General features: G+C 40.3%; 1 protein-coding gene and 1 long non-coding RNA gene across 3 annotated transcripts; both read right to left on the reverse strand.

Moving 5' to 3' along the window:
* Positions 1–22373: 22373 nt before the first annotated feature.
* On the reverse strand, positions 22374–49272 carry FOXG1 (forkhead box G1). 2 transcript variants are annotated; one of them, XR_009545362.1, is made up of 3 exons: positions 47069–49272; positions 42205–42281; positions 22374–22494 (listed from the first exon to the last, which is right to left on the reverse strand). XR_009545362.1 is itself a non-coding variant. In XM_060175256.1 (2 exons), the coding sequence occupies exons 1-2, from the start codon at positions 48417–48419 to the stop codon at positions 22469–22471; spliced, it is 1377 nt and encodes a 458-aa protein (XP_060031239.1). In that variant the 5' UTR covers positions 48420–49272; the 3' UTR covers positions 22379–22468. The 2 variants fall into 2 exon arrangements, 1 of the variants encoding a protein (XP_060031239.1); XM_060175256.1 differs by lacking the exon at positions 42205–42281 and having other exon boundaries at positions 22379–22494.
* Positions 49273–49890: 618 nt separating this feature from the next.
* LOC132533469 (uncharacterized) lies at positions 49891–55730 on the reverse strand. The gene is made up of 3 exons (XR_009545363.1): positions 55605–55730; positions 55402–55526; positions 49891–49990 (listed from the first exon to the last, which is right to left on the reverse strand). It is a non-coding gene; the product is annotated as an uncharacterized LOC132533469 (long non-coding RNA).
* Between the last annotated feature and the right edge of the window lie 16359 nt (positions 55731–72089).

Genomic DNA, 72089 nt, shown 5'->3' on the forward strand with positions numbered 1-72089 from the left:
TATACACTCTGACACATGATCATTTTTAGTTGAATTTACTTATTAATTTTGCTTGCTATTACTAATAAAATATAAGTGCTTGGCTAATTGTATTGCTTTTCGAAATGCTTTAAAGATTAAAGCTCTATCCTTTTCACTACAAAATGTCTCATTTGATAACAATTGGTTACCCTTTCAAAATGGAGAGGAGAAAGGAGTAACAGACTATAAAGGAATAGCAGAGATTAAAAGCAGTTAAGAGGTTGAGTACAGTATATATTGTAATGTGAAAATACAAGTCTGCATTGGCTAGACCGGCACAGAAGTATCTCTGAATTCCCTGAGGATCTCTGGAAAAAATATATTCATACCCCTTTACCTTTTACACATAGCTCTGGCCCAGGGGCCGGGTGGTGGCACACCTGGTGGAGCACATATGTTACAGCTCCAGCCCTACAACTCCTGTCACAGATATTGTGCTATTTCCCCAGGGAAGCAAGTTGCAGAATAGCTTCTTACCTACCTACCCTTTGACCTAACTGGAAAAAAAAATAAAAACCTGGAAAAAAAAAATTAAAACTAACATTTGGGGGTGGAAGCAATGACACACCAACCATACATTACCATATGCAAGGACTTGGGTTCCTCACCTGCAGTGGGGAAGCTTCTCTAGTGGTGAAGCAGTGATAACGGTGTCTCTCTTTTTCTCTCCTTTTTTAAAATTTATTATTATTATTATAATTTTTTATTTAACCAGAGCACTGTTCAGCTCTGACATATGGTGATGCGGGGAACTGAACCTGAGACTTTAGAGCAAAAGTCTGTTTGCATAACCATTATGCTGTGTACCCTCCGCCTTTTTCTCTCTTTTTATATCTCTCCTCCCTTCTCAATTTCTCAGAGTTCTATCAAGTAAGAAAAAAAAGAGAAGGGAGTTTAGTGGTAGCACAGCAGGTTAAGAGCATGTGGAGCAAAGCGCAAGGGCCCATCTTAAGGATCCTGGTTCTAGCCCCTGGCTCCCCACTTGCAGGGGAGTTGCTTCACAGGTCTGCAGGGGTCTTTCTCTCCCCCTCTCTGCCTTCCCCCTCCTCTCTCCATGTCTCTCTGTCCTGTCCAACAACGATGACATCAATAACAACAATAATAACTATAACAATAAAATGGGGCAACAAAAGGGAATAAATAAATTTTAAAAAAGAAGAAAAAAGAAAAGGAAAGGAAAGAAAAGAAGAGAAGGAAAAAAATTCACACCATCAGAGTTCTGCATCCCATCCCATCCCCTCCATTGGAAGATTTCCTGTTCTTTATCCCTTTGCGAGCATGGACCCAGGATCATTATGAGGTGCAGAAGGTGGAGTGTCTGGCTTCTGTAATTGCTTCTCCACTGAACATATATTTTTCTTTTTTTTTTTTTGGAGGAGTAAACTTGCCATATATTGAAGTATAGATAAGTGAACAAACTTAGTCAAAATAAACCTGTGTAGGCATTTGAAGATTAAGCCATTTAGTTCTTTCTCCTATTTCCACCTCTTACATTGAGACATTGTATGATACTCAGTTTGATCTCTTCTATTGATGGGGCAAAGATCACTACCATACAAGATATGTATTTAAGTTTTCCGTGTGGCTCTTAGTTTAAGAAGTCATCTCTATATTACAGAATTCACTTTTTATGACCTACCCATTTCCATGTGTTGGCCTAATAGTCCAAGCACATAATTATGCCATTTGGTTTCTTTATTGCTTTGTTCAGGTCTTCATGTTTTTGTGGTCACTGTTCATCCTACAAATAGTCAACTATTGTTCAAATTTGAAGCTGGTATTTATGACCCCTCTCATCATTTTAATTTATCCTGAAGACTTTATCCTCTTGCATCTCCTCTCAGAAACCCCAAAGGGCTCCATCCATACTTTTTCAAAGTAAAACTCCTTTCCACAAATGAAGCTGATAACATTACCTTAATAAAGAAGAACCATGCATTTAGCAGGAAATGTAGACAGATTTACACTGTATTCTCTGGCTCAAATACTTTGGAATGTTTCTGAATTTTTATAGTACCTAGGTCTTATGTCTTATAAAAACAATGTAGTTGAAAATTCTGTGTTCAGTTTGACCTGATTCCAACAGTGAGCCCACAATTTTTGTATTTTTGTCTCTATTTATTTATTATTGGATAGAGACAGAGAAATTGAGAGAGGAAGGAGGCAGAGAGACACCTGCAACCCTGCTTTGCCACTAGTGAAGCTTTTCCTCTGCAGGTGGGGACCAGTAGTTTGAACCTGGGTCCTTGTGCACTGTGAAATAAGAACTAACCCAGTGCTCCACTACCTGCCCCCGCTCCGCCACAATTTTTGTAGTTAAGAGCATGTAACGTTTCGTTTGGTAGGTGGTTTCTCTCTCTCTCTCTCTCTCCCTATATATATATATATATATATATATATATATATATATATATACATATACATATACATATACATATACATATACATATACATATACATATATATATTATATTTATTTATTTTTCCTTTTGTTGCCCTTGGGTTTTTTATTGTTGTTGTTGTTGGTATTGATGTCATTGTTGCTGGATAGGACAGAGAGAAATGGAAAGAGGAGGGGAAGACAGAGAGCAGGAGAGAAAGACAGACACCTGTAAACCTGCTTCACCACCTGTGAAGGAACCCCCCTGCAGGTGGGGAGCCAGGGGCTCAAACTGAGATCCTTATTCTTGTCCTTGTGCTTTGCACCATGTGTGCTTAACTAGCTGTGCTACTGCCAGATCACCCTATTTACTTATTTTTTATTTCTACCAGAGTTATCACTGGGACTTAGTGCCTGTAGGACAAATTCACTGTTCCCAGTGGCCATTTTTTCTTTTAAATTTTTTTTTCTTTTATTTGATGTGACAGAGAGAAATTGAGAGGCGAGGGAAAAGTAGAGAGGGAGATGGAAAGAGAGACACCTAACAACAATAATAATGGAGAAAAGATGACTGCCAGGAGCAGTGGATTCATAGTGCAGGCACTGAGACCCCAGTGATAACTGTGAAGTCAAAAAAAGAAGAAGAAGAAGAAGAAGAAGAAGAAGAAGAAGAAGAAGAAGAAGAAGAAGAAGAAGAAGAAAGAAAAGAGAAGAAAAGAAGAAAAAAGAAAAGAAAAGAAGAAAAAAGAAAAGAAAAGAAAGGAAAAGACACATGTAGTGCTTTCTCCAGTGCCAATGAAGCTTCCCCCTGCAGGTGGGGTGCAGGGACTTGAAACCCACTCCTTGCTCATGGTAGCCTCTGCTTAACAAGGTGCACCACCCACTACCTGGTCCTAGAATGTTCTCTCAATAATTTCTTCTATGTACTTTATGATTTCTATTCTAATATCTAAGTCTTTGGTACCTTTTTAGTTGACATTTGTACATGGTGAGATGTGGTAACCCTGTTTCACTCTTCTACTTGTAATTTTATGAAGACCATTTATTGGAAAGATTTTTTTTCTCCAGTTTATGTTCTTGACCCATTTTTCTTTCCGTTTTTTAAAAATATTTATTCCCTTTTGTTGCCCTTGTTTTATTGTTGTAGTTATGATTATTGCCATCATTGTTGGATAGGACAGAAAGTAAATGGAACGAGATGGGGAAGACAGAGAGAAGGAGAGAAAGATCCCACTTGTGATGTGACTCCCCTGCAGGTGGGGAGCTAGGGGCTCAAACCGGGATCCTTATGCCAGTCTTTGTGCTTTGCGCCACCTGTGCTTAACCCGCTGTGCTACCACCCGACTCCCACTGTTTTTCATAAAGTAGCTTTTTGAGTGGTGTGTATGGATTTATGTCTGGGAACTCACTTTTGTTTCATAGATATGTGTGTCTATTTTTGTTCCAGCATCCTATAGTTTTGGTCACTGTATCTCTGCAGTATATTTTGAAGTCATGAAATACGATGTTTTTATTCTTATTCTTTTTTTTCCCCGGGGTTGCATTTGCAATTTTGCATCTTTTTGGTTTCAAACAAAGTAGATAGTTCCATGCCATATGTCTAGCAAAGTGTTAATAACAAAATGCATAAAGAACCCACAGAACACAGCACAAAACAACAAACAACTCCATTATACAATGGAAAAAGGGTCTGGACAGATACTTCACTAAAAGAAGATATTCAGATAGTCAACAACCATAAGAAAACATGCTTAAAACCACTGATTATCAGCAAAATGCAAATTAAGACAATAATGAGATACCACCTTGTACCTGTGAAAATGTCATACACCAAAAAGAAAGGAAATTGGGGCCAGCAGATAGCTCACCCAGTAGACTGCACATTTTACCATGTTTGAGGACCTGGGTTCAAGCCCCCAGTCACCACATAGGAGCACCATGCAAAGGGGAAGCCTCACAGGAGATGGAGCAATGCTGTAATATTTCTCTTCCTTCTTTCTCTGTATCTTGCTTTCATTTTCTTTCACTTCTGGGGGAAAAAATGAGTTCAGGGTCACAGGGCCAGGAGGTGATGCACCTGGCTAAGCTGACATTGTATTAAGCTCCCCACTTGCAAGGGGGGATGCTTTGCAAGCAATGAAGCAGATGTCTGTCTTTCTCCCTCTCTGTCTCCTACTCCCCTCTCAATTCCTCTCTGTTAAATGAAAGGAAGAAAGGAATAAATAAATAAATAAATAAATAAATAAGGAAAGGAAAAACAAAATGGCCACCAGGAGCATAGGATTCATAGTGTTGGTACTGAACCCCAGCCATATCACTAAAGGCACGGGGCCAGGCGGGAGCGCACCTGGTTGAGCGTACACGTTACAGTGCAGTCAACCTGCAAGTCCCCACCTGCAAGGGGATTGCTTCACAAGTGGTGGAGTAGGGCTGCAGGTGTCTCTCTATCTCTCCCTCTTTCCATCTTCCCATCCCCCCCTCTCAATTTCTGGCTGTCTCTTGCAATAAATAAATAAAGATTAAAAATTAAAAAAAAAACACTAAAGACACACACACAAATAGAAAGTCACCAAGAGCAGTGGAATCATGCAGGCATGGAACCCCAGAAAAGCATGGGTAGGGAGGAAAGAAACAACAACAACAATATGCTGGTGAGAATGTAGTGAATACTTAACCATTCAATATTGTTAATGGGACTGTGAATTGATCTGGGCCCTGTGCAAAACAGTATGGAAATTTATCAAAATATTAAAAATAGATCTACCATGTAATTAAGTAATTCATCTTCTAGGTATAGATCTAAAGAGCACAAAAATTCTTTCTTGAAGAGATTTATATACAGCAACATTTACTACAGCATTATTTGTTTTTTGCTTTTAATTTTATCTATTTATTTTAATGAGAGAGAGAGAGAGAGAGACAGAAAGAGTGAAACCCTATGTGGCTATCAAGAACAATGAACCCACCTTCTCTGACCCATCTTGGACAGAGCTAGAAGGAATTATGTTAAGTGAACTAAGTCAGAAAGATAAAGATGAGTATGGGATGATCCCACTCATCAACAGAAGTTGACTAAGAAGATCTGAAAGGGAAACTAAAATCAGGACCTGATCAAATTCAGGAACCTCACATCTCCACTATAGAGCCCCTACTTCCCCCAGTCCTGGAACCCTTGGATAGGGCCCACTTTCCCGTATGCATTTCCCAATCCAAACCAAATAATATTGCATCCGCCGATCACAACCTAACCAACGCAACGATTGCCACCTCAACATGCTTCACCTCAGACTGTGTCCAGAGACTTCACGTGTGGAATGACAACCCTTCAGCTTCATTACTCAGGTGAGCCCTTTCCTTTCATAGTACACTCTAATTTCATCTCAGGTAGTTCACTTTCTAACAAAGTCCCATAACCTAGATATACACCACTTTCTGTGAGAGAGAGCTTATGTTCACACGTATCCATAAGCTACTGCAAAATATATACCTGAAAGCAGAAGTACACTAGAGTTTGCAGTGAGTACCTCCCTAACACTTCCTCTCCACTATTCCAAGCTTGGGATCCATGATTGCTCAACAAATTGTTTGGCTTCGTATGTTAACTCTCTTTTCAATCACCAGGTTCCAGATGCCACCAGGATGCTGGCCAGGCTTCCCTGGATTGAAGACCCCACCAATATGTCCTGGAGCTCAGCTTCCCCAGAGACACACCTTACTAGGGAAAGAGAGAGGCAGACTGGGAGTATGGACCGACCAGTCAACGCCCATGTTCAGAGGGGAAGCAATTACAGAAGCCAGACCTTCTACCTTCTGCAACCCTCAACGACCCTGGGTCCATGCTCCCAGAGGGCTAGAGAATGGGAAAGCTATCATGGGGGTGGGGGGTATGGAGATTGGGTAGTGGGAATTGTGTGGAGTTGTACCCCTCCTACCTTATGTTTTTGTTCATTAATCCTTTCTTAAATAAAAAATTAAAAAAAAGAAAGAGTGAAACCAGAGCACTGCTCAGATCTGGTTTATACTGGTACTGGTTATTCAACCTGGGGCCTCAGAGCCTCAGGCATAAAAAGTATTTTGCATAATCAGTATGCTGTGGCCCCACCCCCATTGCATACTATTTATAATAACTAAAATTTGGAAGAAAAAAACGTGTCCAGTAGCAGATAAGTGGTGAAAAAAGTTGTGAGCTACTCACAGGGACATGGACACAGACACAATGGGACACTACTTGGCTGTAAGGTAAGAAACAGTGAAATATCCATTGCTACAACATGGATAGAACTAGAGGCAATCATGTTAAGTGAGATTAGTCATAAGAAGAAGGCTGAATACCAGATGATTTCACTCACAGAAGGGACTTCAGAAACAAAGGAACAGCAGATATTGGAGGAAATACTAATGAACTATGAGCTAATTCAGCAGATCTAATGATAGAAGAACTGTTGGGGGAAGATAATAGGGTCAGAAGCAGTGGGCACCCAGTGCACTATGCTAGAGAGGGATAATTTTGTGATTGGTGAGGGATACTGACACCTATTTTGGAGAGATGTAAAAAATGCACCCCTGGGACAAGCCCTATAAATCACTATTTCTTCTATAAAGTGCCAAAAAAAAAAAAGCTAAAAAAAGTAACAACAGAATACTGTTCTTCACAGCTTTATTGCCATATAATTTCCATACCATAAAATTCATCCTTCCTGTGGCCAGATGCACCCTTTGTTCCATCATTTGTGTCATATTACTGTTTCTTTATTTTATGTAAGATAATATATTCATATCTCTTTTTTTCTCCCCTTCTTTTTTAATCTTTCCTTTTCACTTCCACCAAGGTTATCACTGGTGCTTAATGCCTGCATAATGAATCCACCACTTTTCCCCCTTCTTTTTCTTTTTCATGGACACAAACAAAAAGAGAATTAAAGGGTGAGAGAAGGAGGAAAGAGAAAAAGATGACTGCAACATTGTTCTGCCACTTGTGAACCTTTCCCCCTGCAGGTGGAGACCCAGAGTTTGAGCCCACTTCCTTGTGCATGACAATGTGTACAGTTTACTAGCTACACCACCACCACAAGGCCCCTGTGTATTTATTTTTATGCATTAAATAGCTGTATTTCCTCGGCTTGTGTATGTAACTGTGGACTATATAAAATAATCCTGGGCTACCTACCCAGGATATTATAATGTCTGTTGCTTTCTATACTGACAACTCTGCATCTGTTCAGATGACTCATGGAGCTCTAGCACTGCCACAGGAAAGAGGTCAAGACTACAAGGAGAAGAGAAATTGCTGTTAAAGGGCCCCCGCAAATGTGAGCCTCACCGTGAGCTACTGATAGTCAGGCTGAGGAAAGGAGGTCTGCAAACTCTCCTCCAAACTGGCTCCACACCAAGGTTTTATCACCTGCTTCTGGTTACTATTTTCCCTCAGCTGAGGTCCAGTCCTGATCTGTAGGTTCTGCTGACCAAATTTTTCACAGGGGTGCAGATGGGAGGACCTGCAAGCTTGTACTGTGGTTTGGTCACAGCCCCAGTTAACAATCGCAAATGGAGAAAGGGAGGGTATTTCTTAGAGTCAGTGGGTCTATAATAAGATTGCCTCCATTTCAGATCACTTTAATTCCAGTGTTCAGGACTCTGACTAAAGGCAGTCAGAAACAAAGGTGAATATAATTCCAGTGATGAGCCAGGCCTAGATGGAAAGAATCCCTTCACAACATAAAAGGCAGCTGTGGAGAGAAGACTCTTACATAAAGGTCACAGGTGTGCTTTTCCTTTAGCTTCCAAGAAGTTCCACCAAGTAAGGCCTCCTTAAGGCTTAGATGCAGCCTGAATGCAGGAGTCACAGGCTCAGATTGTCAGTAACAACTGCAAAACAAGCACCAAGCCCTCAGACACAAGAACTTTCTGGGGGTGTCAAGGCAACTCCAACAGCAAAGATGTGGCATATTTCATCCTTAAACTCTAGCTTGTTGGTTGTTTCCTGGCTTCATGCAGTCCACTGTTGCTGGCATCCATCTGTTTACCCAGCAATTAGCCATGGGTTTCTGCTCCCCAGAGGACTCTGGGTCCCCCTACTCTCTAGAGGTAAGTGTTTTTTATACCTAGCTGTGTGTGTTTCCCTCACTAATTCAGTCTCCAAGTACCAGAGTCCCAATGTGGGCAAAAGACATTGAGTCTCCAAAGCAAGGCCTGGTATCACAGTCTCCTTCCCTCTGTTGAGTCATAGCACCCCAGGGCCACCCTCATGTGAAATTGTTACATTTTTCCCCACCTTTCCTATGAAGACAATGCTTCTCCAGCCATTTGATTTTTTTTTTTTTTCCCTCTTTGGGACTATAGCTTCTACAAAGCTATTGTGTTGAAAATGAATCCTTTACTCATCCACCATCTTGCCATAATCTAATTCTTTTAGGAGAGAGAAGAAAAGTAGGATATGTGTCTGTGTGTGTGTTCATATAAGTTGGGAATATTTTTAATTACCTAGCAATTATCTTGCACTTGAAAACAGAACAAGGGCAACAATAATTCTTGCAATTGAGTTACATATTTTCACATTATTGAAATAACATCAAATCAGTGAAAAGGAATTTTGAATGTTCCTTAGCCTCTCCACATTCTCTTCTCTGGCTCCACCACTGTCTGCTACTTTAGTCCACAGATGCAGATAACAGGGAGCCAAGATAAAGAATATGGCTATGAAAGTTCAAGTAAATTTGTACAAATATAGTTAGATCAATACATTTCAAGGTAAGAGCTCATAGAAAGGCTCTTCTGTTTGGTTTAATTTTCCGGGGGTAAAAAAACAAGGTCAATAGCTAAGGACAAAGAAAGAGTGTTGGATTTGAGGAGAGAAGATGTAAAATAATCATCTGAGTCTTATGAATGAACTAGGAAAATGTAGCATGATTGCTAGACGGTATTAAGGAGCCACTTCAGAAGAATGATACTAAATTTAAGATGAGATCAGTTTGCATTATTTTGTATTTTTTCACTCCAACCACATTCAATTGCAAGTGGGTAAACATGGAGTAGGTTAAGGGTTTGACTTAACAAAGGTAGTGCTTTATCCAACTAAGCACAGTGATGCAAAAATAGGCAAAGGAAGCAGATGAGAATGGTGTCTGCAGGTGAGTGGTTATCACTGTTATAGGAGCTTTAGAAAGTTATAACAGTCTAAAGCCAAGATACATTTTAAGTGTTTTGAGGTTTCATCAGATTAATAACTTTTATGGCATACTTTGACAGCAATAACACCAACAAAACACCAAGACTTATATGAACCTTCTAATTTTTGTACTTTTAGAAAAATTACTTCTTTGCTGATCTTTAAACTGCATTACTTGAAAGCCAAACTCACCATTATCAATAGAACTATTAGAATGTGGGTTGTATTAGAATAGCAAAAACATTTTTTTAAACATTAAAACCAAACAACCCATAATGTTAAATTATCCCTGAGTGCATATTATTTAGTTCCTCGTTAACTTAATTGTTTTCCAGTAAAAGTGAAATGTGCAATATGCAAATTAAATAATATTACATGTCAGAGTTTGAAAGAAATATTCATTTAACATTGGAAGAGGTTTTTTTTTTCCCAGGGAAATCTTGTTCATTTATTTTGCAAGAATTTTTGTTTGTCGCTATTTGTTCAAAACATAATACAATTGTGAGACCCAGTGCCTGCTGGCAAAGTTGGAATAGCTGTCAGCAGGAAATGGCAAACTAATAATAAGTGCTGGTAAAATATTTATATTATAGTTTACTGAGAAGCTGAATGTAGTTTTGTATTTCATTAGTGCTAGAGGCAGAACATAGTAACATAGTTGGGCTCCAAAATAAGTGAATAGAATTCTAATACTATATAACTTATCTTTCAACTATCTACTGGGGGAAAATAATTCATAATAATAAAACCTCTTACAAGTTGAAATTTAAGAAATTTTAAACGAGCTGTATAGAGCAGTTAATTAGCAGCATCTCACATTCAGTGTTATTGGACACTAGGCTGCTGGATCAACCACTTCTGTATGAGGCCTAGTAATTTAGCTTTGGTGCATAATTTTCAATAACAGAGCTATTCAAGGGGGGGGTGGTCCTAAACCACCAGAGGACTCAGAAGTATGGTGATGTTCAAGTACAACAGTGTTTATGTACTCCCCAAAGTGTATCAAAGCTCAGATCCAGAGAAATAAAAGAAAAGTCAAACAAAACAAGCATTAGACTGCGTAAAATAAGGTATGGACAAGGCAAACAGGTGAGGCATTGTTTAGGTGGCTAAGGTAGATCAATATCTATTCTTGCAAGCCAGGAATCCTGCCTGCCTTCCTCTGGCGTGCAGCAGATCATCTTACAGCTTGCAGACAGACTGTCGCCTAAACCCAACTGACAGACAACCTATTTCACCCCTGTAAAAATCATACCCATCTTCTTCCTTTGTGATTCACTGAGGGGAGAACAAACATAACATAACTGCCAAAATAAAATAATACCAGATTGGTTTTGCCATTTCATTAACTTACTGATAAAAGATGGGTCCCTAATTTCTTTTTCATATATAATTTTGATCTATTGATAAAATCTATGTACACTACAAGCAAACAATGCATTAAGTGTGTGTATGGAGAGGTGAACCTAGTTCTTCTGTAAAAACCACTCAATAAATGTAGAATTTTAACTTAATTCAGATGTACAGAGAATCAATTGGGAAATGAGAGAATGAATTTTTACATGTCCCTTGTAGTTAAAATAGCAAGCAGCAGATGTTTTAATAACTTTTAAAAGGAAAAGTCTAATAAGCTTATGATAACTGAACATTGAGTAAACTAGCCTGCTTGTTTTATGTCATTATACTATCATTGTACCTTGTTTGGATAAACTATAACTTCCTATATATTAATTCCTATGGGGAAAACAAAACCAGAAATGTTTTCTCAAAAAGGTATTATACTAAGTGATATTAAAAGTGAAAAAAAAGCAATAAAGATGTAAAACCTGAACTCTTGTTCCATAAAACCTAGGTTATCCAAATATCCATTCAAATTGAACATGTAATATAAAATACATGTAATATATTAATTTAAACATATAATCTTATTGATCTAATTTTTTTCCACATTTAATTAAAACAGGCTATCTTTTACTATGTTAACTTCATTGGTGACTACTATAACAACAAAAGTTCTGCTTCAAGGAGATATTACAAAGTACTTAACAAAATATATTTTTTGTTAAATCCTTGGCAAATAGGAAATAGTTCATTTTTAATTTTTGAGTAGAACATTTTCTGAGACTGTGACTTTTCACTTATGTACAATGATATAAATATATGTCTATTCAAATTTTTCATGCCAAAACTCATCCTGCTATTTTTTTTAAATCTCTGAATTGACTATTAGAAGGAGTGATGATGCTAATGTAGCATTTAAATCATACCGATCAAGAAAACCTTTATTTTAGTGAATGTAGGGACTTCATCTTAATCTCAAAAGCGGAAAAGGTGTGGTTTGGGAGGTGGTGCAGTGGACAAAGCACTGGACTCTCAAATATGAGGTCCTGAGTTCAATCCCCAGCAGCACATGTACCAGAGTGATGTCTGGTTCATTCTTTCTCTCTCCTATCTTTCTCATAAATAAATAAAATATTTAAAAAAAAAGTAGCGGGGTCGGGCGGTACCACAGTGGGCGTGGCACAAACTGCAAGGACCTGCGTAAGGTTCCCGGTTTGAGCCCGGGGTTCCCCACCTGCAGAGGAGTCACTTCACAAGCAGTGAAGCAGGTCTCTCCCCCTCTCTGTCTTCCCCTCCTCTCTCCATTTCTCTCTGTCCTATCCAACACAGTGACATCAATAACCACAACAATAAAACAACAAGGGCAACAAAAGGGAATAAATAAATATTTTTTTAAAGTGAAAAAAGTATTATCTTTTCATCAGTTGCCACAGTTTTCTGTGTACTTCTCTAGGGTGGGAGAAATGTAAGTTACTTGTGTGGTTGAAATATTTGCTATAAATCCTCATCCTATCTTTTAAATGAATATTTCAATAAACTTTACATTGGTACGTTTAATTAAACGACTACTTTACTCCTAGCTGAACAAGAGAATATGATTATATTAATTTAATAGCAAGGCATATTATTAGAACCTAAAGAAAATGTTTTCAATTCAACAAGAAGGTATGATTATACTAATTTAAAGCCAAGACATGTGATTGGAATGTAAACAGAACACTTGTTAAGTTTTTGTCCCCAAGACAGCAAAATGTTTTCCTTTGGGATTTAAAACTAAATAAGTTAAAACTAATCTGATGTAAAGATACTTGTTTACAAAAAAGTGACTTCTTTAACTTACCAATCTACATACAAAGCTAAATTTAAAAATCAAACAAAAATTTGCAGTGGTGCAAAAAATGTACTTTAAATATAAGCAATTGTGATTTTTCTAAGGAATACATTTAATTTTTGTTTGTATACTATTGAGTTTTCACAGATATGTGTTCTATTCTATTTTAATAAGAAAAAATACGGTGAAGTAAATGTAGTTGAATAATTAATCATACTATAATGTACATGATTATATATGTGCATGTGGATGTGTGCTTATGCATATGTATATATGTAAATATATTTAAGTATATAGTTCCTATGATTGAATTGTCAAGGAATAATTTATCTTCAAAATTCAGATATGAAATATGGATTTACTATAATCAGTCAAAAACAACTGGTACTGGTGGTCAATTCATTTTACTATTTGTGGAAGTAAAGCAAAATAAGATTGGATTCTGACCTAATTTAAGCCATAAATTGTGTTTTTTAAAGCATGCATTGTTAGGATGCTAATTATCTTATTTGTGTTTGTTTAGATAGGTAAACAGACGAAACATTTCTGATCCAGATGTGGTAATCTCAGCACTGTCATTTACCTTTCAAGGATCATAGAATTTTTGCTTTTAACACATTCCCTCGAGTACCTACATGTTTTCATTATAAACCAGTAGTTGAGAAAACATGTCAGATGCTAAATTCAAAATCTACCATGCAGGAAACATGGGGAAATGTAACAACTGTTTTGGAAGAAAATGTCTTCAAGTCAACTTACATAAAATCTTAAATGGCTTGCCAATGAATTATAATCAGCATTTACATTACAACTTCAAATGAGAAATAATTCCTGTTTAACTACTATAGGACTGAAATTATTTTTGTCAAATTTGCATGAAAACCAGCTAAAATGTCTACATTCTCTAACATGAGACTTTAGTGATATTAATATAGACTTTTAATATCAATTTAAGACATGAAACAAAAGGAATGCAATATAGTCTGGGGCACTTAAACCCTTCTAATACTTAATAAAATAGATACTCAAGGTAATAATTTCTCTTTTTTTTTAGTTTTTTTCTTAATTTTAAAAAATCTATTTACTTATTGGGTAGAGACAGCCAGAAATTGAGAGGGAAGGTTATAACAGAGAGGGAGAGAGATAGCAACACTGCTTTGCCACTCACAAAGCTTTCCCTCTGCAGTTGGGAAGGGGGAAGGGACTTGAACCTGAGTCCTTGCACATTTTAGCATGTGTGCCACCACCCAGCCCTTGGTAATAATTTATTTATATGAATATTTAATAATGTAAATGCCCAACTAGACTGAAAACATTCACATTCACTAGATAGAATGAGTTGGATTTTTTAAGAATATTTGTTAAGGCTGCAAAGGTTAACTCAAATTATTCTTTATCACTTTGCTGAGAAAATATTAATTTGCAGAGTGCTGTCACAGGGATACAATCCCAGCCTCCCCAAGATACATGTTAGCACACTTCACCCGCCACTAAACTGTCATCATCTTCCTCCATCACAGGGCATTAGATCTTGATTTTCCTTAATCTCCATCCCCACCTCCCACCACCAAGTCTCCAGGATCTTCTGTGATGGATCCCAACTCCTGAAGTTTTCAACCTATATTCCTTGTTTTGTTTCTTTGGGCCCAACTATATGCATAACTGAACTTATTTTTCCAGTAAATATTTCACCAGCCATTATTCTTAAATAAGAAGAATATCTGTGTTATACGGTTTGATCAATGAAGGCCTATAAAAAAAGTAAGCCAAGGGGGCTAGGTGGTAGTGCAGCGGGTTAATCGCACACGGCGCTAAGTGCAAGGACCAGCGTAAGGATCCAGGTTCAAGTCTCCCTGGCTCGCCACCTATGGGGTGGGGGTCGCTTCACAGGCAGTGAAGCAGGTCTGCGGATGTCTGTCTTTTTCTACCCCTCTGTCTTCCCCTCCTCTCTCAATTTCAATAACAACAATAATAATAACAATGATAAACAAGGGCAACAAAAGGGAAAAATAGCCCCAGGAGCAGTGCATTTGTAGTGCAGGCACCAAGCCCAAGCAGTAACCCTGGAGACAAAAAATATATATATCTAAAGCAAGAATTTATAATGCATAACACCTAAAAGCACATAATTCCAACATGACAATTATTTTTTGACTTAATAAAGTAGAAAAACTGCCATTTGGGGGAGTTCAGCAGAAGAAGAATGAAGGCCATGTCTGCACAGGAGTCCCCAGTACATCAAAGTACCCTGAGTCAAAGAAGCGGGAGCGCACTTTCTTCACGGATAAGCAGCTGCAAGAACTTCAGAGGTATTTTAAGAAAAACTTGTACCCAAGTGCCTGGGAGCAGGAAGTCCTGGCCCAGCAAATGAACCTCAAGAAGGACATCCTGAGGGTTTGGTTTAAGAATCAGTGGGCCAAACTCTCTAGATTAAAGAGCAAACCCTCAAGAATACCTCAGAAGACCGAGGTATCCCAGCCTATCAAGACAGTCTTGGCCCCTCCACATGGGGTCCACCAGTTACCAGTTGTTCCTGCACCCAACAAACCCAACACCAAATCCTCAGCTCCTGCCCCTTCCCAAGGTGCTCAGGGGGCCACCATGGCTGCCCCAGCCCCCACCTACACTTGTCACACCAAGACCCTGAGGAAGTGTATGGTCTTCACAGAGGGGCAGCTACAGGAGCTCGAGAAGTACTTTGAGCAGAACCAGTATCCAAGTTATGGGGAGCTTGTGACCTTGGCACAGAGTCTGCAACTAAAGGAGGATTGAATCTCTGTGTGGTTCTCCAACCAGAGAGCCCAGGCAAAGGACAAGTTCATAAGGGACACTCAGGGGCTCCAGGACCCCTATTCCATTGCTCCAGCCGTATCTCCCACCATAGAAGGCTCCAAGTGCCAGGCTGACTCTGAACTCTGTAGCATTGGAACCCAGACTTCTGATGAGCCCAAGGTTTTAATGGACAAAGCTCCTGCCCCCAGTTCCAAAGCTGCAGACCCTGACCCTTCACTCCTGCCGCAGCAGGCACTGCCAGACCAAAGAAGCCCTAGCCACATGGTCCCAGCGCCACAACCCCAGACTCTGCTTCAGGAGGGCCCAAGAACCCAGGAGACCTTGCTGTTCAAGGTCTCATAGCAGACCCCTCAGACCTCAGCTTGTCCCGAGAGAGACTGCCCCACTTGTAGAACATCACAGGTCTTGAATGTTTTGAAATCAGGGAGTTTTCTCTGTCAAATGTGGGTCACCCCACTTGCTGAAACACGAGAACAAATGCAGACCACCTGACCCCAGATGCCCTCAGTCTCTGCCTCCCTGGAACCCCAGCTTTGGCCCCTGCCCCTGTGTACCCCACCATCTAGGCTGCCCCAGGGGCCCCCAGCCTTCTCCTGCTCAGCCCCACTGGAAGCTTCTCAGCACACAGCCAGACCTGAGGGGACTCTTCTTCGCAGGATGCTCATGGGCACTCCCACTTCTGTCTGCAAGGAGGAGGGCTCCCCAGACCTGCTCTTACTCCCTGACTGCCTGCCCACACTCAGTGTGGTCGACCCTATGGAACTCCATAGGGTCTCCTCCATCATTACTGGAATCTTGTTCACCTGGGTCTTGGCTGATGCTGGTTTTCCAATCCTGGAACCCTGACCTTGACCCCTGAAGATTTAGGACCACAGATGAACCTCATGACAAGTTCTGAAACCTCTGGCTCCCAGGACAAATTGATGTTAAACCTTGGAGGGAGGACTTACCCCTCCCCTAAGGACACATTGTCCCAGGACACTTCTGGCAGCAGGGCTCCTGGCCCTAGGTTCACTGCAGGGAAACTGGAAGAACTAACTGACTTACTGTCAGAAACAGATTTTACGTTTTGTACCTTTCATGCTGAGAAATTTGAGAGACAAATTAATGTTTTTAAATTTTATTTTTTATTGGGGGATTCATGTTTTAGAGCTGACTCTAAATACAATAATTTGTACATGCATAACATTTCCCAGTTTTCCACATAATAATACAACACTCACTAGGTCCTCTACCATCATGTTTCAGGATCAGGAACACTCCCCCCCGACCCCCAGCCCAGAGTCTTTTACTTTGGTGCAATACACCATCTCCATTACAAAAAAAAAAAAAAAAAGAAAAGAAAAAAGAAAAACTGCCATTTTCTACTTTTAGTAATGTATATTTCCCAACCCTTTCTCACAGAATTGTCTGATTAGATAATAGTCAGTACCAATTAAGGAACTAATGTGTTTATGGATATTTATTTTTCTACATATGTTTTTGCAATAAAGGCTAATATTGGTTAGGCTAATATAGGAGCAAAATTTATGGAATTTAGGGCTCTATAATGTCTTCCCACTGGTAAACAAGTAATTAATTATATTAAAAACTGTGGCATGCACTACAAGTAGTTAAAAAACAACAAATATTAGAGGTATAATCAGTAAAAATAGAAGTGTGTGCATGAGTATATAATTAAAGAAAACCCAATCTTTAACTTAATTTAAACATTTAATCTATTCATTTTTTATAGATAGAAAATGAGCAGAAAGGGGGAGGCAGAGACATCTACAGCACTGCTTTATATTCTGTTTACATTTATATAAACAAAATACAAGCTTCCCCCCCCCAGATGGGGTCCAAGGTCTTGAACTTGGATCTTTGCTCATGGTAACGTGCACTCTACCAGATGCACCACCACTAAGCCTCTTCATTCAGTTATTAAAATAATTTAAGAAAGTATCTTAGTGAATATCACACATGTATTTTTTGATTAAATGTAGTAAGATATATTTTGATTTCTAACAAATTCTTTTAAGATATAAGACCAAATTCATATATAAAAATTATTAGAGACTTCTTAAACATTTATGCCTTCTATAACAATATCAACATAGTTTTAAAATACTCTAAATGGAAAGAAGACCATTTAAATACACTATCTGTTTCCAGCATATTATTGATATTGCTAAACTGTGAGTGTTCAGTACTAGTTGCTATCATTTGCAATTTTTTAGGTGAAGGGTAAAATAAGCAAAACTTGGGAGTCGGCAGTAGTACAGTGGGTTAAGCACAGGTGGAGCAAAGCGCAAGGACCTGCAGAAAGATCCCAGTTCAAGCCTCCGGCTCCCCACCTGCAGGGGAGTCGCTTCACAGGCGGTGAAGCAGGTCTGCAGTGTCTCTCTCTCTCCCCGTCTTCCCCTCCTTTCTCCATTTCTCTCTGTCCTATCTAACCACAACGACATCAACAACAATAATAACTACAATAGAAAACAAGGGCAACAAAAAGGGAAAAATAAATATAAATATTTTTTAAATAAGCAAAAGTTTTAAATCTATTTCCATAACTATGATGAATAAACAATATCATGAAAAGTTCAAATTTCTGTGTTTTTTTTTTGAGGGGCCAGGTGGTGGAGCACCTGGGTAAGCACACTCATTACAGTGTGCAAAGACCCATTTTCACACCCCTTGTCCCCACCTGCAGGGGGGAAACTTCAGGAGGGGTGAAGCAGGTTTGCAGATGTCTCTCTGTCTCTGTCCCTATCTCCCCCTCTACTCTCAATTTCTGTCTCTATCCAATTAAAAAATATTCTGTGTTTTGGAAAAGAGCTAGCCATATATTAAAGGAATTTTAATATAAAGTACTCTCTCATCAGTAAAGCATAACTTTTGAAAAAGTCTTATCTTGGATTATCATAACAAATCTTGCACTCTATGTAAAGTTTACCATCATAGCAGTTCTTCATAAAAAAGAAAATCTTAGATTTAAGGATGTCTACCTGTTGTTTTTCAGGTATTGTATAGTCACTTACAAATAGCAGTTAGCAATGAAAAAAGCCCTCTTAAAAGCATTGACTTTTACAATCACTGCAACAAAACAATTCACTATTTACTTATTTTACAGTTAATCTCCATGCTAAATCTGAAAGTATACTCTCAATAGCAAGTATAATAAAAGAATGTTGAGATAATGACACAAGATGATAAAAGCAAGGAAAACGCTCATTTGAGGATATAATCTCTTTCACACATATGAGCTTTAAGTAGAAGTGAAACAAGATAAATGTTCCACAAAAGAAGTTATCCATATATTTCTTATAGAACAAAAACCTACCAAAAAGTAATAGTTTGGACTAGATTCCAAGCCATGTTAACAAATTTTTTCTAATATAAAATCCACAACTCAATAAAACTATATGCAAATAAACTGTGTAACCAAGAGGGCCTGAGCTGTGGCACACTCAGTTGAGCGCACATTACAATGCTCTAGGGCCCAGGTTCCATCCCCTGGTCCCCACCTGCAGGCAGAAAGCTTCATGAGCAGTGAAGCAGTATTTCAGGAGTCTCTCTTTCTCTATCTTCCATTTCCCTCTTAATTTTTCTGTTTCTATCCAATGAATAATAAATAAGTTTAAAAATTCTAAAGAAGAATAACAAGACTCAGATGTGTTGGTAAAATATGTGGTTGGTTTGTAAGGTAGAAATATTGCTTTATGTTCAGCAAACCCATTTATTTTTCCTCCTAAACACACAAGTGAATTATATTGTCAAACTTCCCCTACAATTAGATTGAATCTTGTGACTGACTTCAGCCTCTGAGATACATAAAATATTATCATTTAAAAATTCTCAATCTGTACCAACTTTATTTACTGTAATACATTAATCCCCCCAATAAAAATATAATTTAAAAGTAAAATTAAAATAAAAATTTAAAAAATCCCAGCCTTGCTTGTTTCTTCCCCACTGTAAAATATCTAAGAGAGAACTTTACTCCTGGGTTTCAAAAAGATTGAATTGGATTGAATGGATCCAATACCTATCTTCCTATACTCTGTCCAGCCCACAAGAGTGCTAAGTCTCTGAGATTTGGTGCCAGGCAGTGGCACACTTGGTTAGGAGCACAGATTACGGTGCACAAGGACCCAATTGCAAAGCACTGGTCTCCACCTCCAGGGGGAAAGCTTTACAAGTGGTGAAGCAGGTTTGCAGATAGGCATCTCTCTGTATATTTCCCTATCTCCCTCTCCTCTCTCAATTTCTCTGTCTCTATCCAGTAAGAAATAAAAGATTTTTAAAATTAATTTATTTATTTAAAAAAAGGAGACAGTAACAAAACCGTAGGATAGGAGGGGTACAACTCCACACTATTCCCACCACCAGCTCTCCGTATCCCATCCCCTCTCCCTGATAGCTTTCCCATTCTCTATCCCTCTGGGAGTGTGGACCCAACGTCTGAGATTTAGAAAAGGCTATATTGCCCATTCACTAACTTATCGTTTCATTAAAATGTGCTGAACAATAAAGAATTAAAGAAGATTAAAAAATAAAATTTGGTACTTCAGAGGGAAGAAAATGTGGCAATTTTACTGAATCTAAGAAGTAAATTAGAAATCATTTTTAGAAAATAGATGATTACAATTACTCTGTCACTGGTTATCGTCAAAGTCTTGCCTTCCCAGTCATATGCTGAATATATAGCATTTCACTATAACAATTTTATTCTTGTTTTTACTGATAAAAGGTCAAATCTTTAGCCATCATTCATTTCTTACCATACTCTGGGCATATTGCTAAGTACTTTATATCAATTATTTCATTTAATTTCAATGACCCTAAGAGTGAGTTCTGAAAATATACACACTTTATAAAAGAAACTGGTATCTATTTATAAAGGATGATATCACAGCTATTAAGTAGTGAAGCCAAACTCAGAAGGCCTTTACTCCACCATGACCATCCTTTTAATACACAATATGGATTGAGAGTCATTCTTTATCTAAACAAATTATTGCTTGAACAATGGTAATATACTCGAACTAATCTCAAAGAATATTATTAACTGTATATTCATTTTGTGTGTCAAAGAAAAGACTGACTTTAAAAATGTAAGATAATCCTGATTTTCCCCCTCATACGTTCTATGTCATTTGTTCATGGATATTAAATTCATTGCTTATCATCGAGCCACATTTGGAAAGACTTTGTCTACACTGTTTCCAATTTTCATTTATCTGTTTTCATGGTTTAAAAACTCTTATCTGTGGATATGTCATTGCCATCAACTACTTAAATGAAGCCCAGTTACATAAGAATGTATCTGTTAAGAGAGAAAGCTTAGCACAGCTCAGCTGTAACATATATGGTGCTAGGGATTGCCATTCAAGAGCCCTACCCCTTTAAAGAAAGGTGGAAAGAGGCTGGAGGTATGGGTCGACTGCTCTATGGTTAACTACTTACATCTAGGCCACAGAAAGTTATAGCATCAGATTCCATTTGTTTTTCTGCCTGCTGTAATTTTGTTCCTCTAAAGTTTTCGGATGGACTTATTTTTATCCTAGGTTTGGAGTTGGTTACTTGTTTAACTGTCTGTGTAATTTAGATACTTTCTCTTTTGTCCCGTTGCTAATTCAGTGACATATCCTTCTAAACTGATCTGTCAGTCTTAATGGGTCTGTATTTAACATTATTCCCAATTGTCATAGTTTTAAAAAGACCCTCATGCTTATCTTTGACAGACTATTTCACTGAGCTTTTAAAATGTGGTTTGTGTATCAGCAAATAAACATAATAATTCTTTTCTTGGCTTTCTCCTTAAAAAAAAAAAGAATGTATCTGTTATTTTTTAAATAACTTTGGACATGTTTATGCAAGTGTGCATTGATCTAGGAAGTTAATAATCAAGCGTTGTCTACAAGGTAAGAACCTTGTGTCCTTTATTTCAAATTGCTTGCCAGTGTAAGAATCTACAACAAAATAATTGGTAAAATAGCATTTCCTCAATAATAATAAAAAGAACAAAAAGAATGGAGAGTTGAAAGAAATAATTTCAGGATAAGATAATGTTCACCAAAAAACTTCTACCTGTTGATGAGAAATGAGTGAGCAGCTGTTCTCTTCTTCTTTCATGTAGGCTAGAAGTAGTGCATCCATTTGATTCATATAAATGTTCCAGCACACAAACTGATTGCAAGAAGAAGATTTTCTAAACTCCTCTTATAAGAGGTGCCATGTTTCTTTTTAAATTGGAACCACACCCCAGTATTAAGCTAGAATTGTGTCCCTATAGCTCTGAATTAATTAAATGTGACATGCAATATCAAATGAAAAGTTGTCACTGCCAGTTGTAGCTCATCAATGAAGAAACTAAACTTGCCTAAGCTTTATGTTGCTACAGTGCTATTCATTTCAAGAGCAAGTCTAGTGTTACAATCCTAATGCTCCTTTTTCCAACTAGGCAAATTTCAAGAAGAGCACTTTCTCACAAATGAGAGTGTAGGAGATGGCAAATGCAATAATAGGTCTAATTAGCACACCAGGGGTCTTCAAGACTGGAATGATTCAGTAAGACAAATACAAACAATTTTTATTCTTTTATTATTATTTCTTCTTTATCTGTAGAGAGTGGGGAGAAAACCAAGAATTCAGACACAGGACAGATCTGGATAAACCTATCTAGTAGTTAGGAGTCTAGAGGATACTATATAAACTATTACACACACACACACACACACACACACACACACACACACACACACACACACACACAGGAAGGCTGAAGCAACTTTCTCTGGAGATAAATCATGTGCACTTAAGAGAGTGTTGGTCCTCCCAGACACCTTTTTGTCTGTATTCAGCCACTCTTCTTTGAGTTGAAGAACTTCTGTCTTATAATAGCACACCGATGAGCAAGTATCCATTGATGCAAAGTGGATGATCATGTCATCAGCCTTCATTGTACTGACCAAGGAGAAAAGTCTAAAAATGACAACATGAAAAGGACAATAGATAGTCATTACAGAAAAGACAACACTTTTTAATAAGATATAAATATACGTGAAAGTCGGGCACAGTGGGTTCAGCACAGGTGGTGCAAAGTGCAAGGACTGGCCTAAGGATTCCGGTCCCATCCCCCGGCTCCCCACCTGCAGGGAGTCACTTCACAGGTAGTGAAGCAGGTTTGCAGGTGTCTGTCTTTTTCTCCTCCTCTCTGTCTTCCCCTTCTCTCTCCATTTCTCTCTGTCCTATCCAACAACAACATCAATAACTACAGCAATAAAACAAGGGCAACAAAAGGGAATAAATAAATATTTTAAAAGATATTTTTAAAAAAGATATAAATATACGTATAAAATGCAATCCACTTTAAATTAGATTAATGTTTTATTTGTAGTTTTAAAATTTGTTGTGGTGTTATACTCTATTCAGTTTATCAAATGTTTTTACTAGTAAATCTAATTGATAATAAAATCAGAGAAACTTATTAAAATAGCCATATCTATGGTATCATTTAATTCTTTTACTAATATGAAAATTGGTAAGAGTGAATATTCAAGCTATGTCAGTAAAGCAAAAGAGAACACATGGGAGAAATTGTTATGCATATGGAAAATTAGCCTCTTCGAAACTTATGTGCAAGTAAAATAATTCAAAAGAAATAAATATACAAAGTGTATTTTTTAAAAATTATTAAAGAACTAAAAATTTAATTAGCTTACTCTCTTTAATTCTTACAAGTATAAAAGATAAAGCACAGAATATCATATCAGCAGAGAGAAATCAGGGGCCAGGTGGTAGTGCACCTGGTTAAGTACACACAGTACAGCGCACAGGACCCAAGTTCCAGCCCCTGTTCCCCATCTGCAGGGGGAAAACTTCATGAGAGTTGAAGCAGGTCTGCAGGTGTCACTATCTCTCTCCTTCACTATCTCCTCTTCCCCTCTCAATTTCACTCTGTCTCTAACCAATAAAAAAATAAAGTGATACAAGTTAAATAATATTTTTAAAAGTACACTTGTTTAGGAGACTTTTAAAAAGGAGATAAATCAGAAGAAATAACACTCTAAAGGAGAAAACATACATTCCAAAGGATAAAGTTAAAGAAATATCCCATAAAACACCTAAAATAAGATATAATTACTGGGGGAGTTGTGTGATAGCGCAGCTGGTTAAGCACACGTGGCATGCAAGGACCAGAATAAAGATCCCAGTTTGAGCCCCCAGTTCCCCACCAGCAGGGGAGTCGCTTCACAGGTGGTGAAGCATGTCTGCAAGTGTCTTTCTCTCCCCCTCTCTGTCTTCCCCTCCTCTCTCCATTTCTCTCTGTCCTATCCAGCAACGATGACATCAATAACTACAACAATAAAGCAACAATTTTTAAAAATTCTTTTTTCTTTTTTTAATATTTATTTATTTATTCCCTTTTGTTGCCCTTGCTGTTTTTTATTGTAGTTATTATTGATGTCGTTGTTGTTGCATAGGACAGAAAGAAATGGAGAGAGGAGGGGAAGACAGAGAGGGGGAGAGAAAGATAGATACCTGTAGACCTACTTCACCGCCTGTAAAGTGACTCCCCTACAGGTGGGGAGCTGGGGGCTCGAACCAGGATCCTTATGCCAGTCCTTGTGCTTTGCGCCACATGCGCTTAACCCACTGCGCTACCGCCTGACTCCCATAAATATTTTTTAAAAGATACAATTACTGGTTTACAGAACCAATGAATTGGGTGATGGGAGGGAGAGGAGGGGAGGAAGGAGGATGGGCGAGGGTGGAGTATCAAAGTGAGATTAAAGTTTTATTGTATCTTCAATACTACTGAAGATAGCTTGAGTTACTTGTCCTAGGGCTGAGAATTTTGTTTGTTTGGGTGATGACTTCTGGCTTGTTTTTACCCAAGTACTATAATTTAATATTATGTGCATAATGTATGAATATGTGCAAAATATATGAATAACAGATCACCAAAGCTCCTCTTAAAGATTCCTTTCAAGAAAGAATCTGAAGTTGTAATGATTAATGGTGGAGGAAATATTCATATTTTAGAATAGTGAGCTAGGACTATGTTATATTCTTAGGGTCAGGTTGGACTCTCAGGTTCTAAAATGTCATCATCATAAGGTTTTACTCTGGTCAAATAACTACAGATTTGACCCAGGTTACTTTTCTACAAATGAGAATCAAAGGGAATAAAACAGTAGTCATACTTAACAGGAAGACTGGTGACTTTAGTTCATTAGTTGAAGGGGTCATTTGTTTGTCCTGACTACAAAAATTCTAAATGTATTACCAAAAACTGAAGATCCACTCAAGTTTTTTACATTTTTCACTGAGAGAAAGGCAAATACTCAATCCCATGAATTACCTGTCTTGTTTCAAAGGTAACACCTGTATTGCTGCCACACATCTGTGGAAGCACAGTATCAGCCAACTGTTAATCAAGGATCACTTCCTTTCAAAGTGACTGATGATCCACTGTTAAAACAGCTTATAAAAATAACTTCTCCTTCCAAAAGGTGCTCCAGGGCTTTCAGACACATTTCACCATTCCTGCTAGCTTAATGTGTGTTTGAAAGTCAATTTCTCATTAATATTTAAAGAAGAAATGGCTTCATAATAAAATTTAAATGATCCATTGTAGAAATAAAATATTATTGGCATTATTTTCATCTCAATTACAAGGAATAATAATGTCCAAGATTGGCTTTTAAAACTGTTAATGAGCCCTGGCAATGTGAAAAAGATATGGATTAGGTGGATGTAATGAGATATGATTAAAGGGTTCAGCCATTGAAGGGTGTTGGAGAAATTCTTTTCAGAAAGAGTATAATTAGTGTCTGATAAAAAGTACTTAATAGATAAGATTTTTGAGGAAGAGAGGTTAAAATAAACACATACTTTATGACAAACCTGCTTAATTTTTCCCATTTGGTTCTCTTACATACTCAATATTATGTTGGAGTTTCATACATAAATAATGTTTGCCGAATACTTGATGCAATTCTACCAGACAATTACAGTGTTTTAATTGCCAGACATGAGAGCAGAAGATGTGTTGAAACATCTTATTCCATTTTCAGTGTACATTTCTTTGTTGATTTATGTAATGTAGCTAATAATATGCAACCCACCCTAATTTTAAACAAACAAATGAACTTCTGAAAAGCAAGCCTTCCAAAGTTGCTAAGCAACTCCAATGCCAAACTCAAAGGAAGATTTCTAATTCCATTTTATAAAATGTAGAAAATACAAGCAGGTACCCTTAAGACTTTTGCTAATGTTTTTAGGGCTAGGCAGAGACACAGCCATTTTCAGAGAAATACATTTGACTCATTAAGCAAAGGAAACATCATTTCAACTGAAGTTGTTACTGTCATAGAAGTTAGGTTCTGATGTATATATACACCTAGAGCTGGTGCTTCATTCTCAAGTTTTACTGGTCTTAATATTATCAGCATTTTTTTTACCTGATAGTTGGGGCAGGAGGTGTCTGTGCATTGTAGGATGATTAGAAATACTCATTCCTAGCCTCTACTTACTTAATGCCAGTACTGGCTGTGTAGTTATGACAACTTAAAATGCCTCTGGGAGTATGGACCGACCTCCTAATGCCCATGTTCAGCGGAGGAGCAATTACAGAAGCCAGACCTTCCACCTTCTGCACCCCACAATGATCCTAGATCCATACTCCCAGAGGGATAAAGAATATGGAAGCTATCAAGGGAGGGGATTGGATATGGAGCTCTGGGGATGGGTACTGTGTGGAAATGTACCCCCCTTATCCTATATCTTGACAATATTTCCATTTTATAAATAATTTTTTTTAAAAAATGCCTCTACAGGGGGTTGGGCTATAACACAGCGGGTTAAGCGCACATGGACAGGCATAAGGATTCTGGCTCCAGCCCTGGCTTCCCATCTGCAGGGGGTCGCTTCACAAGCAGTGAAGCAGGTCTGCAGGTGTCTTTCTCTCCCCATCTTCCCCTCCTTTCTCCATTTCTCTCTGTCCTACCCGGCAACAACAACATCAATATCAACAACAATAATAACCACAACAATGATAAAAACAACAAGGGCAACAAAAAAGGAAAATTGGGAGTCAGGTGGTATCACAGCAGGTTAAGCATATGTGGCTCAAAGCGCAAGAACCAGAGTAAGAATCCTGGTTTGAGGCCCCGGCTCCCCACATGCAGGGGAGCCGCTTCACAAGTAGTGAAGCAGGTCTGCAGGTACTCTCTTTCTCTCCCCCTCTCTGTCTTCCCTTCCTCTTTCCATTTCTCTCTGTCCTATCCAACAATGACGACAACTATAATAACTACAACAATAAAACAACAAGGGCAACAAAAGGGAATAAATAAATAAATATAAAAAAGTCTACATAATGCTAAATGTGGGATAGGTATATGGAGAAGAATCATACATAGTGGAGAAATATTGAATGTAATACTAGAAAAATTATCCTAAATGACAAAGTTACCTTGAACTAGTGATGAAGATATTTGATAAGTCATCAACATCGCCTACCATTTCCCACAATCGCTACCAATGAAAAATGAGGGGTATTGATAAGCCCAGTGACAATGATGCTCTTGATCTACTCAATGTTTATTACCAATTTTATCATTTTGATATAATTTCTATTTGTGATGAAAGTTGGGAATCGTCAGGGCCAGGCAGTGACATATCTGTTATATCACAAATATTAGAATGACCAAGGGGTCAGGTTTAAGTCACTGGCCCCCACCGGCAGTGGTGAAGAAGTGCTACAAGTGTCTTTTGATCTCACCCTATCCTATAGCTCTCTGTCTATATCCAATATATGTATATGTGTAATATATGTGTGTATAATTTTTTTTAATTGGCAAGGGTAAAGTGATGGTTCTGCTTATAACTATTCTCTAGTAATGTCTTCTGCCAGAACTACACTAAAGTCTTTTTCAGCTCTTTCACTATCAGTTTTTACTAGATTGCTGATAGTGACAATTAAGATATCTCATTTTAATCATGCCACCACCTGCTCATAAGTCTACCATAAATCTGTTACGAACCTCTACTACCAAATATAAACTCTCCATGCATTGAGATTTCCTACAAATTACCACCAAACTCTATCCTATCAAATATCATTCTTCATTTATGTCACCTCTATGCTCCTTTAAATACTAGTAAGTGCCGTATTCCAATCTTCATAGATGACATATCAAAGGTAAATTTATTTTCCTCAAGGAGGTTTTCCTAATCAATTCTTACTTTATTTCTTATTAAGTATCTTATTTCTGTTAACAAACTGACAAAACTGCAAATTAATATGTGAGGCAATTGTTTACTGAATGCTTTCAATATGCCAGACACTGAGTATTGCTTAGTAGCTGTTTTTATCAACTCTCATGGTTACTATTTTATTGATTATATATTTTCACAATTTTCAAATAAATGTTTTGAGAGCAGAAAAAAGGAAACTACACTAAAGGACAACTCACCACCCACCAAGTGTGGAGTTCCCTCTGTTCTTGTTTTTCTACCTTTTCTTGTACTTTTATGTGGTTCTAGGGATCAAAACAGGATATTTTGTGTGGAAAACAAACCTTTTACCTGTGGATCCATCTTCAAGAACCCTATATTTTCAGTATTTCACAGTTGATAAAAGTGAGATGTTACCCACTCTTTCCTTTTATATTTACTGCAGTTGGTGTCTTGCATATGTGTGATACCACTGAAAAGCTTCCCTAACTCAATTTTTTTCTTAGTTTTTTTTTTTCTTTCTAGTTTCATTTTAGAAAGAGACTACAACACCACAGCATCAAACCATCTTTCAAGGAGTTCCACCTATTCTTTTCATTGGCATTCCCATGTGATGTTAGGGCCCAGAGAGTCACCTCCAGGCCGCTATGTTTTCACATTTTTATAATCAATGGAAGTGAAATTCTACCCACTCTTAGGACTCATTGAGTAGTCACCAAACTAGTGCCCACTAGAATATGCATCTAGTGCATGTTAACTGACTAAATCCAGCCTCACATCTTCACAAATATAGATTTTCTTTCTCAGTTAGAAAAAGTTCTTTAGCATTCAAAAGCAAATACAGTCACAAAGGCCACGGAAGTTGAATGATTCAGAATGTACCAGAAATAAAGGGATTTGGATTGTCAAAGGTTAAACTATAGCATAAAGGCAAAAAGAGAAGTCTCTTAGTTTCTTCCTCAAAGTGGCTATAAAAAAATCAACTGCATTAAATAAGCCTTTGACTTCTTAACAGACAAAGTAAAAAATTTAAAAAAAAGCAAAATAGAAAGGAAACATTGCAAAAAGTATAGTAAACCCCCATATTCTAAAATCAGAGCATTTTACCTCAGATGGATGAAAAAGTTCAAGAAAATGCCTTCAACAACAATTATGATGTGACACAGAGATAGAGAAAGGAAGAGGAAATGAGAATGAGTTTTGGGAGTCCCTAAAAAGGGGATTCTTTAAAAATGACCAGTTATCAATGCGCAACTGAATTCAAGAAAATACCCTAAGTTAGAAGCCCACTGCTGTCTGAGGATACCCGCTAACCCTGAACAAGACGTGCCCAAGGAAACAAAATCATGTATTCAATAATGTTTTGTTTTTGCATTAATTGAATGCCTACTAACTGAAGGAAAGGTCTAGGTCCTGGAGTCCTAAATCTCAGATGATGATGTGAATTTGCACAGGGAATTCAGAAAGTGGCCAGTGATTGGGAAAGACACACACCACACACACCACTCTCTCTCTCTTCACTGGGCCTTTTCTGTCAACTTCTCTCCCTCCTCTGACCCCTGCTCCTTTTCCCCAAAGCATAAGGAAGTGAAATCAAAGGACATCCCAAATAGAGAAATGAAAGGAATAGGTAAAGTCCCATCAGAAACAGGAAACAGCTCTCAGAGACATCTCTCAGTCACAGTGACTGAGCTCATGGTGGTGACAGTGACTAGGGGAGTGAGGCCAGCGCTCCCCCAAGAGACCTCCGGAGTTAGGAGTTAGAGGGAGCAGTGATTCTGTGTAGGATTTGATAAGAAGCCCTGAGAAGTCAGTCAAGAGGTTTCCCAAACACAAGGTTCCATTATATTACAGCACTTTCTGCAAAATAGGGATTTTTTTTTTCTATTCGTAAAAGATTCTGAAATGGTGCAGTTACATTGATGGTGAAGTATGCAGGAAAGAGGTCTCAGTAATTTCGAAACAAACTCCACCCCTTCCCCACTCCTCCCACTTCACCCCCCACCCCCCCACCCCCACCTGGGTTAGGGACCCAACCCCTCACCTCCAGTCACAAGGGTGTGGAAAGGGGGGGTGCGCCCCCTCCCTGAGCTAAAGTGGGAGGCAAGGTCGGTTCACCCCAGACACAAAGTTAGAAGCTAAGGGTTCTGCAGCAGCGGGGGTTTAGATGTACACTGAAAATGTACTTGAGGACTTGTGTATGGAGGGTGGGCGGGGGGGGGGGGGGTGTTGAGTTCTCAGCGTCCTCCTCTGAAGTTCTGGAGCAGCTCGGCAAGGCAGGTGGCGAACCTGACCGAGGCCCCTCTATCCTGTGCCAGCTCCGGGCTGGGCTGCGCCCCAGGAGTGGCTGAGGGCAGGACTCTGAGGGGGTTTCTTTTCAAATTGTTATTAATAAATTTGGCTCCAGGATTTATTAAGGGTACAGAAAAAGAGTCTGTCTCTGTCGTTCCCCGCTTCCCGAATTAATTCTGAACCCCTCAGCCCAGCCTGGAAGAGCGGGAGTTTGAGAAAAGGAAGCGCCTCACTTTCAAATTCCTCTCTCCGCCCCCTTTCCTGACGGACAGTCTCCCCTATCCTGCTCTCATCCCACAGGCTTCACTGGCACATCTCAGGAGTCCCTTGCAAATGCCGCAAAATATACAAGACCTGAGCACCCCGCTCTACTTGTTCTCAGTAGGCGACTGGCCACAGAATGGGGGGTGAGGAGTGAGGGGGGCAGGGTTTCTTGGGGGGGGGAGGGTCTCTTGTCGGCCATGGTATCATTACAACACACCAACGCAGTATATCCCTAAAAGGATGAGAAGGAAGGTAGAATCGGCGGGGGTGGGGGGGCTGGGGGGCTGTCAATAGATCTTCACACAGTGCTTTATAACCTCATCTTTTAAACGCTCCTCAACCTAGCCAGCACGGAGAATTCGGGGTGCGGGAAGAAATAAGTCTTCAGATATCTTTCCCTCACATTAAATTTGCAGCACCTTTACCCAGCCCTCCACCACCACCACCCCCATTTTCTTTCTTTATATGTCCAGAAACAGAAGAAACTCTCCATTAATTTCCAAAGGGCTAGAGGCCCAGAGGAGCTCTAATTTCCAAGCACTTCCATGCACTAGGCTGTTCCCTACCATCTCAAAGAGATGGGGAGAAATCCTGGGATCAGCAGTCACAAAACTGAAGACCCCCCAACTTTTGATTGCTGAAAGGGGAGGCAGGATGGAGGAGAGAGATGGAAAGGGGGAAAAGACATTTGTGTTCATTTACACATTTCCTGTGCAGAACAAAAAAGTCCCACCATCAGCAAAAGAAATTTCTTCCTCCAAAATAGCAGCCAAAGAGGGGAAATTAGAATATGCATAAATTTCTTCATTTTCATTCGAAGGGAGCTCGATTTCCGGCAGATTTGTATTTAAACTGCTCGATTAATCCCAATTTCTGAGCAGCATTTCACTTAGCATCTTCTCTAAACTCACCTAAAAGTATTCCTCTCCTCCCACTCCCCTGTTTTGAAGCCTCTCTCTGCCCTGTTTCCCAGCAGCCAAAGACCATTTTATTGATAAGACTGTAGCTTTATTTTTTTTTTTCTGTCCATTTTTTTTCTTTTCAAACCTGGACTGACACATTTGACCACACTTTTGATACAAGCTGGCTGGTGACTGTGAAGTCATAACTACAAATGAGAATCTAGTGGAAAAGATAAGTTTTTTATGAATGTATTTAGAAGAAACAAACCTTTGCAGTTCCTCCTGCAAAGAGAAACCTCTACTTTGGTACAGAAACCTCTACTGTTTTATATGAGCCATATAGAACAGTATATGTTTCACCATTAGCTGTAATTAGGATGCTTGGGGGCATGTTTGTTCCTCAAACCGTTGCCACCCCACAACCACCAATTTAACTAGTATGTTCGACCATCACACAACCCTCTTCAGTGGAGTATTACTCTTTATAAATATTCAGTGTTGGTCCATCAATTCCCTGCATTACTCAAACATTTGCTTTCCCAGTTCTGCAACATATCTGGCAATACATGCCTTAAAAATTCTTTGTTGAAAAAAAAAAAGTTAGCAGGCATCATTCAAAACCATTTCCTTTCTGAAATATCATGTTTTGGGCTTACCTCTTCTGTTTTTGAACTGCATCCATTTCTTTTATTCAATAGTAGGCTGTGAATGTTTATAAAGGATGAAATTATGGCATCTTGGTTATAGTGTGTGTGTATAGATCTTAATTTCATTCACCCCTAAATTCTTCAGTTTTACACACCACACCACAGGAAGAATTTATATGTTTCACAATTTAGTCTAAGCAGAATGCATGGTTCTGCCTTTCCTCTAGTGTTTACAGATGAGAAATGCCAGTTATTGGTACTGTAAAAGTTAGAAATGCTAGTAGTTGTTAATTCTTCACTTCTATAGAAGTAAACAAACAAAAAAGAAGTAAACAAACCATATTTACTTAAAGTGCATGCAGAATGGTATGTATTTTGTGTGTGTGTGTATATATATATATATATATATATATATATATGCGTCAAAATTTAAATATACGGTGTGTGTTTATTAAAGCTTTTTAAAAGATACTGGCGTACAGAAGCCTATTGGTTGACCTTGTGCTTAAACTCTCAGTACATGTGGATATATGCATGACTTTGACTACTATGAAAAAACATTGCTTTTACCAATTCTTTGCTTCCTGTTAAATATTTTTGTTACAGAAGTATTAAACTTACTTTTTTCTTTTACTAGGTATCTGTCCAGTGACTCAGAGGTTCATAATTATATATAGTTAAGACCAAAACATTAGAAAATAAATTCTCAGAAGCCACTTTTGGGGGGAAAATATAGGAGGATTGTGTACCAGGTTTTGTTTTTTTTTTCGTGTGTGTGTACCAGTTTTTTTTTTAATATATATCCTTTATTTCTTTTCATTTTTCTCATTAAAAGAAATGATAATTATCTCAATGGAATGATGCAAACAAATAACAATCACAATGGGAATATGTTCTTTAAAGTATTACTTTAAGTAGAACTGGGTTTTATGTGGAAAGCTCCATTTTGACTATAAGTTGCAGAGCTTTACTTCAGCAAGAGTTAAAGTTAAGTTAGTAGTCACTAGCCATTATCAGTAGGGGAAAATTAAAATCTCTGGGAGCATTGAGGAGCAAGTGAAGTGCCAAGTGACATACAGAGGCAGCAAAACTGTCCTTCTGTTAGAGACCAAACCTTGATTTGGTGAGTTTCTCTCTAGACAATTAAGTTCCTTATATTTTGTTGATCTTTGTAAAATATTGTTTTCATGAATTAGAATATTTTTTATATTTCAAATTAAAACTTTGGACAGAAATTTTAAAAGATTGTTCAGCTTCCCCAATGTAAAAGGTGAAAACACAGGTACTCAGTACTACAGCAGGGAAGTTGTATGTATCCTTTATTTTCCCCTCCAATTACTATTTGGTTTAGTTGTATATTGTGTGTATAGGTGTATTTGAAGACAAAATCTAAAGGAAAAAAGGTGTGTGTGTGTGTGTGTGTTTTTTCTGGAGATAAAAGCTAGTTTTGTGTGATACTTATAATTTGTAATGTATTTGACAAGTCATGTAGATTTTTTTCCCCATAATTTTCCAGGGCTGTGTTAATTTACTAGAAAACAGAACAAAGCATAAACATTTTAACAGTTACCCTTCCTTACTCCCAAGTGTCCAGTAGTTAAAGTCCTCTTCCATCTGGCCCTTGCCACTGGGCTGCAAAAAATTTCTCTCTCTGCTGTCCTCTCCCATAACTACTCTTCCTCTCTTAATCAATTTCTCTTTCCTCCACAAAATGATAACAATTATCAAGCAATCTGCTTGAACCCTAATATCTGCCTGGCACACACTAAGTCTAGCCCTCCCTCTCTTCCTCTTACCCCCCACCCCAGCTTTATTTCTTTTCTGGGAAGAATTTCCACTGGTACAAACTTATTGGCTGATTCTTTCCCAACTACTCTCAGGAGCTGGTAATGACTGGCTCTCACACCTAAAACAATAAACCTCGTCTGATTTACAGTAGACAAAAGTATAGCTCCTTCCCCCTTCTTAGGGAAATGGACTTCACTTGTTTGACTAGCTACACCACCTCCACTAATAATATCTCCAACCTGGTCTCCTCCCGGTGACTTTACTCTCTCTGTTGTATCCTTTCCAGCCCTTCATTTCTAAAGGGAGGGGTGAGGGAGCTACCTATCTCTGTGTGTCTTGTCTTATGACCTAAACTCCTAGGGGCCATTACTTTCTTTGTATTCACAAGAACCTCTCTTAGTTTGTTCTTTGCAAACTCTTCTGCTATATGAAAATACTTCCCAGATATGACAACATTCACCACCAGAAGAGATTGAATCAGAAGGCATCATATCCTCCATTTACCTGCCTCTGCCCCAAGTTTCCCTCCCTGGATGACTAATGGTGACTAAGGGGAACATCTGTGCAGTAATGAAGAAGATAGGTACAAAAGATCTCAGTACCATGTAATTAATAATAATAATAATAATAATATAGTGCCTGGGAAGGTAGCATAATGGTTATATAAAAGACTTTCATGCCTGAGTCTCCAAGCTCTTAGGTTCAATTCCCAGTACCACTTTAGCCTGAGCTGAGCAATACTCTAGTGTTTCTCTCCATATTTCTCATTAAAATAAATAAATAATAATATTAATTAATTAACTAGTTAAAACCTACCATATCAGAGCAAGGGAGTTTCTACTAGGACCCTAGAGTGGGCTGGAACATCCATCTAACCAGTTAAAACAAAACAAACAAACAAACAAAACAGACGAATACCCTATTACAGAAGTAGAACACACACTTCAGACTGAATTGTATTCCATCTTCATCCTGTCAGTCAGAGAAATGATTTAAAAATTGTTTCTGCTATTATTGTTTGCATTATTATTAACATTATATTTGGGTTATTATTGCTGCAGTTTGTTATTTTTGTTTTTGTAACAGCTATTATACTATTCAACAGAACTTTAGAAAGATTAGTCAGATTAATTAGTTTATTGGTAATGTAAAGCTGAAAACTAGCAATTATGCCAAAAACTAAAAATGATCAGGGATGATTCATCCAATGTAGGATTTGGGAGGAAGAAAGTCTAAATTTTGGATATAAAATTAGGCAGCTGTGAAATAAACAGGACTTAGGGATCAGAAATACAGTTTGAAATATTCTTAGTCACTCAACCTCTTTCTCTTCCTTCAAATTTAGCCAAAATCATTCTGTGATTTCCTTGGTGAAAAAAAATACATATATTTGTTTTTGTTGACAAGAAACAAAGACCTCATGCTTGCTCTTCACATGACTAAATTTGCACTTGGATTCCTCCTGCTTAGGAGCATTCAAATATCAAAGATCATCCCTCCTTCAACTTTGCTTCCTTCATCTCTGCTCTTGTTATGCACCTCACTGAAAAGGGTGCATCATCTAAGACAGGTATGCAATTTCATCCCTCTCCACAGACAGATCCCATGGAATATAAATTCAGTAATGTAATTCTTCCCCACAACAAGCTCTCTGCTCTCTTTCAAATATAATTAATGTTTTGATAGTGTAGTTCTTTAACTACACATATACACACACAAAAACAGACGCACCCTCTAGCTTTGCTGCTTGTGCATCTAAAACAGGAATGGATGCAACTCTTTCAGTGACTCCTAAAATTCCTCAACTCAGTCAGCCCACAGAGAAGAAATCTGTTTAGGTAATAACTGAACAGTCTGGTGTGTGCCAAAAAAAAAAAAAAAAATGTTTAAAACAATACAAACGCAAGACCTTGGTTTTTGATAGTCATTTTGGCCAAATTTCTTAGAAAATGGAGGATATTCTGAATTGATACTCCAATACTGGTTACAAGATAACCATCAAAATCACAAACATACTGTCCTAAACCACTGATTGTTTTTTTTTTTCCAAGTTTTGATGATGGAAACTGAATTTCAGTACCTTCCATTTTATCCATTCGGCACTGAATTGACACAGATGTATAAAAAATTAGCAACCACAGTAACAAGACTACAATGACTTCTGTAAGAAATTATTTACTCAAACACTTATTGTATGTTTAAGGTAGATTAATTCATTTAATTAAATATTACATACTGACATGTTCATATGTGAAGTGAATGACCAGAAAGATAAGTAAGATGGCAATATGGCCAATAGGAGTTAGTGAACAAATGCTGCTGATCTTTCATATTCAAATGTAGCATATGTTTAACATTTCATTTCTATAGACTAATTACAAGTGTAAGAGGGCAAATAACTTTTCAGTCTGTGGGACCAGTTCCATTGTCACTTTCTAATAAAAATACATAATGTATAGTACTTAACCCAATGAATATAAAAACTTTAATCTACTTATATTGTTATTGAATTTAAGAAGCTAGTTATTTGGAACTACTACACTGATTTCCAAGCATCTTGACCATTATGTTTGATTTATGAATGTGTATGAGGTGCTGACAGGGAAATCATCTCCTACATTTCTCACCTTCACAATCTTTTTAAAGAGGAGATATGTAAAAGGTCTTTAAAGGTATTTTGATGTTTTATTTGCTTATTCTCCATGTACTATTTGATGATTAGAATTGTGAAAGAAACATTAAATAAATAAATAAATAAATAAATAAATAAACCGAATGAACCAGGAAAGGTGCACATGGACTGACTCTACATCCTTTTGACTGAATGGGAAAGAAAGAAAATGATTTCCCAGTGTGGTCATGCAAAAAAGGGGAGAAAAAGTGCAATCCATGAAGAGCTTGGGCTTTTTGTTATTATTTTACATTGAAGCCCATCAGGGTTTCTTTCCCATTACCTCCCCCAAACAGTTCTTCTTGAAAGTACAAATATGGGCATTACTTACCCCTTCACTAGCTCCCAGGCTAACATATAAGTAGCAAATGTCTTAGTTACATTTACAATAGAAAGTCCTTACTGTACCTCAGATTCAACCTTAGTACATGACCAAATTACGAATCCCAGCTGTTTAGACACCATTACGTTGATATTTGCCTCCACAGAGCTATAAAAATATGTAATGGTGAGATTTTCTACAATATCGATCAGCAATGACATATGAGCCATCCAAAAGGAATACTTCCTCAGACTTTTATGTTTGTTTCAATTGCTTCCTTGTTTTCTCTTTCTTTCATTATTCTTCAAGTCAGTAGCCTGACTACTTCTTTGATACTTAAATGACGTTTTGTTTGGCTCAGGTTAATATTAAAGAAGATCACATACACGGGTAGAAAATATTGTTATTTTTCTTTAATGGGGAAAATTGGACTCCCGCGTGTCTGATCTGTGGTTTTCCGAAGGGCAATGGAAATGGTACTGACATCACTTTGCACTTTAACAATCGGATTTGGTCAGGGTACAAGTTGTTTGTTTAACCCGACAGCTCCGTGCACCCCTTCGCAAGCTTTGCACACTCATTAAAACGATTATTCACGACCTGTCGAGTGTTTTCGGATTCATTCACAGGAAAGACTTGGAGCGAGCTAGAGCAATTCAAGTCAACACTGTCCACTACCCCGATACACGTGAGGACTAGCTGGTGCGTGCGTAAAGAGACTGAGGGAGGGGTGGGAGAGCACGCTTAAGCTATAAATCCTGTTCATCCGATGCTCAGGCATCTCAATCTCCAAAGAATGCCAAGAGTGTTTGGTCCTAAAGGACCATATCACTGTATTAACTTCAAGGGCTTGGCACCAGACCGAATCTAAAATAAACCAAATAAACAAACTCAAAACTCTCCCTCAGCTCCTCCTCCAGACCTTCTGCAGAGCCTGAGGTCCCAGAGTTGGCCCACCTCTGCCTGCAGTTGAGAACTGGAAAGCTCCACCTCTCACAACTGATGCTGAGGACAAGTAGCTTCAGGAATTTGCCACTGAAACTGGAAACTCGCAGTGATTTGTTTTTCCATTTCTAAGGCCTCTGGCTCTTAAAGAACTGGGTTGAGTTGATTTTTCTCCCTATATACATTGCAGATGCTGAAAGAGGTGAGGGGGAGCAAGAGGTGGAGGATAGGATTGTTATCTGCATTTGTAGAAATAGTCCAAATTATTAGCAAGGAGGGATTTACCCTTGAAATTGTAAGGTAAACTCTAGAGAAAGAGGGATAATTAGGCCACTTTGTTTCTCTATTTCCAAGTCACCTCTCAATATTTTATGACAACAAGAGAAGTAAAATCATCAGTACATCTCAACATGCAAAAGATACCCTGCGTTAGTTGGTTGTTCTGATCGTTCAAATGAGCCCTGGCATGTGACGTTCACATGTGAGCTTTTAGTTCAAGATAAATCCCTATCTTTGTAAATTTATATATAAACACTAAATAATAGAAGAAACAAGTTTATGAATGCATTAATATATTCCAGTTGAACTATGGAATGCATTGTTCAGTATGAGTACCTCTGGTATAACTTAGTTGATAGATGTTTTAAAACAATGAAGTCTTTATATTCAAATACTGCTGCTCCTTGATTTTCTTCATCTATAGCATTAGTAAACCCAGTGATCACCTTTATGCTACAAGGGAAACTTAGTGATGCCATAGCTTTCATTCTACCACATCTGACATTATAAAGTAATTTGTTTTCCTATTTTATTGAAACAGGCCAATATAATGTATAGAGAGAATAATGCAGCTTTTGAAATAGTGTGAAATCTTAAAAAGATTCCTAGTTGCTAAAGGCAAGCATGAATAAGTAGTTTTGTAAAATAAATAAATAAAAATTGTGGGGTTGTCATAATTCACTTATCAGGCTTACTTAAAAATTGACCAGCCAAGGATGTTTCTTATATATGCTTTTATTAAAACCAACCTGTGATAACAATCAAAAGGCAGATGCTTAAATATGTAAGTAAATAATTGAAAGCCTCTGCATAAATAAATCAATGCAGTAATAGACAACAGTATTGATGTTAGAATGATCGATTTTTGCCTTCCAATCTGGAATCAAATCTTGCAGTGTATACTTAAAAGCATATATCTCAGCTATACTACTACTACCACTACTATTACTGGAAAAATAATAACTAAATGAGCAAATGAGCAAGCCCTGCTGCCAGTTCTACCAGATTCTGTTTTTTTCTTCCTAGAGTATTTTGATGGGGCAAGCATATTCTACTTTTCCTAAGAGAGCTTTGCCAAACTTTAAAAATATATCATTAATTATAAAAATATCAAATAATAAAATTACCACCTTATTCCTGTTCTGAATTTTCAACCTTCATCACAGCCTCTAATTATTCATTCAATGTGCTTTTATAGGAAAAAACACATAATAGTGCTCATTATTTTAGAAGATTTTTTTAAAAAACTACTGTAGTATTTTTGGGTTTAAAGACTGATTCGGCCTTTTGTTAAAAACAAATGAGGAAATATTTCCTCAATATATCTTGTAAACTCTTGCACCTATGCCTGCATATGTAAGCAATTTAAAACAAGGAAGGGGGAACACATCTACAGTATTACAAAACTGGTACGTATGTAGAAAGATTGCAAAACACAACTGTGTGACTCAAAGAAATAAATAATGGATTTCTAGAAATTCAGATCTAGAACAATGTTTTCGATTTTTTTCTAAAGTTAAATTTTGAATATTTCTCTCTAAGGGGTAAAACTAATTTGGATCAGGACGCACTGGTGTGCGGTGAATTTAGGTTCTGCAGAGTAATGAAAATTCAATGTTCATATTTTTTTCATTATGGTCAGAAGATGCTTATTTACATTTTTCCTTGAATTATGTGATCCTTCTGAAGCACAGGTCTTTAGAAGAATGTTTCATGGATGAAATTCAATTTCTCTAAGAGTGGCTTATCTTCCTTAATATAACCAGTGCATAAATATCAGTTTTCAATAGCTTCAAATTATAATATGACCAGGCAGACTCTTTGAATCTTTTCTATTCAGGATCAAGAATTCTGGGGGCAACTAGACCCCCCAAATATCATCAGTTATTGTTTAGGGCTAATTTAACAGATAATTTAACTTGAAACATCAATGACCAGGTCATTAAATTTCAGAGTGTTGAGAAACAAAAAGAATTGAGAGATAACACTGCCTAACTCCACTATAGTTTTTAAGCAAATTCAATGGAATCAACGATATATTTCCTTACAGACATGGAAGAAGGCATGTTGTACCTTAAAAACACTGGTAAAAAAAAAAACTGATTCAAAGAATGAGACAGTAAGGGAAGGAGGATGATGAGAGTGGGAGTAAGCCTGAAGAAAACGACCCCAACTCAGAAAGTGATGGGTAGAAAGATTCAACCTAAGTCGAAAATGAATATCGAAACATACTCTCTAGACATCAAAACACTCCTTTTCTTTCAGACACACATCTCAACCTCACAGTTGAAATGCCTTCCCCTGCATGGCAGCTTTTGCTACAATGCTGGAAACCAGAGAACAGCATACTTTTAAGCAGCAGATCACGAAAAGAGCATGGGGCATTCTATATATCCTCCTACCCCCTGCAAACATAATTTTTAGTTACTAGTGTCTTAAATGCCTATTCACATCGCAACAGTTTCGAAATGGGTGCCTCCTTCAAGTTTGAATAGAGGTCCAGGTAAGAATGGTGTTGAAGCATCGAAATTGGGTCTGATGGGGGACAAAGAGAGACAGATAATCAAAAGCAGATGAGCTCTATTTTGCATCATCACAAAGACCTTCACAATGTCTTTTCAAAGCTGAAGATCACCGCCTGAAACACCCACTCCCCCCACACACTGGTGTATCTTTACCAAAGGAGGGCTGTCCATAACTGTGAGGGAATTCGTACCCCAAGGCTACCTCTTTCCCTGAAAGAACTCTACCTAGGACTGTGGACTTGGGTATAAAAAGCAAAATGCGATAGAAGTAAATGGAAAGGAGAAAAGGTGTCTATTGCAGAGAAAACAGTTTCATCAACAAGCAGGTAACTCCCGAGGTTTGAAATCGCATCCAGTAAACAAGAAACAAGTTTTGGGGAGAATGGGGCGGGGAAGTGGGGCGCACAGAAAAACAAGAAAGGAAAAAGGTGGGGAAGCAGGCGCGCCAGCCAGAGCTCTGGAGTCATTTTTTGCTGGCGTGAGCAGTGTGAGTTTCCCAGCTCCGAGCTCTGCTTGTCCTGGGCAAGAGCGCCCTCACCTTGCTGCTCCCCGCGCAGCGCCCCGCTCCCCTCCGCGGGCTTCGCGGCCGCCTGTGGTGAAGACAGCGAGAGCCTCTTCCTCCAGGCAGCCGCGCCGCCACCACCTCGGCCCCAAGTCCAACATCACTGCTCCAAAATCCGAGAAAAACTACACCTCCGGGTGCCCGTTGCTATGACTTCAAGTCGCGCCACGCAGCCCCTCTCCACCTTCTGCCCAGAGTCCCCGAGGCGCCAGGAAGACTAATAGGAGATAGCAGCGAGGCCCCGGTGCGCTCCCGGCCCGGCCAACCTGCCGCGGGCGCGCTCGCAGTCACTCCCGGGACAGCCGAGCTCCCGCGTTTACGCTGCCGTCTCTTGTGTGTGCATTAAGAATCAATTATTTGCCTGAGATTCCCAAAGCCGGGAACTGGGGTATTCCCAGCAGGGACAAAGTGAAGCTCAGGACGGTGTTCATTTCCTCAGTCTTCTGAACAGGCGAAGGAGAAGCTCCCCACACGTCACCCTTTCCCTTAGCCGCCGGCGCCTGGCTCTACCTGGAGCAGATACGCTAAATCCGCACGGGCCCCTCGGCTGACCCCAGCCTAGCAGCTGGGGGCGGTGGGGGGGGGGGGTCTGCTCGGGGGAGGCTTGCAGTTTTGCTGTGAAAACTGAGGAGGAGAGGAGTGGTGTCGAAAGAAAGAGAGAAAGAAAGGAATAAAGAAAGAAAGAGAGAGAAAGGAAGAAAGAAAAGGGAAAGAAAGAAAGAAAGAAAGAAAGAAAGAAAGAAAGAAAGAAATGGGAAAGAAAGGAAGGTAAAACTTTAAATGAAGGAAATTCTTGGTTGCCAAGCAGAGCTTTGTCTCAAGTAAAAACGAAAAAAAAAACAACAACAATAAATGAAAAGCAAATAACTACGGGCTTGTGTTAAGAAATCCTTGCTAGAGTATTCTTGAAGCTACATAAAAATCGAGAATTATTATCTCCACTAAAATTACTTAGCATGTTTGGACCTATTTCCCTCTCATACCACTCTGTGTCCATATAACCCCTTATCATTTAATCTTCATCTTTCTTTGCCATGTGTGCAACCTCTTATTTTGAGAGGATCCACCTTGACTTTCTTCAGTTATGGAAAAAGCATGCATTCTTTCAACTACTTCTGTTCGGAGAGCGCCCACCCGCTTAGGAAAAATTTTCTGAGAGACTTCAAGCCTGCACTCAAAGCTGTGGTTTAAGCCTCTTCAAAAAACAGTCTGGACAACAGATCCCTCTCCCCTCCAGAAAGCACTTTCACTTACCGATCTTGGGGGTCATAGTGCTCCCAGCCTTAAAACATCTCTTTCTCATTGCATCCTTCAGATGACCTCGGGAGAATCTTGGGTGAAGAAAAAAAAAAATCGGGAAGAAAGAGAGACTCAAAATGTAACAGCACATCACTTTTTCCTTGACCTATATACTTCCTCAAGACAAGATTCCTTCAACAGACCTCTAGACTGGGAGAAAGGTCGGTTTGCAGGCCGAAAACTTAAGAGGTGGACAATTTTAACCACTGGTGGGTGGGAGGTGGGGGGGATTTGGAGAGAAAGGACGGGCAGTGATTGGGATAAGAAGGCCTTAAAAATGGGAGGGGGCACGCAGAAGAAAATCTAGAATGAAGCAATGCATAAAGAGCCTTTGAACTCTTACAGGTAGGTGGCTCTGAGGTAGAATGCAGATCTGTGTAGGCGCGAAAAGAGAATCTAGATGACCCCTCTCCTTTCCCTATCTCTAGGATCTGGCCTCGAGTTGGAAGAGAGAGAGAGAATTTTAATTCACGTCTCACCTACCCTGCTTGTTGTAATGGCTGTGCAGATTTTTCAAGTTGGTGAGTTCCATCTGTCTGGCAGAAGCTGGAGTGGTGTTGGGGGCAGGTTATCTGGTGAAGAAGGAATGTGCAGGAACCCCGCCCTCTAGGCACACTTACACAACCCTAGCAACCCATCTCAGCCAGCTCTAAAACCTCTAATGATCTTCACCTTCACCCTTTGTTAGTCTATTTCTCCAACAGGAATTTAGTCGCAAACACAACCAGTTACTCTAGCTGTTCACAAAATTCATTTCTCAAGAGCAAAAGTATTTGTGCATGCAATTTCAATGTTGTAGAAAATACACTTTTTAAACTCACACCTATATATTTTGAGTTCTAAGAATAGTCGATGTGTTCACCTAATTTGGTATCTATCAATTTAAATGGATATAAATTGAAATCCAATAAATACACATATTGAAATCAATGCATTACAGTTTTTTTTCCCTCACTACCCTTGAATCTATGTAGGTCATAGAAAACACATGTACTCTTCCATGACTTTCTAGATATTTGTATTAAATCTTTTTAATGAGCTGGAATATTGGGAAGAAAATTTTCCTTCTGTTGTACAGTTCAGTAATTTCAGTATTCAATATATTAATGTGTTATTAAAGTTATACCAGAGAAATTCAAGTAAAATGCTTTCAACCTGAAAATATACTTTGGGATTTCAAGTTTTAAGTAGTGATCACTTTCAATTAAAAAAAAATCTCAAAACGAGCAACCTTCATCTTAAAAAAAAAACAAAGTATGAAAGAAGAAAAGTTTCAAAAAGTTTTGAAGTGTTTTTTTCTGGCATAAGTTAATTTTAACTGGCAAAGGTTGGTGACAACATATCAACACAACATTACAACCAATTTGTTGCATATTCTATTAAATGTCATACTAGACTGTCATGTATTCTTGAAGAAGATAACTGGAGGGATAACAGGGAAGACTGTTAGGAAGCATTCATATTGGGCTGCAGGAGGCCTGAAAACTCTTTCCCCCTGCAAACTCCCCCTCATATCTAATATGCATATTAAAAATGCCATTCTCACTCCTAACCACATCCACATCCCTTATATATGCAGCTTGACATGTATCCAAATAGAATCTGCACTTCAGTCCTTAGTGCATATTACATTCAAAAAAGTCTTGGCCTTAAAGTATGAAGTTTGTCATTGGAATTCTGTTTCTCAACCTTGCAAATAAAAACTCAGCACAATCAGTTATTTAGTATGGCCAGAAAAAATATTCAAGGGGGATGACCTATATCTGTGCCCTTTTAGTGAAATATGAGTACAACTTTCTTCTTAACTTTTGATAGGCAAAAGATTATTTCTTCTGTGCCAGTACAGTCTTGTGGGAGTGGAGAGGGAGAGAGTCATGGTAAAAGCAAACAATACATCATCACCTTTTTCAGTCTAAACACATGCCTTTCACTGAGTTGTAATGTGTAATGGGGATTTCCTTCCCCTAATCTCATTCACTTGGACACTATTACTATTTTTAATATCAACTATATATTTGGCATCTAGAACAATTTATTAGTAGTTTTCTTTCTTGCTTTGTCCTGAAAGATTGTTAAATTTCAAGCAACTCAAATCTCTGATGAAACAGTTCACATAATAAGGAAATAAAATTATGCCCAACATGTTTTAGAGGAGATAAACTGTCTTGGTCTGTTTTGGTTCAGTCCCAATTGTGTATATTTCATTCCAGTTCTTTTAATTTTTTTTCTGGCTCCTATCTTTGTCCTTTTTAGTTCTCTCTGTATGTATCATTCATTTTTTTCATCTTTTTTTCTCTTTTTGGTGGTGGTGGATTTCTTTTTTCTGTTTTAAAGATCACTCTTCCCTCCCACCCTCTGTCTTCCTCTAACCTCTCCATCCTGCAAAACACTCATTCCCATGTTCCAATATTAACTATTCTGAATTTCAATTAATATTATGGATATTTTAGTCAGCTAACTTCTTTCATACCTCCTCCCACTCCAACTTTTTTTTTTTCTTTTCTCCTGAGCAACTCTCTTAAGTGTTTGCCGATAACATCTTGGGGACAGATTATTTTTCATTGGGCCCATTGTAAGAAGTAGCCAGCTTATTGCATTACTGCAAAACACATTTCAGACTATACAATTGTAACAAATGAACAACTTGTCCTCCACAGACTCACCACAGGATACAATTAGTTACTAAACCTTTTACTTAAGTTTTCTAATTATTTTCTGGAGTCATAGCAAATGGACTGCTGAAACAATGCAAAAATGTTTTCATTTTGCTTCATATATATGTATATATATGTATGTATGCACTTATGTGCATACATATAAATTGCAAGTTAAAACAAAATTATGACTATAAGCAAAAGGAACAAATCTGTAGATTAAATTATACAAACATGTTTAAAAGGGAACCAAATAAATACCTCTATATTGTAAAAATGAAAGAGAGGCATTTTACTTCAGCTAAACATCTAGACTTTTCAATTGTTATAATTTAAAATAAAATATAAACATTGATCTGCAAGTCATTACAACAGGTGATAACTTCAGCAAATTCTATATTGCAACTTCAGCACATCTTTATTAGAATTATTTTTCATTGTGGGTAAACAGCCACAAAAATAAATGCTGAATTAGAAAGAATAAATACAAATATTTAAACAAAAATATTTGCTGCATTCATAGCGCAAATTTTACCTGAACTGAAGGGCTCTGTGTGACTATATATATTTATATATATTACATATGTGCGCATCATATTCATGTCTATCTAACCATATACACATTTATTTATAATTTTCCAAGTGCTGTAAACAAGATACCTGAAACAAAATATATAAAAAGCATTCTATTAACTGTTTTGAAAATAAACACAAGGTAAATAGCTATGCGCATAAAATTAAATCAATCTCTTTTTTGCTCTGTATCTACATAAAGACAGCAGCTGGAAATTCTTTAATTTGTTTAAAGCTAGTGTTTATTAGATAGCTTGCTCCTTGTAAAATTTGATTCCACAGTGGGAAAAAAAATACTATTTCCATTTTTAAAGTCTCAGTTCAAATGAAAGGAGCAGTCTCAGTCTTAGTTTGGCTGGAAAAGCCTTTGAGTTCCCTAGTACTTTTTTTTTTTAATTAGCTCTACTTAATAAAAGAGACAAAAGTATCAAGATATATATGAATTTAGCCTATTTTTTTATTTCCGTGTGTTCATAGTAAACATTTTTGTAAGTGACAAACACGGGCATATGACCACAGTATCACAATCAAGAAATTTTAAGACAACATTAACAATCACTCAAATTTATGCGGCATTTGCGCAACACAGGTTACATATTTGCAAGGTTTACCTATAGGTACAATAGGTATTAACATTTCACTACATTTAGGAAAAATAAAAGTGACCTGTTAGTGACCACATACATCAAAATATACACAACACAAACTGAAGGCAATCATTAATTTTGTCCCCTTCCAATTCATTTGAATGGGCAGTGCTGCCAACTGAAACAACTTTCCTTTTTGTTTGTTTGCTTGTTTAATACTTAGTATACCAAGTGCATTTTTCTAGAACCCAATCTTTGGTCTAAAAAGTGAACAAAAGGAAAAATAAAAATAAAAGAAACACTTTAAAAAAAAAAAAGAAAAAGAAAAGGACAAAACAGTAAATGGCCAAAAGAATTCCTTGGGCACCTTTACTACGAATGCTTCTTAAATACAAATTACAGTTTAACATGTTAAAACTCTCCCCATAATTTAGGTTGTTGTCAAGGTCTGCGTCCGCCAGGTGGGTCCATGATAACTTATAATACTGCACACACGGGCCGCTGGCGGTGCTCAGAGATACACTTGTCAGGTTTGAATGAAATGGCAAAGCAGTCACTATTGAGATACACATTCTACGATAATTTTTGACTTCCAAACCTTATATTCTACAATGTATTCTCCCCACATTGCACCTCGCTGACACTCCACACCTTGTTAGAATAAGAAACAACCCTAGAGACTGAACAAACATACAGAAATCGGGGTGGGGAGTGGGGGTGAGGGGAAGGGAGGGGGGAAGGAAGAGCAGGGGAAGAGTTGAGTCAAGGGAGGAGGGGGGGCTTAATAAAAAATACCTGGACTTATTTTTGTTTTAATTATCATGTACAATGCAAATGTGTTGTAAAACGTTTCACTTACAGTCTGGGAGAGGGAGGGGGTGTCCCGGGGATGTTAATGTATTAAAGGGTTGGAAGAAGACCCCTGATTTTGATGTGTGAAATAATCGGACAGTCCCCCGGACAGTCCCGTGGTGAAACTTGGCAAAGAGGGTCTTAAAGACTCACAGGGCAGGGTCGAGGGGGCCTGCGGAGACGTGGAGGACGACGCGGCCCGGGCGCTCATGGACGTGCTGCTCTGCGAAGTCATTGACGGGTGCGGGACGTGAGGGAAAAAGTAACTGGTCTGGCCCGCGAGCAGGTTGACCGAGCAGGGGTTGAGGGAGTAGGTCCCGGAGCAGGGCACCGACAGGCCGCACGGCACCGAGGCTGCGAGCGCGGCGGCCGTCAGGTGGTGCGTGGCGTACGGGATCTCCCCGTTGACCAGCCGGTCCACGCTCAGCCCGTTGGCTGTGGAGAAGGAGTGGTTGTTGCCCAGCGAGTTCTGAGTCAACACGGAACTGTAGGGCATGGGGTGGCTGGGGTAGGCCGACGTGGTGCCGTTGTAACTCAAAGTGCTGCTGGCGCGGGGGTGGTGCAGGGACAGGAAGGGCGACATGGGCCAGTAGAGGGAGCCGGCGCGGTCCATGAAGGTGAGGCCCGTGGAGGTGAGGCGCGCGCCGCGCTTGAACGCCAGCTTGGCCCGCGACGTGGTGGAGCGGCGCCTCAGCTTGCCCGTCGTGCCGCCGATGAACACGTCGTCGCTCGACGGGTCCAACATCCAGTAGTTGCCCTTGCCCGGGTCGTCGTAGTGGCGCGGCACCTTGACGAAGCACTTGTTGAGGGACAGGTTGTGGCGGATGGAGTTCTGCCATCCCTGCTTGTTCTCGCGGTAGTACGGGAAGTTCTTCATGATGAACTCGTAGATGCCGTTGAGCGTCAGCCGCTTCTCGGGGCTCTGCCGGATGGCCATCATGATGAGCGCGTTGTAGCTGAAGGGCGGCTTCTCGTACTTGCCATTCTTCTTCTCGCCCTCCTTGCCCCCCTCCCCGTCCTTGCCGCCCTCGCCCGCCCCCTTCTTCTCCTCCCCTCCGGCGCCGGCGCCTTTCTCCTTCTCGTCCGGCCCCACGGACGCCAGCTCCCCGGGGCCCCCGCCCGGCTCGCCCTTGCCGCCCAGCCCGTCGGCTTTGGCTCCGTCCAGGCCGGCGGCCGAGGGCGGCGGCGGCGGCAGCAGCAGCTGCTGGGGCCCCTTGTCGTCGTCGGCGGCCGGGGCGCCCCGCGCCTGAGAGGGCTGAGGCGCCTGAGGTGGCGGCGGCGGCGGCTGCTGCGGCTGCGGCGGCGGCGGCGGTTGCGGGGCGGGCGGCGGAGGGTGGTGGTGATGGTGGTGGTGGTGGTGGTGGTGCTGGGGGTGGTGGCTGTTGTGGTGGCCGTGGCTCGCGTGGTGGTTGTCGTTCTGGACCGCCTCAGGCACCAGGCTGTTGATGCTGAACGAGGACTTGGGGATCATTTTCACCTCTTTCCTATCTCCCATGTCCAGCATCACCCAGTCGTCGAGGGGCGGCGGCGGCGGCGGCGGAGCGGGAGCGGGAGCGGGGCAGCGGCGGCCGGTGGGAGCCAAGCGGGGCGCGGGCGGCGCGGGTGGCGGCGGCGGCACTGAGCGCTCCGACAGCAGCGCAGTTGGACCGCAGGCTCCGGCGCTGGCAAGTCATGTAGCAAAAGCAGCAACCACCCCTCAGGAGTTAGAAGGGGGAGGAAGGGGAAAAAAAAAAAAAAAAGGAAAAAGAAAAAAAAGAAAGGGAAAAAAAAAAAAAAACAACCACCGCCCCGGGGGTGAAGCTCCCTCGCTCCCAACTCTACTTCTTGGTCTCCCCCCCACCCCCCGCTCCCCCCCCTTTTCTGCTTCCTCCTCCTCCTCCTCCTCCTCCTCCTCCTCCTCCACCTCCTCCTCCTCTCGCAGCAGCAGTCACAGCAGCAGCAGCAGCAGCAGCCCAAAGGGGGGGAGAGCCGGGCTGCGGGCGGGCGCGTCCCGGAGCGGCCGCGGCGAGGCTGGGGAGACAGCGATCGAGGCGGCTATAGCCACAATTAATTTCCCGAGCTACAGGCGCACACTAGGGCTGTAAAAAAATTTTTGGTTTAACCTTTCCTACCGCTGGGCCAATCAGAGGCGGCGGCGTGCGGGAGCGTCTCCCCCGCCGTCGACCAATCGGCGTGGCCGGGCCCACCCACCCAGCCCCGGGCCCCGCCCCCTAGCTCCCGCCCCCCCCCCCTCCCGGGCGCACACCGCCCCCTCTCCGCAGGCCTGGGCCTCACGGCCGCGCGGAGCCACGCAGATATACGCCGTGGGAGCTCTCCGCGCCACGGCCTTGCTCCGCGCCCCCCTCCGCGGCCCCCGAGTCTCCCTCTTCAGGGCAAACAGCTCCCACTTGGGCTTTCCTCCTCCCTGCCTTGGGTCATTTTCGTTTTGCGCGTCAGTCTAGTCCTAACTGATTAAAGTTTGTATCCCATTTTCTGTCTTAAAAGAGGGGGGCGGCGGAGCGTGCGGGGTGGGGGCGCGCGGTGCGGAGGGCAGGAAATGGAGGAGGAGGCGGCCGGCCGCTCCTCGCCCGAGTCGGCCCCGCAGGCCCGGCCCTGGCTGCGCTGGGCCCCTAGGGGCCTGGTACGCCCGCCGCCGCGCCGAGGCTGCCTCGGGCCGGGGATGCCCCGCGCCTCGGGGAAGGAAGGAGGGCCCGGGACTGGGCCGGGGGCGCGGGGCGAGGGCGAGGGGCCGCGCGGGGGCTACTTACTCGGGGCCCGGAGCCCGGGAGCTCGGGCGCGGCGGCGGAGCCAGGCCTGGGGCGGGCAGGCGGGGGCGGCTCAGCGGTGGGCGTCTAGGACGGCCTTCCCACACGAGGGGCGCCCAGAGCGGAAAGCTCGCCACACGGTGTCGAAAGAAAGCAGGGAGCACATGCCCCTCCGCGTGTGTCCTCCTTGCCTCGCCTTGCCTCGCCTCTCCCCGCGGCCCGCAGCCCGCGGCCGGCCGTCGCCCCCGCGCAGGCTGGCTTGGCGTCGTCCTCTCCCCGCCGCTCCCGCGTCGCTCCGAGTCGCACGCGAGTGGCCGCGAGCGCGATCACCCTGGAAATGTTTTCATTTTGCTTATTGACATTGCAGGGGGGTGCGGGCGGGGGAGGGTGGGCGTCTATTTCTTTCCGGTTTTTTTTTTAAGCCTTCCTATTTTTCGCTCCCTCTCTTTTTCTTCTTTTTTGTCCTCTGTTTCTCAAATGCTTTTTATTTAATGTGAGCCTCAATCCTGAAATAACCGCAGGCAGAAGCCAGCCCTTTCTCCACCCACCCCCAGCAGCCTCAGGAAAAGGGTCCCAACACCCCAAGTCCTTCAGCTCTGGGACTAGGCAGATTGGGCTAATGGCTGGAGTGAGTGGGGGCCTGTGGCGCGGGGGGGGGGGGCTTTAAAAGGACCCCGTGGCCGGGGGCAGGGCCCAGCATTTCCCAGCCATTGGAATTTGGTGTGGAGCACACTGATCAAAGGCTGTTTCATCCCACATGGGCACAAAAACATACATTTTTATGGAGGATGTATCCGCCAGAAGAGGGAGGTGGAGAAGAAGCATAAATGCAAAACACCTTTCCCCTCCTCTGGAAGGTAACTAATCATACCGTGCAAACATTTCTTCACTTGGGTAAAACCTCCAAATGATGTGGCAGATTGGGTATTTTAAGAAAGCAGAGAAAGAAAAAGGTTGTGCCTGTGGGTGATGTAAAAACACACTTGGAAAATAAAAAATGCAGTAAATAGGTGAATACTGAAATTGGGGCGATTTCACTGTGCCCAGCTCACCCTCTACCTTGAAATTCGGAGTCAGACACAATTATAAATAGTGATTCTTCAATGTAGATATCAATAAATGCGATGAAGGAGATTTAAACACTGCACTAAACATCAAATACCCTTTCACTGTATGTACATATTCCCCCCTGCCTACGAGTTTCCATACATTAAAAGATGATTTGCACCTGGAGAAAGTGAAGGGTTCCAGCCATCAACACTGATAGTGACATGGCCCCAAACATTGACTCTTAAGCTTGGGATTTCTTACAGAGCCCGGTGAGCTAATGGACTTTGGGATGGATCTGTGGACCTTCCTCTTCCTGCTCGCTTTTCCTCCTCCCACTCTTCTCCCTTCCTCAGGCCTATTATTCCTACTTTTCCTCAATTCTTTCCCCTCCCGCCTCCCCCTTTTTCCACTTCCTCCTTCTCCCTCCATTCCTCTCCTTCCATTTCTCCACCTACTCCTCCCAGTTCCTTCCCTCCCCGCAGCCCCCCTTCTCATCACCACTTATAATGGCACACAAGGGCTCCCTCTGAGGTGGACTGCCCGGTACGTTTTCGTAGTCGGTCTAGCGTGAAATGATTCGGTGTAACCGGATTCTTGGGGAAGGACAGGTTACGTAAACATTTACTGATGTGGAGTAACTATACTATTTGTACTCTGATATGCAGGAAGGAAAGTGTTGATTAACACAGAAGAAAAAAAAAGCGAAATTAGCTGATTGCATGCTCATAAGTGCAAGCTGTCATTGAACTGCTTTTAAAATAGACACAGCTGGGTGTTTGTGTTGAAAAATTTCTTGTGTTTTTGCTAATACTGAAATAAGCATGATTTTGTATACCAAACATTTTCAGATCATTAAAATTTGTAATCTGTGCTGGTTTTAAACACAAAGAAAAGAAACAGAATCATTTCGATGTAAAATTTGCTGATATTATATTAACTCAATCAGGTCTGTACAAATTGTGCATTGTGCCTCCTAAAATCTGTTTGATCAATTTAATACACAAAGTGCCAAACGTGGGTATTGTTTGTTAACATTGGACATTTTATTCAAATCTGAGCTCAGCAGCAAACTGGGGAAGCATTCCTTCAATACAACACTAGCACTGACTGATGAATTTTTAATGCTTTGAGGTGTTTCATAGGTCAAAGCTGAGTGTGCATTGTTTTGGGATCCTGCATACATTTTTAGCAGGTGTAAGAAAGTTTTTTCTTCTGTTTACTCTCAAAGACCAAAGACTGGGGTCTGCTAATGAGAGATGTAATAATCTGATTTTTATGTGCCAGGAGCATATATTGACTGGGAAACTGTTTTGCATGCAAATCAAGAATGTGTTATATTACTTTAAGGATGGCATATATGCAAGTCTTTCAAATAAGATATTGGTGCAGGAATAGATAGAAGGTTAATATAACCATACTAAGATTGATTCTCCCCAATGACAAAGGTCATTTGCAATTTTGAGGGAAGTAACTTTGAATTCCTCTTAGTCATTTAAATTAGATTTTATAGTGAGATACAGTGGATATATATACATATGTATATATATATATATATATATATATATATATATGGCTTGTTTAACAAAACATGCTCTGTTTACTCAGCAGCCTACATTTGTTCCAGCAATGGCTTCTTTTGAGAACTGCTACTAGATGAAATGGAGGGGGAGGGGTTCCTGGACAGAGTATTGTGCAAGTTGAAAGTCCCTGATGGGGCTTTGTATATCCTACCGACCAATTTGGGTGCAAATTGGATTTGAAAGATTGCCCACTTCCACCTCATGGCTCTTCTCTAAGCATATGAAGCCCTCAGTCTGTATTTCCATCTCACTCTGTCTCTGTGGTTACCTTCAGAAGACCGAGGGCATCCAGTGGTCTCAGATTTGAAACTAATTTTGCATCACTCCTTTTTCCACCCTCATTATCAACCTAATCATGGCTTTTCACACACATGCATGTACAACTAAATGTACACTGTTAGCAAACCAAAGCAGTAGTCAAAGCAAATGCTTCCTGGCCTATATATAATGGTAAATATCTCTTTTCTCTCTGCCCCCACCCCCACCTCAGAACAGGCCTAGGAAAGAGTGAGTAGCTCCAAGGGAAAAATTGCTGAGGAAATTAATTAGATTATTCTGTTTCTACTTTTAATTAAAAACCAAGATTCTACAGCTCACTGTATCTGAGTGGGGAGCAGCAGATCATTTTTTTCATTTGATAGTTACAGTATGTTCCTTAGTGGCCTTTTTCTTACTTTGCATTAGTGCTTTACTTTTTTCCTGTTAACTGCTGGTTTAAAGGAGGGTGGGCCATATTTACCTAAAATCCACTCAGCTCTCTGATCCCTGGGCAAGTGTCCTTGGAGCGGTGCTGAGTGCCCTGCTCTGGCTCTTCCTGCAGATGGATAGTTGAATCCCCGAGTGGGTGATGTTTAGGAGCCAGCTGAACCTATGAAGTGGCACCCGGGCACTTTCAGACAGTCAGTGAAGAGAAAGGTCTGCCCTCAATGGAGCCAACTCTTCTGTAATCCCTTTCTAACAGCAGGTAATGGTGTTAACATTTAGTGATTATAAGTTACTCTTTAGCGTGTTGTATCCTTGTTCTGTGGGTTTTGGTTACAGGTTATACGATTAGGTTTGCGAGAACAGTAGTGAACTAAACTTCTCAGTAAGAGGTCTTCACACCAGGGAAGTGTTACTTTTCTGCAGCAGCCCTGCCTCGTCACTCATTAGGGAGCTGCAGGTTGTCAAGCGGCTGCTCTCAGCATGCGCGCGCACCCTCAATACCCAGGGGCGAGCGTGTGTGTGTGTGTGTGTGTGTGTGTGTGTGTGCGCACAAGTGCGTGCGTGAGCACCCGTGTGCACACACACGTGCACACGAAAACACACACACACACACACACACACACACACACACACACACACACTGAACTAAACTAAATTAAGAAGCCAGTGATTAAGACAAGCGTCTACTAGGCCTGTCATTTCAGCATTCTTCCATCATAACATTGTGGCACCGGCAATTTTGCTGAGAACCTCAAGAAAAAAAAATCTGAGAGCCTCGTAATTGAGAGTCGAAATGTTTAACTTGTATAATCTAGGGAACATTTTGGAAGTGAGAAAGTCCAAGGTAAAAAAAAAAAAAGAAGTATGGAAGAGAAAGAAGAGAACCTCAGTAGAGATCCATGGCAGATGCTGCCAGAAGTTCAAGTTCTCTGGAGATCAGTGCATATTCATCTAAAAGAACTTTCGTGAGGGTTATAGCAAAATATACTTGGGAGAAGCTTCTTCCTAATACCACATCTGAGAGAGCCAGGCACAGAGATACTGGCCAAAAATACTACCATCTCAGGCATGAAAAACATTTAAGTTCCTCCTAATGATCTCTCAGGCAAATAACACTATACACCCTTTTTAAGTGTAAAATGCCCACTTGTTTCCAGTTATTTGCCTGTATATTTGAGAGTGTTGAGAATGAACAATTTGTAGAAGTTGAGTCCTTGATAGTGAGGGGAGGGATGTACTTTTCTTGACTCAATCTAATTGGGAGAAGTGCCCTCCCCCACCACACACACATTTGGGATTAGTGAGCCCTGAGAAGTCAGCCTTTCCTCTATTTTCCCAAAGAAATAGTGCAATCCATCCTTAAAAGGGGCCAAGGAAAGCCAGAGAAATACAACAAATTGGAGGGGTGGTAATAAAGGCGAACATCCCTCTAGTCTATCTGAAAAGAGAGGAAGTGCAGCTTGGCAGGAGAGAGCACACAAGACAATACTACTTTGGCTTTTCCATCAGTGGGACACCAAAAGAGGGGTATTGTCTTTATAAACAAGCATGTGGTGGAGAAAATTTGATAGGGTTCACAATTTTGAACTTCTAAATATTTTCATCATTGTACTCTAATTGGAATTAAGCTGAGCTGCATTTTGATGTCTTGTAGGAAGCTGAATGATCTACTTTAGAAAATGTTATAGGACTCTTCAGAGAATGTGGGACATTGAATCCCCTCTATTTTGAGGAACTGGTCCAAATGGTCCACCAAATCCCAATGATTGTGAAGGAAAACGGAGTGGTGTGACTCAGTAGCAAGTAGAAATAGCAATGACTAAGATGTCCAGCTCCTTCTGAATAAGTCACCCTCTCGATATTAAAAGTACATGAGGAAAAAAGTACATTAGGAAAAAAGTACATTAGGAAAGCCTAAAGACATTTTATGAGATTTTTAGTTTGTCTTAGGAAGTGCTTGCACCCAATGATGACCTGTGAAGGAATGGAGAAAGGTGTGTGTGGTGGTGGGGGGGAGGAACACACACACACACACACACACACACACACACACACACACACACACACACACACACCTGGGGGTTGGTGGACAGGTTCAGAGACTCAAAGAGATCCCATCACCCCCAAAACCCCCTTTGGCACAGGAGTTGTATAAGAGAAAATCAACAAGTTACTATTAACTTTCAAACATACATACGTCCTTAAAAAAAAAAACTGCTTGGACAAACCAATCAGTTTTTCACTTGGTACCTATTTCATACCCACCTGCCTCTTCAGGCTCCCACGGTGGTTTCCTGTAGGTGTCTTTCCCTTCCCCCCACAGCCCGAAACATTGGAGAAATCAGTTGAAGAAAGAAGCCCTTCCCCAAGCTCCCCCGCCCCTCTTCCCTGGTTCCCCGCTGCTCACCAGTTTCAGGCCACCACAGCTCGCTCGCTGGGTTTCCCCGCGGGGAGCGCCTCGCTGTCTGGCTTCAAGGTCTGCGTCCTCCCGGCTGCTCCATCGCACACCCAGTGCTCCTTTGTCGCCCCAGCCTGAGGAGCACAATCAAGCCAGAGAACTTGCTTTTAGGTTTCATTTCTAGACACCCCCCACCCCCTCCTTAAAGTTACCTTTTTCTGCTTAGATGTCTCATATTTGCCCCTCAGACAAGAAACCACGTACACAGATCAATAATTTTGGGCTAAGAGGTCATCTACCATGTAGAACGCAGAAAAGAGAGAGAGAGAGAGAGAGAGAGAGAGAGAGAGAGAGAGAGGAGAGAGAGGAGAGAGAGAGAGAGGAGAGAGAGATCAGGTTTTAAGCTTATTTGTCTAAAGCACAGCTCAGAGTTTAAAAGACAGGGATGCTGTGCTGATGAAGTTAATGAGAATATTCAGTTACATCTTGAGGAGGGGGTGTTGAACCCAGTGGGGCTGAGAGCAGTTCTAGTCTATTTCTCTCCGGCCCTTGGGAAGGAGGTGCAGGAGGCTTGGAGAGGAGCTGCTGAGCGAGCTACAGGCAGAATGGCGTCAGGAGCCAGTTACCGTTATGCTGTGAAAATAAAAGAAACCGACGCCTCCATTCCAGAATCTACAATCAAGGTAGCTGCAAATAGAAAGATTCTTGTTTATCAATCTCAGAACCTTCCTTCTGGGTTTGTTATTAAGGCTCGCAGGAAAGAGAGTAGCATTTGCGAAGATAGCAAGGCCGGACAAGTTTGACTACGGGCATGTGAATTGTGCATCACATCGGTGAAGAGCATTTCTTCTTCTGCACCACCCTCCCTCCCTCTCTTCCATCCTTTCTCTTTCTTTCTTCCTTCCTTGCTTCCTTCCTTCCTTCCTTCGTTTCTTTCCTCCTTCCTTCTTCCCTTCCCTTCCCTTCCCTTCCCTTCTCTCTTCCCTTCCCTTCTCTCTTCTCTTCTCTTCTCTTCTCTTCTCTTCTCTTCTCTTCTCTTCTCTTCTCTTCCCTTCTCCCTTCCCTCCCCTCCCCTCCCCTCCCCTCCCCTCCCCTCCCCTTCCCTTCCCTTCCCTTCCCTTCCCTTCCCTTCCCTTCCCTTCCCTTCCCTTCCCTTCCCTTCCCTTCCCTTCCCTTCCCTTCCCTTCCCTTCCCTTCCCTTCCCTTCCCTTCCCTTCCCTTCCCTTCCCTTCCCTTCCCTTCCCTTCCCTTCCCTTCCCTTCTCTTCTCTTCTCTTCTTTTCCCCTGGAGCACGGACTTCTTAGTTAAGACAGAGGATGCCTCAAAGAAATCAAAGCATTGGATAAGCCTGGCTGGCTCTGAGATCTACCAGTGCAGCTGGCAGGCGGCTGCTTCGAGCTGCCTCGGAGCTAAGGGGTGTAGGGCTTGTTCACTCCCAGTGGTCCCGTCCCAGCTCTCTCTGCGCACACGGATCGCTGCCCCATAAACCTATTCTTTGGCCTTAGAGCAACACTCCAGGAACAGCCGGCTCTAGGTGGCTAGATTATCTGCTCTTCCTCTCAGCTGGCTAACACTAAAGTAGGCCCCGTAGCTTTCCCGGAGGAAGTTCTAAGTACACATCCTCAAGCAATTGGAGGCTGGAAGATTCCAGTTTGTGTGTGTGTGTGTTTTCAATAATGAAGTCTGGAATCACATATAAGACTTTGTTTTTCCTTATTTCATTATATGTATTTCCTTCTCCTTATGGGTGTTCATGTTTATTAATCACACACACTGATTTACCTGAAAAAGTGCTTAGTGTGTCTTTCTCACACACTCATTCCTCATCCATTGTCCCCTGCAACATTCTGATCTGATAGTGTGGCTGGTTGGGATCAATTAGCTGTGGATTTTGCCCCAGGAATGCTCCCCAGGGCAGGCTAATGGAGCCAACTTATTTCCAGTGACTTCTTGCCCACATGTGTATCCACGCCAGGGCTTTAGAAGCTGTTCAAAACCAGAAGCTGTTCAAAACCCCTAGCCTTGGTTTCACTTGATTTTGTTATTGTTGTTATTGATAAATATTGGGTCACACACAAGCCACTTGTCAGAGCCTTTGGCTTCACTCACAGCTGCAGATCCTAGTAGGGCATTTGAGTCATGTCCTAGGAACTGGAGAGATTCATTGGGAAAAGAACTGCACATTCTTTATTCCTTCAGTTGCGGTAATGACCTCTTAAAAGTGTACATCTTATTTTCCTTCTGTCACATTTATTTCTTGGCTTGCTCAGGTATATATGAACACCAGGTAGATGTCTGTGTATTTTCCTCCCTACCTTTTTGTTGTAATTTTTTTTTAAATAAGGATAAACCATTGATCCCAGTTTTCTATGTATACGTGGAACCAAAAAGAATACAGGTCAGTAGACAGATAATTGTTGTAATTGCAGGTGTGTGTGTGAGGAGAATGATTGGGTAGGTAGGACATTTGGGGCATGTGTAATTGAGTAATATATACAGTTTATCTTCCAACCAGTATTGTGTATACTTTTCCCCTTGACACATATTGCACATAAACTGAACCCATGGCTGGCTTGTCTTGGCATGTCTGAAGCCCCAGACACCCAACTGTATCATTATAAGAAAGAGACAAAACCCCTAAAGACTTGAGACTGGGAAGAGACTGCCTTTGGGGTGAATGGGGAGTTTGTCTAGGCTTGGGACTTTTTGGTAAACAGACACACTATCTCACGCAGCCTGGCAGCACAGAGTTCAGGTCTTCTTGGCTCTGAATTGCTGGGAGGGGGTAAGGATAGGAGTGGGGAAAGAAACAGCTGATTTTTAGACATTTTAAAGGGACTCTTTCTATTTATTAGTGTTACCAAAGTGTACGTTACTAAAGAAACAACAAAACAAGCATAAAGCTGCAATTTTCAAGAAAATAGGATCCCCAAATATAAAAATAAAAAAGTAGCAGATAAGATGTATAATTCAATCAAATTACACAAAATTGCTTGAAAATCCAGAACAGTAGCGATCCATTATGCCTCTGTTTTATTAGTGACAAGTACAATTACTCTAAAATAAAGAACACTGGTGAATATATAATTGGCTGTAATCATGTTAGTGTTTGAATAAAAATGACGGGAACATTTAACACTTTGACAACAAAATGTTCAGAAATAACTTATTTATTCAAACAGTTTTTATTTTCCACCAAGTGAAGGAGAAACACAGTTTGCTTAGGAAAACCAATGACTTTCCCCTGCAATAAATAAATATCCAAAAGGGGAAAAACAGCCCCACACCTCTATATTATTACTATTATTATTTTTAACCAGCAAGAAGCTTAATGTTGTATTTGGACTCAGTATTCGCCTAACGGTTGTTGGGCACCAACGCCCGCCACCTAGAGGAAGAGCTCTGTAGCTCACCCAAAGCCAACCTCTTTTCAGGCAGTGACCTGGAGAATCAAAGTTAATATTCTTTTGCAAATTGCTCTCCAAACTATTCCCCTCCTCCACACCCTCACATGTCCCTTCCGCCGTACGACGTCGTCACAATATTTTCTTAGTAATTGCTCAGTGCAACTGACAGAGGCCCAGAGTCCCTAGCAGCACCGTGCTCTCCCAGGAAAGCGCCAACGCGCATTGGGGAAACAGAATATTTAGGTCTGGGGAAGCAATCCACTTTCACCCACACAGTTCTTACAGAGCAGTCAGAATCTGGGTCTTGCAGAGAACGTCTGATACCAGAACCACCACATTCCGATTTTGGTGTGTGTGTGGTGTGCTGTGGTGTGTGGTGTGGAGGGGAAAGGGGATTTTCTTGGAGAAAATACAACTTCGCACTTTGATTTTGTAGGCTAGTTGCTTTTTTTTTTTTTTTTTTTTGTAACTTCTCCCCAATCTACACTCTCCTAATCTCCCCCAAATAGAAGGTACAAGATTATCGCTATTTCGAATCAAATCACTGAGCCAAAGGTGGCTTTTGGTATTTTGAGGTGGGTTGCCTGGAGTACTGAACTTAGAACATTAAAGGAAGACATTGCGTTTAAGGAAGAGTTACCCCTGTGGCCCGGACCATAAGACAGACCCAGGGGAAATTCTGGGCCCGGGTTTTGAGACACTTTTGCAAAGTGCGGAGGAATTTGAGATGGGGTCCCCGGGACTAGGGGGACCCCCTTTTGCATTTTAATTAATTAGTAAACTCATCTTTTTTTCTCTTGATGGATCCCGTCAGCTCATCGCTCAGAAAGAGTCAGCATCACTGCTGGATCTTGCCTGAGGTCCTAAAGCAGATCTTGGGGCTGGAGAGGTTTAGCAAGACCAGGCAGCTGTGGAAAGGCCCAGTGCCCAGGGAGGGGACTGATGTCCCCGCTGGATATTTCAGCTGTTGAAAGCAGCACGGTCACACTTTCGCTAGCACTGGCATTCTTTCAGCCTCACTCTTGCAAAGTTTTTTTTTTTCCATCTAAAATATTGTCCAAGCTGAAAGTTGGTAAGAAGGCAAGGAAGAAACTAAAAAGTTAAGTTCATTTATTCTTTTTTTTTTTCTGGAGGGGGGGAACAAATAAATAATTGAACTTCAATTGAGTTTCATTCTTTCAGTTTTAGCTTTCCTCTCTTACTCCTAGAATTTCTTTTTTTCTTCTTCCCCTGCTTTCCCACCCCCATCCATCATCTTTTTCTCTTTCCTGCCCCCACCCCCATCTCTCTCTCTCTCTCTCTCTCTCTCTCTCTCTCTCTGTCTGTATATTAGAAAATAGAAGCAACTTGAGGGTGATGCAAATGGCCATTTTTATGCTGAGTTTCAGAATCTCCATCTTTGCCAGTTGTCAGTCTCAAGGTTGGAGTTAAGAAATGAGATCCCTGAGACCACTTGTTCCCTCGCTTCTTCCAGTGACAACCTCAAAAATGTGCACGAAGGAGCTACTTACATACTGTAGAGAGAAAGAGAGAGAGAAAAAAAATCACGATGATTGAAATACACACGCGCGCACACACGTACTCACATTCATGTAAAACCGATGTCCACACCCAGCTCCCCTATAGAGTGAGACATCCCCTTCCCCAGCTCACTCTCCCCATTCCCCTGTGAACTTGAGTCCTAAGAAATATTGCATTTTGTTTTCTGTGAAATTGGTGCTTCCATTCCCAACTGCCAGGTCTATCATTCCTCTCCCTCATTACATTAGCAGGCAATGTTAGCCTTCCTCTACGTGTTTAGGCTGCTAATGTGGGCCACTTACTGCAACAAAAATGCTCATCTGTGGAGATTTTCCCAAGGCTAGTCTTGATACTGCCTTTTTTTTTTTTCTCTCTTTCTTTTCTTTTCAATACAGTCCATTCCTCTCCACCCCCTCTTTCTTTTCTGGAGGTGGGAACTGAGAAAGGGGTCCATCAACTTAGAGTGAATGTGTGAGAACTCCCTCCTTTATCTCCTACCCTACCCGAACATCACCCAAAGAGGAGTACATTTTCCCTTTTCTTCTCTTGGGAGAAAGAATATCTAGACTGTTAGGTCATGGCACTAGGTTGCCTCTCTCAGTTAACTTGCTTTCATTTTTTTTCCCCTTTAGGCACTCCAGCAATGAAGGGTTGCTTTGAACCGTTGCTTCCCACTATTTTAACCTTTTATTTTTTTTTCAAGAAAACTCTTCCTGCTTCTGTTGTTGAAAGGAAAAGCTGGGTTGGAGGTGTTCTCTGTATTGGATTGTCTATGTAGTTGTATCTGATTTTTAATAAGTTTATGGAGGGGATCTCCCTGAGTTTGCTGGTGTATTCCTTTTGTGGAGGAGATTCTCTGGAGGAAGGAATCACCTGCACTTATTATGTGGCCTTTGTCAGGTCTCCTATACTTTAAAGTTTGGCCTGAGGGAGGGGAAAAGTCATAGGTCATCAAGATTCACATGTATCCAGTTTCCAAAAGGAAAGCCTTTGAGGAGAAAGCAAAATTAAGCAAATGCTATGTATCAAGTATTATTCAGTGGGTTTTTGGTTTTAAAATATTACTGAATTCATTGCTTCCATATGAGGCCTTTTTTTTTTTTCTTATTGAAAACCTGTAAGGAAGGTGTAGGTATAAGAAGTTTCTAATTTTTTGCTCTGGCATTCTTTCTGTGCCTCTCTAGGCAAGTTGCTTCACCTTTCTAGTTCTATTCTTCATCTGAAAAGTAAGTTATTTGCATTTATTAATATATAAGATAACCACCCACTCACCAAAATCCTAACAATATAAAAATTCCAAAAATCAAGTGATTTTTTTTTTAAGCAGAAAAAACAAAAATCTCATTTAAACAGCAGCAGTGACATCTAGTGACCATAAAGTTCAATAGCAGTGAAGGTGCTGGATAGTTTACTTGTTTTCAGTGAGACACCAAGGATTTTATGATAAATTTCATTTCCTGGTAATCTGTACTCTTTTAATATCAAAGGATGATTAGCCCAGTTTAGGTTATTGAGAAAGAAAAAGATAATTAACAATCTTTAGCTTCAAACTAAACCTTTTCAATTTTTAAGAACATTTTCCTAATGTTTTTAGTTACATTTAAAAGTCTGTCCAGAAATAATGTGTTTTACTTAGCCAATTTTCAAGTTAAAAGCAAATGTCTTACTGCCTAACTACATAACAAAATTGGAAAAAGTATTAATTTTGTAGATTTCCTTTTGTTAGGTCCAACCATTTAGTTGATTTGAAATTGCTGTCTAGAAAACATCAGGGGGGCATGCTGCAAATTACCCCATCATTTCAGCTATTATATCTATGTCACATCTATATAGTCTTTACTAAAATACTTTCAAGCTAAAATAAATGGGATTACTATCCTCAGATGGACTTCACACAGTTTTGAAATGGCATCAATGGCCAAGAGACTGTATATCCCCAAAACTTTTCATAGTAACAATTTTAGCATGTGCTTGGCATTTAACACATTAGACAGAAGTAGTGGAAGAATGCATCTCACTCTCTACATCCAGAAAGCCTGGCTGTGTGGGGGTGCATGTATATTCTATAAGCAAAGCAGCTCAGGCTATGGAATATTAATGGATTAATGTGCTGTAATGTTAAAGGAAACCAACAGTGTTTGTTCTCTTTTATTATTTAAAAAAAATTTCATTATTAATTTAATAATGATCAACAAGACCATAGGATAAGAGGGATACAGTTCCACACAATCCCCATCACCAGTGTTTCACATCCCTCCATTGAAAACATTCCTATTCTTTACCTCTGGGAGTATGGACCAAGGAGCTTTATGGGGTGCATAAGGTGGGAGGTCTGGCTTCTGTAATTGCTTCTCTGCTGGATATGGGCATTGGCAAGTTGGTCTATACCCCTAGCCTGTTTCTGTCTTTCCCTAGTGGGGTAGAGCTCTGGAGAAGTGGGATTCTAAAACACATTGGTGAGGTGGTATGCCCAGGGAAGTCAGGTTGGCATCATGGTAGCATCTGCAACTTGGTAGCTGAACAAGCATTAAGAGATAAAGCAGAACAAATTATTTAATAATCAGGAACCTAAAGGTAAAGATAAAGCAGATGAGATTTGTTCTCTTTTATTTTCGACCAATACCTTTTTTTTTTATTTAATCTGAGGGGCTGGGTAGCAGCCTACCTGGTTGAGCGCACATGTTACAGTGCTCAGGGACCCAGATGTGAGCCCCCAGTTCCCACCTGCAGGGGGAAAGCTTTGCAAGTGTTGAAGCAGTGCTGCTGGTGTCTCTCTGTCTCTCTCCCTCTCTATCACTCTCTTCCCTCTTGATTTCTGGCTATCTCTATCCAATAAATAAATAAATATAATGCAAAAAAATTAAAAAAAATTAATCTGGTCACTAACCAGGATGAATGATACCTTGGTTACTAACTGGTATTTAGCTGGTTTAAACAGGCTGAATGCTAGAATGATGAGATAAATGGACAAGTTGTTAACACCTGGGAAGATTTAAACTAGTCACACCCACTTTGTCAACCTTAGTTTCATTATACACAGAATGAAAAGGTTCAACTCTTCAACTGTTTCTTCTTTGGTAAGACACTCTTCTGGTGTCTCCATTGTAATTTCATGCTTTTTAGTGTCAATTTTGAATCTTCAGTTAAGAGTCTAATTAGATATAATAATTGAAAGAGTCAACAAGCCTTTCTTCCATGTACTTCACCTTTTCCCCCTTTATCTAATTTTAAAAAGAAAGAAAATCTTAGATTTTCCAGCCAGGATTTACTAACTCATTGGCATGCACTCAGCTCTTTCTTGCTGTCCATCTAGAAAAATCATAGTGCAGGAATGGGACTAAACTATACACAAGCTGAGACAGCTGTATTTGTTTCTGTAAAATGTTCCCATAGCCTCATATTAATGATTATTTATTATTATAATTTTTAGGAGCCAGAATTAAACTTTTCTGGCTGCAAATCTTGCAGATTTCTTTCTTGACCCTGTGAATATAATTCTTCAAAAAGTATCAGTAAGATGTTTGTAACTTCTAACTGGCATAAAGTGCCATCACACACATTAGCAAAGGGAACACCATGCACAGGTGATGAATATTACTCCAGGATTCATATATGCTCAGCATTTATCCTAGATGTTGGTGAGACTTAATACCTAGATATCTTCCTTACCTACTTCCTATTTTACTTCCCTCAGTCACTCTAAGGTTAATCTTGTCAGGTAAAGAAAGGACTACAAAAACTGAATAAGGGCAAAAGACTAGCACACTTTAATGATGGCTCTTTTGGACACTACCAGGCCACCCTATCATTTAGGGCCCTAGTCGGGGAATCCTGGAATTTCCACATAGATGGGCCTAGGCCTCTAACAGATCTCTCTCTCCACTGTCACTGGTCATTCCATCAGGAACAGCATCTTAGATCCTCTTGTGGGCCTCAAAAGCACCTTGCCCTCAGTATGGAACAATGGTAGGGACTACTGCACTCTCCGAAGGGAGACTGGGTTAACATACTATGCCACTCAAGAAAAGTTGGTTCTGTAATGAGTGCAGCCTAGAATGTTCCTAGCTATGACCATGGAATGTGAGTTCAGACCTACAGGGAAGGAGAGGTTACAGAGGCTGCTGTGCTGAATATGGGCCCCAGATAAGATCAATGAGGTTTAAAGTTAATGGTATTTATATACTTTCCCCACATTTTGGAGTTACTATCTTCCATGATCTAGATTTATAGTCCTGTTTCCAACTCTGATACCATCTCTCCAGACAATAGCTTTAGCCCACCTGCATTCTAGCTGTCTAGCTCAGGCAAAAATTAATAAAGTCATGGGCCCCTTGGAATATACCTAAAATAGACTTCCTAGTTTTTTTCCAAAAGGGAGACCAAAAATATCATCTGCTATATTTTTACCTTTAGGTAAAACAAATTGTTTAATAATAAAACAAATTGTTTAGTGGTCCAGGAGGTGGCGTAGTGATAAGGCTTTGAACTCTCAAGCATGAGGTCCTGAGTTCGATCCCTGGCAGCACATGTGCCAGAGTGATGTCTTTCTCTCTCCTCCTATCTTTCTCATTAATAAATACATGAAATCTTAAAAAAAAAAAAACAAATTGTTTAATAATAATAATAATTGTTGCTTTTCAGGCAACAAGTCGCAGATATTACCACGATGCCTACCTGACTTTCCTGGGCAGATGACCTCACCACTGTATCCTGGAACTCCCCTTCTCCAGATCACTGCCCCACTAGGGAAAGAGAAACAGGCTGGGAGTATGGATCAACCTGCCAATGCCCATGTCCAGTAGAGAAACAATTACAAAAGCCAGACCTTCCACCTTATACATCCCATAATGATCCTGGGTCTATACTCTCAGAGGAATAAAGAATAGGAAAGCTTCCAATTGAGGGGATTGGATATGGAACTCTAGTGGTGAAAATTGTGTGGAATTGTACCCCTCTTATTCGATGGTCTTGTTGATCATTATTAAATCAATTAAAAAAAGACCTAGGTTTGAAAAATCAGAACTTTGCTGACCCTGGATTGACAAGAAAGCATTTATCCTAGATGTTGGTGAGACTTAAGACCTAGATACCTTCCTCACCTACTTCCTATTTTACTTCCTTCAATCACTCTAAGGCTAACCTAGTCAGGTAAAAAAAAAAAGTACTACAAAAGCCTGTATTTGCTAATCTTCATCTGTGACTTTTTCCTCTTCCTGTTACTTAAATTCTTTCTTCAGAAGGTCTGATCTCTAGAAAAAAGATTGCACTCAAAACATATTTGTTGAGCTCTTATTCAAGGTTTTAGCAATGGAATAATTATAAGATATTTAATTTAGCATCTCTGGAGAGACATTTGCTATTGGAATCAGTGGTTTCTGGGAGCTATGCTGATTCCAATTGGAGTCAGCACTATTCTGAGTATCCTGGCATTGTTACCACCTCCCTTACTTCCTAGCTTCATGACCTAATGTATTTGGGAACTCTGTTCTCGCTGGCCATTCTGAGGAGTGCTTTTCCAAGTGGGCTGCTTCTCAGCAGCACACTGTGGATCTGGCTAAGGACCTTACTCTTAGGGAGCTGTTAAATCCTCTTGAATGCTATTTTCTCTCAAGTAGTTCTCTGCTGCCCTCCACTGGCTCTCAGCCACTAGTGCTAGCTTGCCTTCTTTATCTGTGCTAACCCACTGCATCAGTGGGTCTAAGTAAGATGGAACATTCTGAATGGCATTATGTGTGGTTTTAAAGTGTGGAGAAAATGAAACTCAGTCTGTTATGTATATATATCCACAGTTTTCACTTAACTTCTATGAATTTGGGGATGTCCAGAGAAAGATGGTATCAAGTTTTTACTCTTTTCAAGTATTTGTGCTGCAGAGTTTGGAAATATTTGCAAAACTTTTTATTTAAGTATCACATCAAAATACAATTCAGTCATGATATCAGTCATGATATCAGGCCACACATTTCTGAACTTCCTGTGTTCATTCTGTCTTAATGTACAGGAGACACTTTATCTTTTTTAAAAAATTTTTTATTTAAGAAAGGATTAATGAACAAAAACATAAGGTAGGAGGGGTACAACTCCACACAATTCCCACCACCCAATCTCCATAACCCACCCCCTCCCATGATAGCTTTCCCATTCTCTAGCCCTCTGGGAGCATGGACCCAGGGTCATTGTGGGTTGCAGAAGGTAGAAGGTCTGGCTTCTGTCATTGCTTCCCCGCTGAACATGGGCGTTGACTGGTCGGTCCATACTCCCAGTCTGCCTCTCTCTTTCCCTAGTAAGGTGTGTCTCTGGGGAAGCTGAGCTCCAGGACACATTGGTGGGGTCTTCAATCCAGGGAAGCCTGGCCAGCATCCTGGTGGCATCTGGAACCTGGTGATTGAAAAGAGAGTTAACATACGAAGCCAAACAATTTGTTGAGCAATCATGGATCCCAAGCTTGGAATAGTGGAGAGGAAGTGTTAGGGAGGTACTCACTGCAAACTCTAGTGTACTTCTGCTTTCAAGTATATATTTTGCAGTAGTTTATGGATACGTGTGAACATAAGCTCTCTCTCACAGAAACTGGTGTATATCTAGGTTATGGGACTTTGTTAGAAAGTGAACTACCTGAGATGAAATTAGAGTGTACTATGAAAGGAAAGGGCTCACCTGAGTAATGAAGCTGAAGGGTTGTCATTCCACTCGTGAAGTCTCTGGACACAGTCTGAGGTGAAGCATGTTGAGGTGGCAATTGTTGCGTTGGTTAGGTTGTGATCGGTGGATGCAATATTATTTGGTTTGGATTGGGAGATGCATACGGGAAAGTGGGCCCTATCCAAGGGTTTCAGGACTGGGGGAAGTAGGGGCTCTATAGTGGAGATGTGAGGTTCCTGCTGTCTTAGGGTTCAAAAAGACAATCGATAGTTAATGTTATCATCACATTATTTGTTAATTGGGTTAACTTTGAAAAGTCCTTTTGTTATGGTTTGCTGTACAGTATCCAGTATCTTGTATATAGCTGTGCTATTGGATGTTTCTAATCTACTAATCATCAAAATATATAAAGAGCTCAGTAAACTTAGCACCAAAAAAGCAAATGACCCCATCCAAAAATGGGCAGAGATATGAACAAAACATTCACCACAGAGGAGATCCAAAAGGCTAACAAACATATGAAAAACTGCTCTAGGTCACTGATTGTCAGAGAAATACAAATTAAGACAACACTAAGATACCACCTCACTCCTGTAAGAATGGCCTACATCAAAAAGGACAGCAGCAACAAATGCTGGAGAGGATGTGGGGACAGAGGAACCCTTTTACATTGCTGGTGGGAATGTAAATTGGTACAGCCTCTGTGGAGAGCAGTCTGGAAAACTCTCAGAAGGCTAGACATGGACCTTCCATATGATCCAGTAATTCCTCTCCTGGGGTTATACCCCAAGGACTCCATAACATCCAACCAAAAAGAGGTGTGTACTCCTATGTTCATAGCAGCACAATTCATAATAGCTAAAACCTGGAAGCAACCCAGGTGCCCAACAACAGATGAGTGGCTGAGAAAGCTGTGGTATATATACACAATGGAATACTATGCAGCTATCAAGAACAATGAACCCACCTTCTCTGACCCATCTTGGACAGAGCTAGAAGGAATTATGTTAAGTGAACTAAGTCAGAAAGATAAAGATGAGTATGGGATGATCCCACTCATCAACAGAAGCTGACTAAGAAGATCTGAAAGGGAAACTAAAAGCAGGACCTGATCAAATTGTAAGTAGGGCACCAAAGTAAAAACCCAGTGGTGAGGGGTAGACATGCAGCTTCCTGGGCCAGTGGGGGGTGGGAGTGGGCGGGAGGGATGGGTCACAGTCCTTTGGTGGTGGAAATGGTGTTTATGTACACTCCTAGCAAAATGTAGACATATAAATCAGTAGTTAATTAATATGAGAGGGGGAAAATCAATTGTATGTCTCAAAGTTTCTCAAAACACAAACTGAATCTTTTTAATGTATAGTCTGTGTATTTGATATGCGGACTCTCTCAAAAGCCGAGACACTTTATCTTAAAGGTCATAAAGAATTATATAAAACCCTTTATTTTGGGAACTGGAGTTCAAGCTAACCCTGCTACTATGCCCTGTCTCACTTACTCAGAAAATATGTAAGTGGCTATAGTAAATCTCAGACATTTTATTTTTTTGATAGTGAGAAAATAAGACTAGACAAAGGAAGCAATACCTTTCTCTTAATGAGCTTGCTTCCCAGGTGGGGAAGATAGACATTGAACATATTTATAATCAAAATACCCCTTAAGGGAATGTGGAGGTACACTGCAGTAATCCTATGTTTTTCTATGGCTTGTTTTAAGAATTCTGGCATGAACATTAGGAGTGTAGCCAGACTATATATAGAGATTATGCCACAGATGTTCTATGTGTTGTACATTCATTTACATTTTTATGAAGATATTTTAGGTAAATAACAGTGATGTTAAAGATGAGATTATAAATTCCTTTGCTGAAAAGATATTTCATTTGTTGATTCACCCATAATCTTCCATTCTACTAGAATACTTAGATTGAAACTTGTCACTCTCAGTAATAGTGGTCCTGAAAGTTCCCACACTGGATGGGCTCTGTGACTGTCTTTTATGCCCTCTTTGTCTTTGTTTTGTTCTCTTTCTATGCCTTTTGCTTTTCTAAGCTATAATACTTGTTACTGGTCAAATGAAGTAAGCTTTCTTCTTCTGTGGTGGAAATACTAATAACAACTTAGGCAGTTCTTTCCCCCCTCTATCAGATCTGTTTGGAATGAGTGTCCCAAGGAAAATGTAATTGGTTTGAAATACACACACACACACACACACACACACACACACAGCAAGGTAGTATTGATATTCATTGTTGATACATTTTAATTTATTTTAATTAGTAACAATAATGGTTTATAAGACTATAAGGCTATAAGGTTATAGTTCTACACCTTAACCACCACCAAAGTCCATCTTGGGACAGAGGATAAAATATAGGAGAATTATGTTCTTTTCCTGTAGCATCAATGGTAAAAATACATGGAAAAGCCTATATAGAGATCAATAATAAAGGGGAAAAGGGGAGTCGGGCAGTAGCGCAGTGGGTTAAGTGCACTTGGTGCAAAGCACAAGGACCCGCCTAATGATCCCGGTGCGAACCCCAGACTCCCCACCTGCAGGGGAGTCGCTTCACAGGCGGTGAAGCAGGTCTGCAGGTGTTTATCTTTCTCTTCTCCTCTCCGTCTTCCCCTCCTCTCTCCATTTCTCTCTGTCCTATCCAAGAACAACAATAATAACTATAACAACAAAAAAAAAAACAAGGGCAACAAAAGGTAAAATAAATAAATATTTTTGAAAAGTAGATGCTAACCCTTTTCCCTCATATTGGGAACACCAAAATTTTCCCTTCCCCTGAGCATAAAAAAACAACAACAAAAACACACACACACCTTTAACAACATCCCATAATCAGGAAGAACTACAATCTAAAGGGAAGTTGGGGACCTGAGGCCCTGTGGTGGAAAAAGATGGCGCTTTGGTTGGGGGTGAAATGTACAAACATCTATCCTGTGGAAATGTACTTTTGTGACAACAATTATCTTATAAATCTACATTTACTCAATAAAATTATACTGGAGTTGGAAAAAGAAAAAGAATATAGTCACTGTGTTAAAAAGGTGGGGGTGGGGGCAGGCGGTGGCGGCACACCTGGCTAAGTGCGCACAGTACTAAATGCCAAGTAACTGTGCAAGGCTTGGAGTTCCAGCCCCTGGATCCCCACCTGCAGGTCTGTAGGTCTCTTTCTATCTCCCTCTCAGTCTCCCTCCGCTCTCAATTTCTCTAAGTCCTAGCCAATTAAAAAAAAAGGCCTCCAGGGGCAGTGGATTCGTAGTGCTGGCATCTAGTGATAACCAGGGAGGGAGGGAACAAGGGAGAGAGACAGAGAGAGCCACAAGCAGGAAAACAAGCTGAAGGTCAAAGCATGAATATGATTAAAGGAAATCATCGCACACATCAAGCACTCCCCCCACACCCTCATCCCTTAGTTGATTTAGTGGTAATGATTCATCAGAAAACTTTGGATGAACTGCAGAACTGAGATCACCAAAAGAGATGGGAGAAACAGTAGGTTGCAAGGAGTATTTGTACTTTGGCTGTGTCTGTGGTGAGGTACCATAGTTTGAAGAAGTGTGGAGTTGCACTTTAAAAACATTTCTATTCTTGTAAACCAAGGCTACCTTAAAACAATAATTTTAAAAAAATGGTTTGAAAATAAGTCATCAGAGGTTTGTTTTTATGCTTTACAGAATGACTCCTAATTGAGACCTGATTGGATACGTGTGCATTGGTAATTGAACAAGACTGGGTACCAACATTTAGTTGAACACCAGGTGATTTGAATTCCAAACTCCATTCTTTTACTTAGTTGTGTAATGTTGGACTTCCCATGAAAATCTCTCCTGCTCTAATAAAAAGTAGAATTTAAAACACCCACCTGGGGAGTCGGGCGTTAGTGCAGCGGGTTAAACAGGTGGCACAAAGCACAAGGACTGGTGTAAGGATCCCGGTTTGAGGCTCCAGCTCCCCACCTGCAGGGGGTTCGCTTCACAAGCAGTGAAGCAGGTCTGCAGGTGTCAGTCCTTCTCTCCCCTTCTCTGTCTCTCCCTCCTTTCTCCATTTATCTCTGTCCTATGCAACAACAATGATGTTAACAACTACAACAATAATAACTACAACAACAAGGGCAACAAAAGGGAATAAATAAATAAATAAAAAATAAAATAAAACACCCGCCTGGTCTAACTCTGAAATTTATTTTGACAGCAAGTGAGATATACATGGTAGGAGTGTGTAAATAACACCTGTAATATTTTGATCCTATTTCTGGATTTATTTTTTGTGAGGCTCTGAAAGTTATACAACTCTCCAAAAGGTGGTGAGGTGGTAGTACTTATTTTCACCACTTACTTTTTTGACTCATAAACTTTACAAGTATGTTGAACTAATTGCTTGAATATGGTATTATTCTTTAATTAAAAAAATATTTTTATTATCTTTATTTATTGGATAAAGACAGCCAGAAATTGAGAGGAGGGGGGAAGCTAGAGAGGGAGGGAAACAGAGACACCTGCAGACCTGCTTCACCACTCTCAAAGCTTTCCCTCTGCAGGTGGGGACCATCGACTCGAACCTGGGTCCTTGTGCACTGTAGCATGTGTGCTCAACTAGGTGCGCACCACCTGGCCCCTTCTTTAAGTTTTATCACTTAGAAATATCACTAGAAAAAATATCCAGCTTACAAATGTATGTACCAATATATATATATAATTATTCACATATTTTAATTAAAATGGAACAGTTTTATATAAATATACATATAAATTTGCAAGGCAGTTGTAATGCATCTGCTGTACATTTTTTATATACCTCAATGTCATTGTTATGGCTAGATGTATGAGTAGAAATATCAAATCAACGATGCAGTTATCATTCATAGTATTTATATTTTTAGATAGCCATATATAACTTATTTTGCTGAAATTCAGCTTTAGTAACAAAATTTTCTTATTTTTTTTGCAAATCAACATGGATAATCTTCATATAATGGTGCCTCTCTAAGCTCTAAGTATTTTAGATCCATCATCATATTAATTTTCTGCCCTTTACTATTTCCATTAATTAATTTTGCCCTTTAACTTTTGCTGATCATTGTGGACTAAATTGTAATTGCAACATTTCTATGAAATA

This window comes from Erinaceus europaeus, chromosome 16 (genome assembly GCF_950295315.1).
Source record: "Erinaceus europaeus chromosome 16, mEriEur2.1, whole genome shotgun sequence".
Lineage (NCBI taxonomy): Eukaryota > Metazoa > Chordata > Mammalia > Eulipotyphla > Erinaceidae > Erinaceus > Erinaceus europaeus.

Bases quoted from the DNA above. Each gene is read 5' to 3' on its own strand.
- FOXG1 (XM_060175256.1), bottom strand. From the start codon at position 48,419: ATGCTGGACATGGGAGATAGGAAAGAGGTGAAAATGATCCCCAAGTCC. The intron at 22,495-47,068 runs GTGAGTCTTTAA...TGTCATTTTTAG, and splicing joins GGCCCCCTCGACCCTGCCCT to ACTTTTCTCCTTGGTCAGTA.